This window comes from Lupinus angustifolius, chromosome LG12 (assembly GCF_001865875.1).
Source record: "Lupinus angustifolius cultivar Tanjil chromosome LG12, LupAngTanjil_v1.0, whole genome shotgun sequence".
NCBI lineage: Eukaryota > Viridiplantae > Streptophyta > Magnoliopsida > Fabales > Fabaceae > Lupinus > Lupinus angustifolius.
The window spans coordinates 13712607-13782771 of NC_032020.1; the positions used below are offsets into that span (position 1 = coordinate 13712607).

General features: G+C 32.9%; 10 protein-coding genes and 2 pseudogenes across 20 annotated transcripts in view; 6 read left to right on the forward strand and 6 right to left on the reverse strand.

Moving 5' to 3' along the window:
* LOC109362639 (callose synthase 5-like) overlaps positions 1-814 on the reverse strand; it is a 14978-nt gene extending 14164 nt beyond the window's left edge. The window contains exons 1-3 of the mRNA XM_019608585.1: positions 661-814; positions 203-444; positions 12-112 (exon numbers count right to left, since the gene is read on the reverse strand). Of these exons, the coding sequence (XP_019464130.1) occupies positions 12-112; positions 203-368 (267 nt within the window). The 5' untranslated portion in view covers positions 369-444; positions 661-814. The remainder of the gene's footprint in view (positions 1-11; positions 113-202; positions 445-660) is intronic.
* LOC109361470 (mitogen-activated protein kinase kinase kinase YODA-like) lies at positions 5630-10527 on the forward strand. 2 transcript variants are annotated; one of them, XM_019606934.1, is made up of 11 exons: positions 5630-6025; positions 6340-6660; positions 7162-7249; positions 7397-7459; positions 7582-7742; positions 7823-7898; positions 8131-8190; positions 8324-8431; positions 8525-8761; positions 9782-9870; positions 9970-10527. In XM_019606934.1, exons 1-11 carry the CDS (start codon positions 5739-5741, stop codon positions 10220-10222), a joined length of 1743 nt encoding a protein of 580 aa, XP_019462479.1. In that variant the 5' UTR covers positions 5630-5738; the 3' UTR covers positions 10223-10527. The 2 variants fall into 2 exon arrangements, with proteins under 2 accessions (XP_019462479.1, XP_019462480.1); XM_019606935.1 differs by having other exon boundaries at positions 5631-6025; positions 9785-9870.
* On the forward strand, positions 10828-15235 carry LOC109363076 (ras-related protein RABC1-like). 3 transcript variants are annotated; one of them, XM_019609249.1, is made up of 7 exons: positions 10828-10980; positions 11158-11302; positions 11930-11998; positions 12119-12184; positions 13232-13353; positions 14567-14695; positions 15002-15235. In XM_019609249.1, exons 2-7 carry the CDS (start codon positions 11167-11169, stop codon positions 15107-15109), a joined length of 630 nt encoding a protein of 209 aa, XP_019464794.1. In that variant the 5' UTR covers positions 10828-10980; positions 11158-11166; the 3' UTR covers positions 15110-15235. The 3 variants fall into 3 exon arrangements, with proteins under 3 accessions (XP_019464794.1, XP_019464795.1, XP_019464793.1); XM_019609250.1 differs by having other exon boundaries at positions 10828-10951; positions 11154-11302; XM_019609248.1 differs by lacking the exon at positions 10828-10980 and having other exon boundaries at positions 11053-11302.
* LOC109363068 lies at positions 16139-18382 on the forward strand. The gene is made up of 3 exons (XM_019609241.1): positions 16139-16592; positions 17596-17734; positions 17829-18382. The coding sequence occupies exons 1-3, from the start codon at positions 16257-16259 to the stop codon at positions 18011-18013; spliced, it is 660 nt and encodes a 219-aa protein (XP_019464786.1). The 5' UTR covers positions 16139-16256; the 3' UTR covers positions 18014-18382.
* LOC109363066 lies at positions 19240-20880 on the reverse strand (annotated as a pseudogene).
* Positions 22659-26535, reverse strand: LOC109361694 (cation/H(+) antiporter 15-like). Its single transcript, XM_019607217.1, has 3 exons — positions 26060-26535; positions 24306-25298; positions 22659-24058 (listed from the first exon to the last, which is right to left on the reverse strand). Exons 1-3 carry the CDS (start codon positions 26276-26278, stop codon positions 22715-22717), a joined length of 2556 nt encoding a protein of 851 aa, XP_019462762.1. The 5' UTR covers positions 26279-26535; the 3' UTR covers positions 22659-22714.
* LOC109362451 (ABC transporter G family member 5-like) lies at positions 30346-32804 on the forward strand. The gene has a single exon (XM_019608252.1). The coding sequence runs from the start codon at positions 30579-30581 to the stop codon at positions 32517-32519; it is 1941 nt and encodes a 646-aa protein (XP_019463797.1). The 5' UTR covers positions 30346-30578; the 3' UTR covers positions 32520-32804.
* LOC109362452 (protein trichome birefringence-like 14) lies at positions 34820-39262 on the reverse strand. 4 transcript variants are annotated; one of them, XR_002109405.1, is made up of 7 exons: positions 39146-39262; positions 38294-38554; positions 37609-37809; positions 36536-36731; positions 35324-36156; positions 35200-35269; positions 34820-35124 (listed from the first exon to the last, which is right to left on the reverse strand). XR_002109405.1 is itself a non-coding variant. In XM_019608254.1 (6 exons), exons 2-5 carry the CDS (start codon positions 38445-38447, stop codon positions 35328-35330), a joined length of 1380 nt encoding a protein of 459 aa, XP_019463799.1. In that variant the 5' UTR covers positions 38448-38554; positions 39146-39262; the 3' UTR covers positions 34820-35269; positions 35324-35327. The 4 variants fall into 4 exon arrangements, 3 of the variants coding, with proteins under 3 accessions (XP_019463799.1, XP_019463798.1, XP_019463800.1); XM_019608254.1 differs by having other exon boundaries at positions 34820-35269; XM_019608253.1 differs by having other exon boundaries at positions 34820-36156; positions 39146-39260.
* Positions 40196-41107, reverse strand: LOC109362094. The gene is made up of 2 exons (XM_019607663.1): positions 40831-41107; positions 40196-40556 (listed from the first exon to the last, which is right to left on the reverse strand). Exons 1-2 carry the CDS (start codon positions 40946-40948, stop codon positions 40300-40302), a joined length of 375 nt encoding a protein of 124 aa, XP_019463208.1. The 5' UTR covers positions 40949-41107; the 3' UTR covers positions 40196-40299.
* On the reverse strand, positions 41298-42741 carry LOC109361905 (transcription factor RF2b-like). Its single transcript, XM_019607432.1, has 3 exons — positions 42272-42741; positions 41890-42022; positions 41298-41303 (listed from the first exon to the last, which is right to left on the reverse strand). Exons 1-3 carry the CDS (start codon positions 42739-42741, stop codon positions 41298-41300), a joined length of 609 nt encoding a protein of 202 aa, XP_019462977.1.
* On the forward strand, positions 54069-58721 carry LOC109362942 (probable methyltransferase PMT26). 5 transcript variants are annotated; one of them, XM_019609044.1, is made up of 11 exons: positions 54071-54198; positions 54631-55178; positions 55254-55338; positions 55384-55679; positions 55774-55923; positions 56215-56485; positions 56671-56781; positions 56870-57044; positions 57517-57786; positions 57887-58081; positions 58196-58721. In XM_019609044.1, the coding sequence occupies exons 2-11, from the start codon at positions 54666-54668 to the stop codon at positions 58437-58439; spliced, it is 2310 nt and encodes a 769-aa protein (XP_019464589.1). In that variant the 5' UTR covers positions 54071-54198; positions 54631-54665; the 3' UTR covers positions 58440-58721. The 5 variants fall into 5 exon arrangements, with proteins under 5 accessions (XP_019464585.1, XP_019464586.1, XP_019464588.1 ...); XM_019609041.1 differs by having other exon boundaries at positions 54070-54198; positions 54631-55182; positions 55237-55679; XM_019609043.1 differs by having other exon boundaries at positions 54070-54198; positions 55254-55679.
* LOC109361906 lies at positions 66957-68904 on the forward strand (annotated as a pseudogene).

The following is a 70165-nucleotide window of genomic DNA, read 5'->3' on the forward strand; positions in this document are numbered from 1 at the left end:
GAGATAGTTACCTTCTCCAATCGCTGCAGCAACAAGGTCTTAAACTGCCTCACACCACGCCCTGTGGAGCTCTGATCCAACCTGTGCGCTTTCTCGAAAGCATAGAATCTACCTGCGCCCCAATCAAACAAACAAACCACACCATTTCGATTTCAAGCTATGATTATGATAATGAAGTGAATTATACAAAGTTGATACTTACATAGATAAGCAACCCTAGGGCGCTCGCTTTCGATTTCTTTGGCGACTCTGAGAATAGGTGAGATTGACGCGAGTGAGGAAGGAACGACCTCGTTGTCAAATACTTCCATGGAAACGGTGGTGGTGGCGGCGCTCCGAGATGGCCGCCTCATCAGTGTCGACGACATTATGGCGACGACGACTCTGTATCCCTTTCTACCACCTCAAATCAATGATGATAAGCACCCTCCGTCTCAATTGCCTCTACGTAATCCATAACAATCGTTTCAACACACTTTCCAGATAGAAGAATCATACACATTCGAATAACTTTCCTAATTCAATAACAGTTTTGAAAAAAAAACTACAAGCAACTTCAATTGAAACGATTGAGTTGAATATTCTGAGATTCTAGGATGAATAGAAAACAATGGCGTGAGCATGAAACTTCAATTAGTTATCGGAATTAAATGTACGCACCTGTATTAGTGTAATGTAAAATCAAAAATCAAATCGAAAATGCGGATTTAGATGACGGTGCATCGTTTCGTGGTGATGCATATTGTGATCATGATTGTAGCAATAGCAAACAAATATGAATGGAATATGGAAGAAAGTGAATGAATATGGAAGAAGCAGAAACGATAGTGAGTGAAGGAGAGAGAAAGAGAAAAGAGGTGTGAGTGGTTTAGATGTTAGAATGTGAGTGATTGGAAGAAGAGCGTTTCCGGAGGGAAAGGGTAAGAGAGAGAGAGAGAAAGCGCGGTTTGATTTGTTGATATGAGTTTGAGAATGGTTTGAACGCTTCATAGTTGAGAAAAAGGAGCGAGCGAGCGATCTTCAAATTCAATGGAAGTCCGTCTTCCTCTTGATTCAAATTCCTAACTAACTAATTAACCAACCCCGCCAAATTCACAAATATTTGTAATCTTCACTCCATGCATACATGCATGCATTTTACCCCTTTCTTTCCTTTTTTATATTATTTATGAATAGAATAGTATTTCTTTAATGATGATGAAATTATTTACTTAACGTCAACATGTCATATAGGATTTGTATCTCTTCACTAATTTTTTAATTCTAATGGTTAAAAGATTAAAAATATCTAATAAATTGTATTTTTATCCTTGCATACCTTATATCAATTCTTTCATTTAACAACATGAATGAATAACTGTAAGGCTATGTTCGAATTTAAAAATTAGATCACGTCAATATATAGAATGAGTTAAAGGAGATATAATCTTATAAAACTTGTTTCATGGCTTCTATTTATATTAGACTATTCAATTGTTTGCATACTAATAATATTTTCTGTCACAAAGTAGATAATGCATTATGTTGTAATAACTATCTACTGATCTAGTTTCATTTTTTAATCATGTTTTTTATTCCAACAAAATTATTAGTTATTTATGACACTCTTTTGTAACTAATTTATGGTCACAATGTGTAAATCATTTAAGATATTATTAATTATACAATCCTTTCATCATATATACATATATGTAAATGATCAACAAAATATTTACATATTTATTATTTCATATATCAAATTACATATTTGTAATAATAAGTGATATTTAAAATATTTATCTAAAGGATGATACATTATATTTAATTAGGACTAGAGTTGTTTTTGAGCTCAAAAATTAATACAACCAATTTTGAGGGTGAGGTTAACTTTCAGGTTCGTGACTCACTTAATATATCAAAAATAGTTCACTTGGTATTTAGGGTCAGAAAATAGACAAAAAAAAAATTAGCCTGACTTAGCTAATGGCAACACATCTGTTGTCACTTAAAGTGTATCACTCTATGTGTCACTGTTTATGATTGGTTGAAAAAATATATTTAAATTGAAGTTCTTATAATTAATTATTTTTCGGACCAATCACAAGCAATAATGTATAAATTGGTACATTGTTTTGGGACAATAGATATATTCATGCCACTAGCACATAAGAGAAAAGGACAAATATTTGATGGTTGACAAAACCTATGACCAACTCAAACATATTACTATTTGCATAATTGACAATTTGGGCCTGCAGTTATTCAGTGGGCAAAGCATAGAAAAACTGTTTATTAACTTAAAATGTCCACTTCGTCCATTGGTTTTTCCAATAGACCGGGCATGCGAACGCGCATATATTATAATGTTAAGTATTAAGTGTTATATTTTGATTTTTTATCGAACTTAAAATATATATAATGTTAAATTGTTTGAAATGATATATTATTATGTGTAATTATAAAATGTGATTGCATAATAAAATTATTATTGTTTTTGTTTAATTTTATGCACTTTTTTAATTGTCAAATGGTCATTAACAAGTATGCTTTGCCCATATTTAAGGTAAAGAGGACATGATATTTCATATCATTTTCACAAACGGGTATGTCCATATTAAAGCTGAAATTTACTTGTTATATTTTTAATCAATTTGTATCTGATAACAATTTCCTCCAGATATAATATTCACTAGCACTTTAAAATTATTACTATTATCAATCTAATTTCAATAACTTTCTTATTAGTCATTGACCAATTTTATCAAGTAGTAAATTTTAATGATAATAAGAAAAAAATAGTTTATAATAATTACTTATAAAAAATATAAAGTTTGGAAGATTTTATATACTTTTCCCTTATCGTTGTATGTTAAAGAATACTTAAAGGTTATAGATAAAATCTACTTCTGCATTTTAAAAAGAACTAATTTTTTGATACTAGATGAATGACACCCTTAATTTAAAAAAAGAAAGATGAAGAACAGCTTTATTTACCTTGCCATTGATTAAGATACTCTCATAAAAAGATATTTAAGATATACACGTGATTGAAGAAATCATTAAATGACATAAAATTTTGATTTTTTAGGAAAATTGTACAAAACCTTCATAAATTTTGTGTCTTTTTCAAATAGGTATTATGAACTATTTTTTCTTTCTGTTTACTCTTTAAACTTTATTAGTTTATAAATTGGTCCTTTTATAAATATACTGTTAAGTTACCCATAAAAAATAATAAACAAAAAAAATCGTATAAAGATTAAAAGTAGTAGTCTAATAATCACACATTAACGGATAACTTTTATTTTATTTATGTATTGAAACAATTAGTAACATTTTTGGCCCATTATTTTAGGGGGCTTATAGCCATTGCTGCAGTGCTTTGGAGGTTTTATGCTGGGACGTGGGGCGGGTATGAATGAATGTATTCGATAACAAATTTAATTTCATATAAGTAATTTAATATTATATTTATACAGTGACCAATTTTGTTAATAGTTAAAGTTTAAGAAATAATTATGAAGAAAAAGTAGTTTATAATACCATTTTATAAAAGACATAAAGTTTAAGATGTTTTTATAAACTTTCCCCATTTTTTAACGAATATAACTTTATTTAATTTCATATTAAAAACTGAATAAAAAATAAGCGATAAAAAAGAACATACACAAATAAGACTATATTTGAAAAAATGTATATAGTATACAACGTATTTTTAAAATATCAAAAAAAAAATAGAATAACAATTAAGAAATAAAAGATGAATACAAATAAAATTGATAGAATAAGAGGAAGCACGAAGGTCGCATTTAGGTGGGTCCGGGTGAGCGATGCGGGCGATGCGGTGAATGACGAACAATCACGTGTGCGGATGAAGAATCTGAGACATGCACCTGAAACAAATAAATGCATTGATAAAAACAAAAGAGTAACGTAAATGCACACCGATACCAAATATTCCAACCCTTTCTCTCATAATCCACACGCTTTCGCCACAACTAGGCTTGCACCTCAGCCCTACTATATGAGTTTATTGTTTCAACCCTACCCCTCTATTACTATTGCATATAAGCGTTTTGTAAATTAATATCTTATATTCAGAAAATCAAGAAAAGTAAATAGATTCAATTGATAGATAATTAAGAGCATCTCCAATTGAAAATATAAACTATACTTTTTATTTCGTTCTCACAATATTTTATAATTTAATATTTATCCTCATGAATTAGAAATAATAACTAATTTTTTCCTATAATAACAAACATCATTTTCATTCTTATTTTATAACTTATCCCACAACCTATTATATAATTTATTTCTCCTCTTTTTTCCTTTGGGATCCATAACTTCTAATAAGAATGAATAGAAGAATGTTCATCTATTATATCTTAATAATTAAGAATATCACAATAATAAATAATAAATGAGAGAAGAACAATTCTTATTTCAATAAGAATCATGTGATGAGGATGCTCTAAGTTAATCAAACGTGATTAAATTTGTTAAGCACATATTTAAAGGTTCAATACTTGGTTCGTATATAGAAAAATATTGTTAATAAGTACAACTTATTTTAGTGATCTTAGTAAGTTTTTTAAACTTATTTCTCACTCTAGTCATCAATTTTAGGAAAATTTAATGGTTTCAATTAGCGAGTATATCTAAACTATTAGATGTTCATAAAATTGATAGCTAGGATGATGAGTAAGTTTTACTCTTGGAATAACTAGATCTCCACTCTTTATTTATTAATTAATCAATATAGTTGCCATTCCAGTTATATAATTGTGTAATTTTAATGGGTTCCAACTATATTATATGTAAAACAAGTTTATACCCATATTCCATTTGAAAAAAGAAAACAGTAACATAAATTTGTGTTTTTCTAACAATATTAAATACTCAATCTAATTGCACACACGAATTACTTTCATATCTAAATTTGACTGATTTAAATTGAGTTAAAAAAATTGGTATTATAAAATGAATTGTGAATTTTAGTTGAATCTCTCAAATAAGTTTCTATTTACGTGACTTCCATTAGGCTTTACTGTTTTCCATCTCTAAGAGAGTTATATAAATAAATAATAAGTATGAAATTATAATATTTGAAAATTATGCTACTATATTTTTTCTTGAATGAACACAATTTAAAATGAATGTTATTTATATGCAATAATAAAAGTTGCTTGATAAAAATGCAAAATTGATTTGTGTGGATTGGTGCGTTGGGAAAGAAACTGAAGTGTAAAGTGGGATGAGCAATGTGAATGGTTGATTCATACTTCATAGTTCATACTCTCTGTAACCAAAAACAACCAAACCAGACCACCGACCTGCATGAAACCAAACCAAAACCATTCACTTTCTTTAACCGATAATAAAACACACACACCCAGAGAGAGAGAGAGGTGGTAAAGCGTTACTAATTAATAAACCAAACACGTCAATAACACTTACTTTCTACCACAAACATCTTTGGTCCCAAACTATACTTTAAATGATTTCCCAAACAAATGAAAATATATTATATAAATTAAAAAAAGTATTTTTTTTTTAATTTTTTATTTTTGCTTAACATGATTGGTTTTATACCTAGTTTGAGACAATATATAATTATTCCACTCTCACTCTAAAGAGACACGCATTTGTCCCTTTTTATCCAACCACCTTTTGCCGCACCCATCAACCCATAACATAACATTATCTCTAGTTATTGTTGTTGTTCATTCTCTTTGGTCGTTTCGTTAGTAACTCCTATGGCTGGTTGGTGGAGTAGAAACTCGTCTAAGAAGAAGCACAAGGATGATGAAGAAGAAAAAAGTGGTAGTGCTAATTTTAATTGTATGAAATCATCAACCAGAAAAGGTAAGAAGAAGGGAAAGGTTAAGGATAAGGCAAACAACTTTGATGAATTATTGCCTCATGCTCAGAGGGTGTTTCAATACGGATATGCTTCTTCCACCTCTACATCAGGTTCCAGTGCAAGCTCTTCTGCTTCCTTCGATGATCACCCTACTTCACCTCATTTTCATTTTCCCAACAGGTTCTCTTCATTTTTATGCATTATTAGATTACTATGTGTTGTTTCCACATTGGATGAGAATATGACCGATAATCCGGGTTGAGTTAGGTCTAACCATTATAATATATGCTTCTAATTACCAAGAAGACATTGGTCCAGTGATGTAAGGTGGCCGAAATATCAAAGTTTTGATTCTGGGGAGCTACACTTTTGTTAGGAGGGGTAGCCGAGATTAGTTTCTTGATTATACAAAAAAATATATGCTCCTAATTATTTATTGTTGAGTTGGTTCTCCAATTTAGTACTAAACTAATCTATGTCAATTCCTTTTGCAGAGGACTAGGTACTGAAATGAAGTTGAAAGTGAAGTCAAAATGTAATGTTGGGTCAAGAGGACTCACTTCTAACCTTGCTGCTACATCACCCATCCATCCAAGGTTGCATCTTTTCAGTCTTGACTCTGCTCAAGACCATGGACGGAGTCAAAGTCAAGGTCAAGGTCCATGTCATCCTCTGCCTCTTCCACCACCACCACCCTCTCCTCCTCCTTTCAACACACCATCATTAAAAAACATCACTAGTAATCTTTCTAAGTGGCAAAAAGGGAAGCTTCTAGGACGAGGAACATTTGGCCATGTTTATCTAGGATTCAATAGGTAATTTTGATTTATGTGTATATAATCAAGTAAGAACACCTTGTTACTCTACTAGGTGGCCAATGAGTTTTATTTGAATGGTTAAGATTAAGATTAGAAGATAAGTGTATTTACTTTTCTTAAGTGAAATGACTATTGAACTTCACTATTCATGTATGGTTGTATAGTGAAGATCATTTTTTATATTTTAAACATTCCACAACAACCAAGTGTGCTAATGCAGATTTTCAATGTTCCAGTGAAGTAAATTTACTTATCAATACTTTTTCGGGGTAACCTGAAACACCTTCATATCTGGAAATTGTAACGTATGGCCAAATCTTTAGGTTATTGAATGAATTTTACAATTGCATTTGTTATTGGCAATAACATAATTCTGATATTGAAGTACAACTATCTTTACATAATTATTTCATCATAACATGTGTACTATCTGCCCAAATGTCAAACTTCTGGACAAATTACTGATACCATTTCTATCCTGCTTCTCATGTTTCTTAGTGAAAGTGGACAAATGTGTGCAATAAAAGAAGTTAAGCTTGTCTTGGATGATCAAACATCAAAAGAGTGCCTAAAACAACTTAACCAGGTAAATTTGTAGTTTTCTTCTAATGATATGAGCGCATATATGGTACTTTTTCAGTTCCCTGCACAGTTGCATTAGAGTATTATTTAATATGTCTGATTATCATTGGATACTCTGTAAGGTTATAACACATTCTGCATTCAATCACAGGAGATAAATCTGCTTAATCAGCTCTCACATCCAAACATTGTTCAATACTATGGGAGTGAACTGGTATGCCTGAAATATTCAATGTTTAGAGTCATTTATACCCAATATAGCAACTTGAATGCTCAAAAGGGAAATTGAAGAATTGATGGCCGAGGTTCACTTAAACACACATGATCTGTTTTCAGGGCAAAGAAGTGCTTTCCGTTTATTTGGAATATGTCTCTGGTGGTTCCATTCATAAATTACTGCAGGAATATGGTCCATTTAGTGAGCCTGTTATTCAAATTTATACCAGGCAGATTGTCTCTGGACTTGCCTATCTGCATGCAAGAAATACAGTACACAGGTAATCGGGTTATTACTTTTCACTTTATAATGAGACATTTGACTCCTTTTCACATTTTGATGATGACTTTCTTTTGGCAGGGATATCAAAGGGGCTAACATATTGGTTGATCCTAATGGTGAAATCAAGCTGGCAGACTTCGGAATGGCTAAACATGTAAGTTCAACTTTTTTGTAAACAAATGACAAATTGCTTCTAGCTCAACTCAGAACCTATTATTATTATTTAATTTTTCATGTTCAGAAAATTAACTAAACAACACGCAATATGAAAAATTAGTTGAATTTGCTCAAGGTCAAAAGTTGCAATTGTACTCGTTCCTAGTGTCAGACAATTTTTTATTTTGCTTGTGATGGATTGTATCTGAGTTGTTATTGTTCTGAACCAGATAAACTCTTCTGCCTCAATGCTTTCTTTCAAAGGAAGTCCACACTGGATGGCACCTGAGGTATCTTTTCCTCATTCTTCTTGGATCTCTCACTTTTCTACCTTTTGCTCATTATCTTCTTTCTCACACGCACACGCATGCACACACACCCTCACCCACCTTTACTTCTGTATCCTGATGTTCGCTTTCATAGGTTGTCATGAATACAAATGGCTACAGTCTGCCCGTTGATATTTGGAGCTTGGGATGCACAGTCCTTGAAATGGCAACAGCGAGGCCTCCATGGAGTCAGTTTGAAGGGGTGAGCTATTGAATATTTTGGAACTAGCCTTTATTTGTGAGTTCCCGTTTTATGAGTATGAAGGAATAAAATTGTTTTATGTTGATTGAACAGGTAGCTGCCATATTTAAAATTGGGAACAGCGAAGATATACCTGAAATCCCGGAGCATCTTTCAAATGATGCAAAGAACTTCATTAAGCTATGCTTACGTAGGAACCCATTAGCTCGCCCGACAGCCCAAAAGTTACTTGACCACCCCTTCATTCGAGATCAATCAGCAACGAAAGCTTCAAATTTTGGCATAACAAGAGATGCTTTCCCCTACATGTTTGATGGAAGCCGGACACCGGTATAGTCTTTGATGTTTATTTATTTTCTTTGTAAAGTTGTGTTTCTTAACCCAAAGTAGCATAATCATTATAAAGAATGTTATACCCATGTTGTAATTGTTTTGAAGTTTGGATGACTCAAGATGTTATAGAGTATTGAATAACATATGTAATGATATGTCCAAAATCTTAAAGAAATTGACTCTTATCATTATATATAAGCAATGCACACTATTATACCACGTTAGAATATTATCTCATGGATTGTTTAGGTTTTATATTGCCATGTTTGTAGATGCATTATGTAAACACAACTTATGTTTAGCAGTATTGTCAAACTCCAAAACATCAGAATGTAAAGATGACCTGTTATTTATATCAATGAAGTGGTACATATGAATTGCTAATTGAGAATGAAGTTTGACTTGGTGCTTGGTTTTGGCTATAGAGTGACGTGTTAAGCACAAATACAGCATTGTAATAAAGTGATTGTTCGTCACACCTAACGTTTGGTGGTTGCGTTTGTATATAATCATATCAAACTATTTGACTCCAATATTATCCTTCAGAATGTGATCATCATGTTTTGCCTTAGGTCATTGCTGCAATGCATACCATAAGAATTGGTGAACTCTATATGGCACAAATGTTAGAGAAAATCGAAGTTGGAGAATAGATTAGGAAGCCATCCACAGTCCATAATTTAATTGGAAATGAAAAGAGAAATATATGAATATACCATGGTGATGGGGTATATAGCTTTATAGAGGACTGACTGCACCACAGAATCATGTTATTAAAGGTTTTTAATCCTTGGTCATATTAGTTTGTTTAAATTTATGTACAATTTTAGGCACGACACTAGATAAGCAACAAGTCCCCAACGGCGACTTTTGATCCTTGGATTTATCCCAGCCAGGCTAATTGGACATTCTGCTCAGTACTCACACTAATGATGTAATTTTGAAGTTGCTCAGTTTCTGAAGATCTGTTTAGGCCTGTGTTGGTCTGAATCTAACTTTCTTGTTTGTCTCTGTTAGCAGCCTGTTTCAAAGCCTCATTCGAATCGAACAAGTATGACTTCACATGATAGAGATCTCGCAGCTACACGTGGGTCAAATAACCCCAGGTAAAATATTTATAATCAATGCATGTCTTTTCATCTCAGCATATGCTTTATCATTTTCATGTTATTTGGACCAACTTCTTTTGTATTTCCCTTGTTCAGAGATAACACAAGAATGATTACATCTTTACCAGTGTCTCCCTCTTCAAGTCCATTGAGACAGTATGGGGCAGCACAAAAAAGCTGTTTCTCTTCTCCCACTCATCCGAATTACACAATGACTCGACAAAGTAATCACCCTTCATCATTTCCAGTGAGATTAAATGCAACATTCACTCTCGATCCTCGGCATGAAACATCTCTATATAGAGCTCAAACACCACCTGGTGGATCTCCAAGAACGAGACTCATTTGAGTTGCTGATTGTAAATAGCAGCAGAACTAAAATCTTTTCAGGTTTCCATAGCATGCTTTGTGAACCTCAATCTCAACCCTGAAGCACAAATTCTAGCTAAAAGATTCTGGTCCATTCTTTTTACATGAGTACAAGACAACTGAAGAAATGAGGAGCCATAACATCAATTGCATTGGATTAGGGAGACCTTGTTAGTTGTAACAATTTCTTGATTATTGTAAATGGTATTTGCTTACTAAGTTTGTAGTAATGTTTATGCTGTATATTTTTAGTTCATAGTAGAAGAAATAAATTAATTTTTCATACAAACTGTTTTCACTATAAGAATTTATAAGGCTGATATTTGATTGTATATGCTTGATAGAGTCAATCTAGTAAGGGTCCTCACACTAATAAATAAATAAAAATACAATGATTAAAATCAACATATTTTTTTCTTCTCTGAATCCCCATTTTAATTTATTCCTACATTTATGGCTTGTGTTTTTTAGTACTTAATAATTGCAATAACAAGTCCCATTATTTAGAGACATAGAAATACAATAATTATTAATAAAAAGACCAAAATATATATGTTTTTATAAATTTCATATTGAGTGATGTTTGGTTTGGTTGTTAAGGAAAAAGCACGTAAGTGGTTTTGGGAAGAGAAGTGCATGTGATTGTGATAGTAACGATTCGGTCACAAAGTGGATCACCGCCCCATAATTCCTGAGATTTCTTTCATCCTTCTTTTCATTCTCCGTTTCATTACTCCGGTTAGTTTCACTATTACACAATCCTCTCTCCCTATATGTATACATATATTTATTTACAGATTTACTATTGCGATGTATTTCTTATTATTCATCAAATCAATGCCTATATTATTATTATTATTGTTATGTGTGGGATTGGTTATTGATGTTAATAAATATTATGTGTGAATGATTCAGTTGATAGCGATGGATTCGAGTTCTGGGCAGCAGGAATTTGATTATTTGTTCAAATTGTTGATGATTGGTGACTCTGGTGTTGGCAAGAGTAGTTTACTTCTCTGTTTCACTGTCGATGATTTTCAAGATCTCTCACCCACAATTGGTTTGTTTTTTATTTATTTTATTTTTACTTAAAGAATAAAGCCTTATCCCCTTTTGGGTATTCAAAAAACTATTCCCTTGTATTGATTTAATGTTTAGGATTAAATTTAGGTGCTGGATGAGTGTGGGAGGTGCTATCACATTTATCAAGTTAGAATATTTGAAAACAATTTTTAGAATTAGTAAATTATTAACATAATAGAATTGGATTGAATGAAAGAATTTTAAGAGTCTAATTAGAGTCCGAAGTTTGAACTACTGTGGTGTAAAATCTATAGAGTCTAAACTCTAAAGTTGAGTTTGATGAGGAGAATGCTGATGATAATTGTTAATGCTGATATTGAGATGGTTGTGATCTGTTGTGGATGCCCTAAGGTTCATGCATATTCGTAGTCATAGCCATAGCCATAGCCATAGCCATAGCTTTCGTACTAATAGTGTAGTTTAGGCTCAACTCACTACAATTTCCTTATAGATAAAGATTTTCCCCATTTTTATTGTTTATGGACTTTATGCTCATGTTTTGCAGATTGTTTGTAAGCACCATGATATGGAATTCCATGCCCAAAACATATTAAATTAGTAAGTTAACTTTCCTGTTTTATTTCTTGTTTGACGTCTCTTGCAGGTGTTGATTTTAAGGTCAAATATGTGATGATGGGTGGTAAAAAGCTGAAGCTTGCCATTTGGGATACAGGTATTAACTTTTATCTATTTATTAATGTTTCACTTTATGCTTATAACTTTTCTCAAATCCTTGTCTATTAGTGTGCCTAACTGTAGATATGGTGATCATTCTACTTGTTTAATAATGCAGCTGGTCAGGAGAGATTCAGAACGCTGACAAGTTCTTACTACCGAGGGGCACAAGGGATCATTATGGGTAAGTTTCTATTCTCCTTTTCTCAACTACCCATATCATGCATTTATTGGATTAGCTGAAATGCCTTGAATTTTCATAAAAAGCTAGACTCCAATATAATCAATGGATAGAATGCTATTCCATGTTCACATTTCCTTGTTAAGGTAGCAGCAATTATGGTGAAGTCCTGTTTACTGACATCTTTTGACATTTGATTCAGTGAAAGGACAGTAGGAAACTAGGAATTACAACTTTAGTGTCTACTCATTGTAATAGCATGTATTTATGTATCACCACACCACCCTTTATGATATTTAAACATGCATTGATAAAAAAATATAAGTTTAATACTCATTAGTTTGAAGTTGGATTCTAGCATGTTTGTGCAAGGACAAAAATATGTAGTTTCCCTATCCTTTGAAAGTAAACCTATGATCTTATTCCTTATGCTTGGGAAAATCCTCTACATTTGCGATTTGCTTTGTGAATTGTAATGATGGTATGACCAGATAAGGGAGTTAGTTCTTTGCTGGGAGGAGTCAGCCAAAATTTCCGTATTATAGGTCCTGGAATTGCATGTTTATTTCATTAAAATCAATAATGCTTTTTTGTGTCTCATATAATCAAAGCACATGGTTACCTGCAAATTAATTCACACCTTATACTTTCAAGTCTTTATCCTGGCTTCTGCTTTGAAGGTTTGGCAACATGGTGATTTTGGAATACTATTTCTATATCTATTCAGACTATTCTTATCAAATCCAAGTTTTATTTGATTTGGATCGTTGTTAGTGTTGGATATTGTTCAGCCTGCATGGGGAAACTTAACCATGCTTTGAACATTTGATATGTTCCTAGAAACATTGTTTTATTTGGTTGACACCTCCTTTATATTCATTATGTTATTGGTTGGATTCACCTGGAAACGGCTTCAGTGTGTGTCTTAGCTGTAGTATGTTGAATGACATTTGGAAACTGTGAAATGTCCCCTCCTCCAAGTTGATGTAGTGTTGAACTTTGAGTTTGGATTTGCTGCTAATCTTTTTTTTGTTCCTCTAATTGATGCAGTTTATGATGTAACACGGCGAGAAACATTTACGAATCTATCTGAAGTATGGGCAAAGGAAGTAGAACTTTATTCAACAAATCCTGACTGCATCAAGATGCTTGTTGGAAACAAAGTAGATAAGGTATCATATTTTATGATTTTTTTCTTCATTCTCACTTATATCCACATTCCCGTGTCTTTCGACATACTCAATATTGTTTTGTGTATATAAATTTATGCATGTCTTTCAGGCTGCCCTAATTCAAGAATCTATGTTCCTTGCATATTTGTTAGGTTGTCCATGCTTGAGTTGTTCAAAATCTATGTTATTCCATACTTCACAATTTTCTTCGTTATGACCTACCATTCCAAGTCAGTGCAAGTTATTAGGAAGTTTTGGCACTGATAAGATACTATCATGTATCTTCAAATCAATGTCTTTTCATTTTAAAGAGTTTGGAAGGAACAAGGAGGGTGAAATTCTTCGGCACTGTTTCTTTTTTGTGTGTGTGGGGGGGATTATGGTGTTTTGGATGAAGTGTAATGCCCGAGTTTTAATCAGCAGCTTCTTCACTATCATATGTTATGGAAAAGAGTTGTTGTTTGGTTTTCATACAGGTGTCAGCACTCACCATTTTTGTAGGGCTTTCTATCTCAAATTTACAAGGGGATTGAGAGCCCTTTTTGATATTATGTACTTGAATTGTGTTTTTGCTTCTGATTCTTACTGGAGAGTTGCTTATCTTCCTTGAAATATTATAATATATACTTCCTTTGTTCCATATCTTTTGATGTTTTAACATTTTCACGTTATTTCAAATATTTTGATGTTTTAGAAACCCGATACACATTTATACTTTACTTTCCAACTTCATCCTTATTTATTACTCCTCTTTTTCACCCTCTATTTCTCCATCTTTTTAATTTAGTTTCCAATGTGCATTAAACGAGGTTATTTTAGTCAAATTGTATCAATTTTTGACATCATTTAATGATTTCTTTAACTATGTACATATCATTAAACATCAAAGACTTGGATCGGAGGGAGCATTAAAAAATGTAAAGAACTATTAGCTATGATTAGAGACAAGGGTATTCAAACTAACAACTAACAAGATGAAGATAAGGAGCTAAGCATGGGATCCTAATGCACTGCATTGCTACATGGCTACATGCAGATCTATTTCCATTTTGGTCCCTCAGTTTTACAGTTCTAGTTTCAACTCTTGGATGTGTCTAATAGCTAGTTGTTTCTTGTACTGACTTCTGTATCATACTAGAGCTTTTACTTTTTTCTGTGTCATGCATTCCAGTATAGGGCTTGCCATGCATGTTGGTGATGTTTGCTTTTTCAGGAGGCTGATAGGGTTGTGACAAAGAAAGAGGGAATAGACTTTGCCAGGGAATGTGGTTGCCTATTTACTGAATGCAGCGCTAAAACTCGAGTTAACGTACAACAATGCTTTGAAGAGCTTATGTTGAAGGTATGTTAAGTGTCATATATCCCATTTCCAGACATGGTCTTGGTATATAAAGAAAGATGTATGTGAACATTGTCATGCAATCTGGAGGAATGAGTAATTTTCATAGAAGGTCAATGGTTCAATCATATTTTTTCTTTTGAACAATAAATAGATTTGGAGAGATACACAAGTTGAGTAAAGAAAAATTGATTTAGGGGACACCTCAAATAGATGGTATCTTTTTGAATTGTGACGAACAATGAGAGATGATGAATTTTGGTATTGCTTTTTTACTTCATTTTCTCATATATTTGTTGGTGTTTGCAGATTCTGGATACACCTAGCCTCTTAGCCGAGGGCTCTAAAGGGGTAAAGAAGAACATTTTTAAGGACAAGCAATCCCAGTTTGATGCATCCACAAGCGGGTGTTGCTGAACTTAAGAAGCTACTTCACTGAACCTGCATATTAAGATCTAAGACTCTCAAGAGAAGGGGTTGCATCCATTTCCATAATCAGATTTCTAACATAATAGACGTTTTGTCACATTTAATTGCATATGTAGGCCTTCAATTTTTTTTATACAAAAATCATGGTATCATATTTTTTGGTACTATCAATGATATCATCTCACCTTGTTAAGTAAAGAACTAATCATTTTTGGGGTTCGTGGGTGCCCTCTTAGGAATCGAACCCTCAGTCTTGGGGATCCAGGGAGGCCTTACACCACTAGACCAACGTCTTGTTGGTATCACAAGTATCATATGATAGTGTTGTAAGTAATCCAAATTCAATTTACATATAATGTTGATGAGATGAATGATATTGCTCCACTTCTAATGGGCAATCCTGGGGATTACTCTATTTTAGTGTCTAAATTATTTGTTATTTTCTGTGGCTTAAAGTTTGCTTTTGAATTAGGCTACAGGACAATTATGCCTTAAGCAGATTTATTAACTGCATTTGAGTTTTCATTTTATTTTAATAATAATGCCTTCTTTTTTCTCATTGTTCAAGTTGATTCAAGCCCTCTAGTTATGATTAGATTGGTCCAATTGTAGTTTCTTTAATGTGTGTTATTCTTTTTGCCACGTTTATCACAAAGAAAGAAATGAAGTAGACTAGTGAACTACTTATATTGTCCAACTTTCCATAATATGACTGTACAAGTACAAATTAAATACTAGTCTTATTGATACTAATAGTAAACTCTCATCTTCGAGACGAATCAGTTAATGAACTCCAAGCTATGATTAAGATACTTTGTTAAAAATTTAACTAATAATAAGTAACCATAACTGAAAATTACGTGAGAGACACAATCACAAACATTTTTAGTTGATGAATCTATTAATATATAAGACATACCATTAGTTTAACTGTTTAAGCTGAATTAAAATAGTGCACACCTTATGAATTACAATGTTCAGCCAACTTAATATTGATATTTACTAGAAACTCCAAAATATCTCATACAAAACAGAAAACAAAACAAAAAAGAATGGAGTTATGTGAGGTCCTCCTCAATTGTGAATCCTTGGAAACACAGAAGAAACTGAGATATTTGGTCACCAACCCAAAACTATGGTGTGTGCATGCAGAGCATCACTACCCATTTCCCATCTTCCTAAGCAAAAGCCAAAAGCTAGAATATTTCAGAATTGTCTAAGCCAAACATCACTTCCAAACAGGCGATTATTCCTCTTATCTCTGCCTCTCTCTAGTTACCTTATCCTTCCTGTTTTTTCTTCATATGCTACAGCCACAACACAGTCACAGTATGACCCTGTAACTGATGCTGAAAGAGATGCAAGTGCTTTATTCTCACAGAGAGTGTCACAAGCAGTGGAGTTGTTGGATAAAGGGAGGGAATTGCAGGCTCAGGGTGACTTCAATGGTGCTCTTCAATATTTCTCTCAGGTCAGTTAAATCAATCATATTTCCACTTATTTAGTTAGCTGCTTAATATTCTTTCATTTATCATACAAGGATTACTCATGTTTATGTCAAGATAGTTTTATTTTAGTTTTGTGAACGAAATATACTATTAGTCTGTGTCCACTTTTTTGGTAGCTGCGGGACATTAAGCGTGAGCGCCTCTCGGTTCAAGGCAGTTGCCCTCTCCCTGTTCCCTTTAATAAAAGAAAACAAAAACTTTGGCCTATGAAAAAAGATATATCTACCTTTTTTCCAAATAGAATCTGCTGAAAGCATTGATATTTGCTATCCTAATATTGGTAAGAACTGAAAATGTAGTGGGTTCTCCAATTGGCTTTTGTCACCTATAACATGGCTTGGTAATTGTTCCAACTCCTTTTAGTTAGTTTAGTTGAATTATCCCAAAAATTCAAAGAAGTTACACTCTTATCCGTCCACTTTATTGGTTGCTTATGTTGTTCAGTTGGTAGTACCACCATTCCTTCATCAGTGCACATGCCTTTGATATTGGAGCATAAAACCAGACAAGATATGGAGTTAAAAACAGGAACATGAGTAAAGATATCATACAGTCGCAATATTGTGAAGCACTTCTAGTAGATTGAATCATTGAGTTTCATGCAAAATTCATTCCTGAAAGCTGGGAAGTTACAAGAGTTCAGTTCCAACTTCCGAATAAATGCAATAGTTGTTCTATTACTATGAGGGTTGATTATTTTCTAAACCATTAGACGTAACAGAACTAACTAATTTAAAATGTTTTAAGAGGCCTCAAGATTTTGAAAGTCATTATAGGATTTTCCACTCATTTACCTCAATCATTCTTTGACTGAGATATCTGGTGGCTCAACCTGTTCTATTTCAAGGCATCATAATGTCACATTCTATAACTGTTAGTGATTTTATTTATTCACATATTCTATGGTTTAATCATATGAATGATTTAATTTGCAATCAAGCATACGAGCTACCTTCTTGTTTCCAGGTTATTGAAAGCTACAAAGACTTGGCATTCTCAGAGTATGCAAGGGTTGGAAGAGCGCTGGCCTTGTATGAAGTTGGTGACAGAGAAGAAGCCATTGCAGAAATGGAAGACGTTTCGATATCTCTAAAAGGGTATCCAGGTATGTTCATATCCTTTTCATTCTAGAGTCATGCTACAGAAGGAAAAATCTTACTTTTCTCCAATACTACATTTTTTGTTGTTACTCCAAGCAGAAGTGCATGCAGCTCTTGCGGCAGCCTTATATGCAGATAAGCATGCCCCATTGCTTGCTGAAAACCAGTTCACTATTGCAACTCTGCTTGATCCCCAATTTACAGACCTTTCATATGTTAGAGACACAAAGCACTGGCCTCCAAGTTTGGTTAGTTCTCTGCAGCACTTCATTACACTGTCTTAGGACTTCTCAGCGTGTTTATTTGTGTTGTTTAACCTATATACTTAGCGGTGCCACCCATATGAAGACCTTCTCAAAAGTATGGAAGTTAACAACTTCAACTGTATACCTTTTATTTTTATTAACTATTCTTGGTTCTGAAATGTAAATCAGTCATGATATACATTTTCTCTCCACCTTTGTCTTTTAAATGGTGCATACTACGTGCACAGGAAAGTAGTATCCCAAAATTTATGCAAGTTTTTTAAATTCAGAAGGTGGGGATTGTTCAAATGTATTATTGAATTGTTGTAATAAGCTTTCAAAAGGAGATTTGCTGCTTATCTGAATTATAAGCCTTTGAGCTAGTGTTGATAAGGTATCTTCTTCTTTCCTTTTCTTTTTGAACTGCCAACTAGCCATGACCTTTTATTTCTTTTCCTTTATTTTAGCTGATTTCTTTTCCTTTATTTTAGGTGATTTTTTTTCCTTTTCCTGTTATTTTGTTTCTCCTTCCACAGAAGAAAGCTCATATTATTTTTGGATATTGTATTTGGCATCCTATTCTTAAAAGAAATTTTCAAAACTTCTTTTGATGTTAAAGAAAACTTTTCCAAATGTTTTCACCATAAAAATGGAGTCCATGGTGTGATGTAAAAGTTTATCTTACACATTTCTATCACACGTAAAAAAGATCCAGTCTTGCACAATATTTCCAAGAATCTGGCCAGCCAGTCAATCGCCATCATCAGAAAAGGTCCTCCACGTTTATCTTACCTGCCTGTTTGAAAAAAAGTCCCATGTTGAGTTAAATCACCATAAGGATGGTCCATGAAACCACATTTTGATAGAAAAAGGAAAAGAAAAGAGGGAAGATGAATTTGTTCTGTTCAAGTTGTCATGAAATCACTGAGTCCGTGGCCGCTAAAATCAGAAGACGAATGAGTACCTTTAGTACCTTCGTATCACGAGCATGTGAGTACTGAGTCCATTTTGTTTCAGATGAAGTTCCTCCAATTTAGTTAAGAGGCCATGGAAATGGATACATCAATAGCAGAAAGAGATATGGCTATCAAATAATTTCAACCATACTAGTTTAGTGATTTGAATGCAACATTTAAAAATAAAATGATTAGGCTACAATGCCATTTTACCATGTTAGATATCATAATAATACAACTTATATGATAAAATAAAATGGTTTTTTGGCTGCAAAGTCAATTTACCATATCTAGTTATCTACGAAGTCGCCAAACACTATGCATATAAATGTTTTTGTGGTCTTTACAATCATTATACAACACATCTATTATTATTCACAGTCTACACCTGCTTTGGCTCCTAAGTGCACTTGGATCTTAACAATTTGAGCAGCATTCTTGACTTTGATTTAGTTATGGCGCCACACTGACTCTGCAGAAGCAATAGCAACTGATTCAAAACACCAGCCCCTATGGATTCCTCTCTTGCATACTCAAAATCACCACAAACAATCAAAAGTAGCTCAACAGCACTTTGACTACATTCTTGTTCAGATAACCTGAACACCATATTCACTAAAGTTTCTATACCTTTTGGATGATTCATCAATGCCTCTTTAGCACTATCTAGCACCATAAGTTTCTCCATTATTGACATGGCTAGTGGAGCTAAGTTCTTCTGTATTCCTTCACAACCTAACGATGAAATGTATGTTATGATTCCATCTAGTGCTCCTCCTCTCACTAAAGCCTCTCTGTTACATTGTAAGGAACATAGTGCTGACATGGCTTTTAAAGCATACTCAGTAACCTCACAATTTTGGATTATAATTAGAACTATCTCATGCACTAGCTTGTGATTGTTTCCAAGAATACAGCATAACTCTTCTCTCTGCTGAGATGCTGCTGCTGACTCTATAAGATGACACAATCTAGTCTTAACCGAGCTAGTACCTTTTTCAAATAATAGCAGAAATGATGCTAATTTAAGAACAATTTTCATCAGATAATAAGACTCTGATTTTCTTAAGTGCATGTAGCTTGTTCTCTAAGGCTTCCTCATGAGATTCAAGGGTGGCTTTAATTGCAGCTAAAGAATCAATAGTTATAGTTGCAGAGTTACCAGGGTCAAATTGTGGACCAAGTTGTAGCCATTGATGGATCAAATGACGAAGAGTGTTATTTGGAACAAGGGATGGATCATGAAGCTTCTGCATTGTTACAGGGAATGTGAGGTTACCAGCAGAAAACCATTTTTCTATACTTGATCTATCATAGGTTTGGCCTGTGCATAAAGTTACAGGGTCTTCAAACAAGTCTAAACTGATGGGGCATCTGAATAAGTGGGGAATTATCATTTGATCTTTGTTCATGTAAAAGAAACTAAAGATTCCAAAGAACAATGAAACAAATAGTTTGATGTATTACAGTTGGAGAGTTCAAGGCTTTAAGTGTTGGCAACACAAGGGAAGCTTTTTAAGGCAGTCATAAAGATGGTGTTAGAAAGTAGCAAACTTTTTATCTTTTGTTGGCTTCTAAAGCATTGTGAGAAAGAATAAGATTGACAAGAGTTATATATACTTGAAACTAGGAAGTAGTGACTGAGAAATGGACCATAAAATGTTGCATCAAGAGGAAGTGATGGATATAGAAAGAAAAGTTACCAAGTGGAGGACTTGCATTCCATATTGGCAGCCCAAAAGAGAATTGGAGTATGGCAAGTTGCTGTAATGCTGCAACTTTCATAGACAGGGAAGTGTATAGAGGGAAGAGTATAAGTACAACCTTAGTTGGAAAAAAACAGAAACCCTCACTTAGAGGGCAGAAAAGAGAAAAATATCAAAATCATAGTGAAAGGAAGTGGAATTGCAACTAAAATTATAGAATAGTTGTGAGAATGGTCCCCATCCTGTTTAATTTGTTTGAAGAATGTTTGTTGCATATTTCTTAAAAAGTTTCATATTATATAGAAATTTTAGTGAAATAGTTAAAATTAAATAATATAAATTGAATAATGTTATTTGTACTACTATTTTATACATTCATTGTATACACATAATGAATAGGAAAAAGAAAAAAAGACAAAATGTGACATTATATTTCTCTTTCTTTCACAAAGGTAAGTAGATATACATGCTAGAAGTATTCATGGATTATACAAGTAACAATTAATATGAATGCTAGGATTACTCTAATCTTTATCAGTCCAGTCAAACCAGAGGAATAAGGAATAAATCCAGTCAAAAAGAACAGCTAAAAGGGAAAATGATTCTTGATGTCTTTGAAGTTTGAATTCATATATGGTGACTCTAAGAAGCTAGAAAACTGTCCCTTTTGTTTTCTTTTTTTGTTTTCAAGGGAGTAGGTGTGTGCTTGATATTGTGTTGAATAGATGTAGGAGCTGAATTTAATGGTAGTCACAAGGCTCACGAGTGAAGCAATGATATAGGGAAGCTTTAAATATTCATTGAGAAATTCTTACAAGAATTGAAAGTATTCTAGATAAGTTTTTTTCGATGACAAAAAATGTATTAAACAGAGCACAAAAGGTGCCCGTCCATTCCAATACAAAAGGAGATCAACATTTTGATCTTTTTATAATATGGCCTTTGAACACTATCTTGTCTGCCATTGGAATATATATCAAGCTCTCCACTATCAAGCAAGCAGCAATTTTGATTATGACTTTTATTTTATAATGCTTGTCAATCAAAACTTGTAAAAAGTCACAAGTAGTCTTTTTTCAAGAAAATATATGGACCAAATTACAACCACTATTATTGAAAACAATGGAGTTCCTCAAAACTCATATGGACCACACTGCCACATACCAAACATAAATCCTAGACTTCTTTCCTTTCTTCAATCTCGCAAATAGTTAGTTATGTAGTAAATAATATTCTGTAACACTAGTACAACAACAACCAAACTTTTATCCCACTAGGTAAGGTCGGCTACATGGTCGAATAATATACCAACTAAATAACATCCAATCCAAAACATGAATAAAAAGTCTTCCAAATTTCAACAGCAATGTCACATCTCACAAATAAATATGCACCAGACTCTCCAATATCAGTACAAAAGCATGCTAACAAATACTTGATCAATCACAATCCTTCTTTAGCATATGTGTGGGACATGTGATATGGTCTAAATAGCCTTAGCCACTGCCCTTTGTGCTGTGGAAACAAGGTTGTTTGTGGCTTTATTTTATTACCGCTCCTGAATCTATATATCATTGCCATGCCACTGTTTTGACATTCATAATTTCCTTCTAGCTCCAGCCTCTTCACATAAATGTTGATGTGGAATTGGATAATGTGAAATGGTCATTTGAACTCTTATGATGTGATAATGTGTGATGAAACATATTCTAGACCTCTAGTGACTTTTAAGTGAAGTTCTTAGTCATGCCAGCAAAAAAAGAGAATAAGGAATACTATCTCAGAATCTATTCTTGTCAATTTCACTTGTGTTGAGGGAAAAAAGAAACCAAACCAAAACAAAAAACTACAACTACATGTATGAAATTGTATGCTGTATATTCTTTTCGTTACAAGATGAAATCGTTCATTTGTATGCACATTTCTATTAGGTATTGATAAAATTTTGACTAGACTATAAGACCTAATACAAAAACCAATAACAGAAAAAGAAAGAAGCTTTTGTATTTTGTTGAGTTATGAGTTATGACACAAGATGAAGAGAGCCGATTTAATTAGTCACCAACATAGGTTATTACTCATAGATGAGAGCTTTCTGCACTGAACACATTACGACGTTCACTCGGTGGTGGAGTTGTTGAAGGATGACTTATCTGACTGGTATAATCTTCATTTGCCTGCATTGCATTAACATCTGGTGTTGCCATCGCATCTCCTATTTCTATCTCTGCCCCAACATATTGTTGCACCACCAACACTGAAGCATTTGATGCGAAATCCGATGATGCTAACAAGTCCCCTATTGCCCCTAACTCAGGACACTCACTCCAATCAGTGAGTCCTGCTGTTAGTTGTGATAACATCCCTCTCCCTCTCCCAACTATAAAAAGGTCATGCATGTCATCCATTGACCTTATTGCTGCCACCGTCTCCTCTCCATCATTCACTTCCTTTTCGGTGTAAACAACTGATTCGTCATTTGCATGACTAATTCTAAACAAGTGTAAAAGCTTATCATCTAGTTCCTTATCATTATCCTTATCTGTTTCTACTGTAAGTATCCTTGGTTCATCAGGGTCCAAAATATGGTTATGATCTTTATCATGATCATCGTTTGGTTCTTTTACTTCTTCGCCTGGCACAAAACGCAAAATCGTGAGGCTTACATCTGGATGCTCACACATCCTCCATGCATAGCACAATGCTTCTCTATCATCTGGTCCTCCAAAGAATAATACAGCTACATGATGTGACAATTGATCCGATGGTAATCGGTTTGAGCCATTGAAGCCTTTGTCTACTAGTATTCCAACTGAGCAAGGTGAATTTGCTAGTACATTTTGGTTGACGCTGCGAAACGCCGTGTTTGTAGGTTCCATTCCTCCATCAACAGTTTGTTGCTTATGAAAAGGAAGGATTATGAATGCGACGCGCTTGTCTTCTGCCAAATTGCATATATCTTCATGCATGGTGGAGTAAGGGGACACTGCTGCTAAGGGTTGGACTGAGACAAAAGCAGCACGTTGCTCGTAGTTGGCAAAGGCATTGATTATGTGGTCAGATTGTGCTTCTGGTCTATTAACGGTAGAAGGGTTGTCTGATGTCATAATGCTGTGTTGAATGAGTAAGGTTGATGCATGGCCAGAGAGTTCAATCAAATTGAGCACATAGATGCATATTGGTGACTTCTTTGTTGGATTTGAAGCCTCAAGGAGATTAATTATTGTTGGCACATTCTTAGGGGTATGGACACATACTAAGACTCGGAGTTCTGCATCTCTTTTTGATATCTGAACAGTTCTTTTTTTGTAAGATATGAACCTCCTTGCTGGTCTGTATATAACTGATAGGCCAGGTACAATTATTCCAGTCATTAGTATAGTTATCATCACCATGATGGCAAATGATTCGGCATCCAAAATCTGCAAGCAGTTGTCACTGATCAACTTGAATAGATAACTCTTACAGATGAATTACGAGATATATACTGGTTGGTACTACTAGTACGGGAAATTATTTCATGCTATTGAAGCATAACAAATCAATGCTAGATGTAGCAGTATTAGAACTATAGTATGAACAATGCTAAATAGTAAATAAAAATTGTATAATACTTTTATTTTTCTCTAGAGTATAATATCTAAAGTGAACTATAGTATTGACTAGTACCTTTGTGTCTCTACCAACATTAAGCACAATCATTTCGACAAGGCCCTTCGAGTTCATGAGCAAACCAAGGGCTGCACTTTCATTAACCGACATTTCATAAGAGACTGCAGCGAGTATAGTGCCAGCAATTTTGCCAATGCATGCCATAATAACAATCAAAATCACTGAGATCCAGGTTTTGAGCCCCTTGATGAGACCTAAATTAGTGTTCAACCCACTGATGGCAAAAAAGAGAGGAAGCAATAGGCCAGACATAAAGTCCTCAATCTTTTCAACAAGAGCAACACCAAGTGGCCCATGTGGGATTATCAAACCAAACACAAAACCTCCAACAACAGAATGTGTTCCAAGAGCATCTGTTATAAAACCTGAGACCATAACACCTGCCAATATCAGACAAATGTATAAATCACTGAAGTCTTCACCTTCAGGGGTTTTCCTTATTATCCAAGATATTAATGGTTTCACAGCAAAAGCATAAAAGGCAATAAAAGCCACAGTTGACAGAATAACCATTCCAGAAGCCAATGTAGGTTTCTCATTCTCTACAAGCGCAATGGATATAGCTACCATAATCCAAGAACACACATCATTAACAAGTGCAGATGAGAGTGCAACTTTTCCCATCTCTGAGTTGCTGAGTTTGAGCTCAGTGAGGATCCTAGCAAGAACAGGGAATGCAGTAACAGAGAGAACAACACCAAGGAATAACATGTAAGGTATATTCTTTGTGTCATTGTGTCTGACGAAAAAAAAGGCACTGAGCACTCCAACAATAAAGGGTAAGACCATGCCAGCAATTGCTATGCTTACTGCTTTTTTACCTACACGTGTTATTCCTGTTAAGTCCATTCCTATTCCCACCATGAAGAGGAAATAAAGGAGACCCACGTTTGCCATTGTTTCAATCACCATCACACTTCTTAAGGGGAATACTGCATTAGCAAAGGTTTTGCTTCTTCCTAGCACTGAAGGTCCCAATATTAATCCTCCCTGCATCCATGCAACCAAAAATAATAGTATCCCTTATATTACCACTGTAATATATGTGCACTGTCACAATCATGTAATATAAAACTCATATATTGTCACATTTCTTTCTCATACATTATATTCCTGAGCATTTAACTTGTGAATAGGAAGCCCAAGATCCTAACTAACATTTTCTAGCCGACAATGTTTAGGATTCGGCCTACATAATAACTTAGAAGGGAAGAGTCACCCAGGAGATGCCTAGGAGCCTTCATGGGCCATAATGTAGGCCTGCCAGACCAACTTATTGATAGTTCACGAATCAGGACCATGTCCTCTATAAATACTTATTTAAGTTTTGGAGTTGATTTTCAAGTACTTATTCAAAGCGATTCGAAGTCATTTCAACCCAATTCAAACAACCCAAGGTTTATTCAGAACACAACTTTACTTTCTAAACCCTATTTTTATTAGGCTTGTTCATGTCAGTCCCTTTTACCAACTTTAATTTTTTTCAGCATTCTAAAAAATGTGCTCAAAATCATGTGGGCAACCAAATACTAGCTTAATGAAATTTGTGGGGCCTTTTGCTCTTTAATAATGCACCATTAAATTTTTCCTCTATTGTGTTCAATGTGGGTAATAGGTAGTAGCCAACTAGCCATAACAACCATTGAACATATTGTTAATGTTATAGCTAAGGTGATACATATTTAATGGATAAAACCCACAAAAAATAAATCTCCCATGAAAAATTAAGAGTACATAATACAGAAACTAACCAAGATTTCAGCAATAACGCGTGGCTGGCGAATGGGCTTAAGGAGGATGACAAATATGCGTGTAGCAACCACAACTAATGTAACTTGCAATATGAAGAGAGGAAGAGCATAGTCCAAAGGGCTATCTCCTTGCCATATCCCATTTGATGTTATCATATTTGGTGCATAGCATACTACTTTATCAACCGTTGCATTTTTTGTATCAACTTCCACATCCATTTTTATTTATCTATTATGTCCTCAATCACTACTAACTCTCTATATGTTGCCACAGGTTTCACTTTCTCTTGTTTCCTACCTTGAGATGCACCTAATCTCAAGGTAATATAAATGTATCATATTTTTTTTTTCAATAATGAAATTGACATATAAAGAGGCTTCTTTTATGGCTTCTCTGGATAGAATCACATGCATGCAACATTGTAAATGAGTTTTGCATGCAAAAACAGGATAAAAGTGAATGTGGTTTTGAGTGTGGGATAAATTAAAAGTGAGAAGAGGAGAAGAAGGATGAACAGAATGAATAATTTTTGCTATTATTTTAATTTTTGTTTAAGAAAAATGAAAAATGGAGCAGAGAAGCAAAATGAAGTGATAGAATTGGTTTTGATTTGGTGGTTGTCCACTCTAAGTGGGGGCTTTACTTAATTTTCATGGCCTATGTTGTGGAGAGGGGTCTCTATTTTAAGGACATTAATGCCATGCAACTAGTGGGGGTACACAAACACAAGAGATGAAGTGTGTTGGAACATTTATGTGGGATTCATATCCATTTCTTTCGGTGTTGTTTTTTTAAGTACATGTATATTTTTAATTTTGAAAAACTATAGACATTTTTTTAAACTTGTAATTGTTCACATTATTTTGGAAGGATAGTAGATAAGTAAACCCCTCAGAAAAATAAAGATATTATAAGTGAAATTAATCCATAACTATGTTCCATTCACTATGAAAAAATAAGTTCATGACATGGTTAAAGCAGTTGAAATTTGTTTAGCTTCCACAACTATGTTTAGAATTCAAAAAATATATAACTTTTTTATAATTATTAATTATTATGTAAGAAGATTTTTATCTGTTTTTTGTTTTTTGGTTTATTGAAAATTAAATTTTAATGAATAGCATTATAGCAACGGCATATCACAAGGTATGATTTAGATGAAAATAACCTAATATTGAAATGATGAATGATGAAAAGAAGTGAAATAACACCTCTTTCAATGGAAACTTGTGTCTTAAGGCAAATCATAAGGTATAATACGGTCACAACGTACATTGATAGGAGCATAAAACTGTTCTTAGCAAAGACAAAAAGAAGAAGCCATATCATCTTCTCAACTTTAGGTCTGATCCCGATTCATTCTTTTTCAAGGTGAAGGAAATAAAAACTCTATAATCAGAATTAAATAAATGAAAAAGTGATCCAGACCACAACTTGTAACTAAACAAACTCCCTTAACTTATTAAAAACAAATAATTCAAATCCAATATTCTAAAGTCTCTTGGAATGGCTTGGACTTAAGGTGAAGAACTTTTTTTTTTGGCAGGTAAGGAGTGAGATGTTGAATAATTAGAGAGTGGAAAAGAGGAAAGGGTTCACGGGCTCTTCTTATTTAATCTCATTTTTTATGTAGCTAGACTTAACTTCTTTCTTAATCCTTGTAGTTAATAATACTATATGGGATAATGAATAGTTTATTGGTGGGCTCCAGATCCTCCAGTATCTAAAAGTTCAGTATTAAAATACGAGGTTATAATGAGCTTGCTAATTTTATAAAAAAATTATTTAAAATCAATTATTAATTTTTTTGAAGAACATGAATCATTATTTTATTCAGTATTCGACCCTCCTATACCGGAAATAATTTATTTGTTGGGGCAAGTGGCAAGTGAGAGGTTGATGATGTGCCTAATAGACCACAGAAAGAGTTCACGGGTGCTACCCCTATGACACTGAAACCACATATTGCAAAACAACACTGATATAGATACTTATATATTATATATAACAAGGTTGAGGTTTCTTATGATGTTCTAACAACTAATATGTTGGCTAAGTTTAATTATATTTTGTTGGGAATCTTCTTCGGCTATATTTCCTCAGAAAAAAATTCAGCCACTAAGGTGAAATGACAAAGGGAACAGTTCCTTATCTAAGAAAATATGTAATAATCATATTACATTTTAACTTTTTCAAGAGAGTTTAATTACTCACCACATCAAATTTCAAACATATGGAAGGTTTGGTGGAATATTTTTCTTTAATTAGTTTATACGACGGATAAGATAATCATATATACTTTTAGAATAAACTAGATAAACTTGTGCTGACATGGTAACATTCCAACATAATTATTTAACAGTTCAACTTTTTATAAACTAAAATTTCGGTGAGCTGAGTCTCGATCATCATCAAATTAAGGTTAGATTAAATGGTTCAAAGCAGTCACATAAATATTTGTATATTATTTACCAACAAAACATTACATCGGCAACAAAATTCGAAATTCAAACGCTCATCCTTACAAGACAATAGATAAATCCTTGTAGAATAAATAAACTATCGTGGCTTAATATTTGTACTTCAAGACAAATATGAAAAGTTATGAGCTTGTCAAATTACACAGTTTTGCAATTTCAGCCACAAATTTGAGGGACCACCACTTTGGTAATTCCGAAGAAAATTTACACATGTGGTGCACCTTGACCGAAAAATTACGATTTTGGTGCACCTTTTAGAAAAATTATTAAACTAGTATAACTTTTTAGAAATCGACAATGGGATTGCCGATTTCTGTAATTTTTTTTCTCTCTCCTCCCCCAAAATCGGCACTGGGGAGGGAGTTTTATTACAATATAATTTTTTTTTAAACTCCCCCCTAAATCGTCAATGGGGGAGGAGTTGTATACTTTTTTTTCTATCCCCTAAATCGGCAACCGGAGAGTTTTTGATTTTTTTTAACTTGCAGGAGTTATATTATTAGTTTTAGGGTTTAATTTTTCAAACACAAATCCTAACAACACATAACATAATAAATTTTGTCAACCCTAACCCTAATAACAGAACACAATAATGAAAAAGAATATTATGTGTGTTTTTCATTATTGTGTTCTATTATCAGGGTTAGGGTTGACAAAATTTATTATGTTATGTGTTGTTAGGATTTGTGTTTGAAAAATTAAACCCTAAAACTAATAATATAACTCCTGCAAGTTAAAAAAAAATCAAAAACTCTCCGGTTGCCGATTTAGGGGATAGAAAAAAAAAGTATACAACTCCTCCCCCATTGACGATTTAGGGGGAGTTTAAAAAAAAATTATATTGTAATAAAACTCCCTCCCCAGTGCTGATTTTGGGGGAGGAGAGAGAAAAAAAATTACAGAAATCGGCAATCCCATTGCCGATTTCTAAAAAGTTATACTAGTTTGGTAATTTTTCTAAAAGGTGCACCAAAACCGTAATTTTTCGGTCAAGGTGCCCAACATGTTTAAATTTTCCTCTTCTTATATGTAAGTAACTCCAAAATGTTACGGATGTGTACCAAGTGTTTTCTATAATTACATCATTGGCCTTTATTATTAGAGAAATTATACTCCTACTCCTTTTTGAGGTATTGCAAAGAGAAGAGAGATAAGTGATTGATGAAATGATGTGAAAGAAAAGCGATAAAAAAGTAATGTGTAAATGAGAGTATAGGACAAAATGTAGCAAGAATATAAAAAAAATTATTATTATTTCCTTTAAATATTTAAAGTAATCAATCTTCACACTATTCACAAATTTCACTACTTGAATTCATAAATCTAGCTGTCATTTTTCATCAGTAATCGTGTATTAGGTTATATTTGAGAAAGATACAGTAATCAGTTACTTCTATTGATGATGGATATAAAGTCCTGTATAAAACTCTAAATAACGGTACATGAACAGCAATAGTGCATAGTTTTTTGTTTTTGTTTTTTGACAAATAACACAGTAGCAATCAAGTCTTTATCACACTAGAGATCGTGAATCGAATAATACAATAATAACTTCATACAAAGACTAATGTTAAGTTCAAACCTGTAGAAACTACGCTCCAAAACCATTAACATCGCTGATTTAGCACCCTACTTACATATACAATTGGCTACTGCATGGAAGTGTTTAATGTATAGCTGGCTATCCAATCTAAACAATGGACAACCAATAATACTACTGAATACCCACGTGAGTTATTCCATTTTCTATGCTATAATATATCAAAGTAAAAAATGGCATTTATAAAATAGGTAGATGAATATCAAGAATAAGTGCACGTGAACTATGTATACATAGTTGAAGGACCTTAGTGTCTTTGCAGTAAAAATCTCTTTGAACCACCCATTGTTTCACTGTCAGCAGTTGAGGCCAAAACTGTGTATTTAAAAAGAACACAGAACTAGAGAAGGAGAGAACCAAATGAGTTTGTGAATAAGAAAAGAGTAGAAGATAGTGAGAGAAACAGAGAGAAAAAGTAAAGCAAAACAGACTATTCAGATGAAGATACAAGGCTGTGAGGTTGAGGCCATTGGCATCAACTACAAGATCCAAACACAGAAAACTAAGCACCCTTTTAAAGTCTTCAGCAAACCTCCAACAATAGATGCCAAAGAAGATGGTCAAGAACAGGAAGAGGAAGCAAAAGATGAGCAAAGTTGCAGTGGAGTTAAGCATGTCCTCAAGAATGTGAGTTGCAGAGCCAAGGCATGGGAAATCCTAGCAATTGTTGGGCCAAGTGGAGCTGGAAAGTCATCACTGCTTGAAGTTCTTGCTGGTAAAGTTAGTCCACAGAATGGTACTGTCTTGGTGAACCAGAAGCCTATGGACAAAGCTCAGTTAAAGAAGCTTTCAGGGTATGTTACACAAAAGGATATTTTGTTTCCTTTACTTACAGTAGAAGAAACCATGATGTTTAGTGCAATGCTAAAGCTAAAGCTTCCACAAGAGCAATTATGCTCCAGGGTCAAGTCACTGATTAAGGAGCTTGGACTTGACCATGTTGCTGGGACTAGAATTGGTGATGACAGGGTCAGAGGGATATCCGGTGGTGAGAGGCGCAGAGTTTCTATTGGTGTTGAAGTCATACATGATCCAAGAGTGCTGATTCTGGATGAACCAACTTCAGGGCTAGACAGTAACTCAGCTTTGCAGATAGTTGATATGCTTAAGGTCATGGCAGACACTAAGGGAAGAACTATAATCCTTAGTATCCATCAACCTGGGTTCAGAATAGTGAAGTTGTTGAATTCATTGCTATTGTTAGCCAATGGCTGTCTGTTTCACCATGGCACCGCAGATTTGCTGGATGTGAATCTAAGGCTAATGGGTTTAAATATTCCTCTTCATGTTAATGTTGTTGAATTTGCCATTGAGTCCATTGACGCCATTCAGCAACAAAGGTGTAAGCTAGTTCAGCTAGAAACACCGCAAGGGACACTGCAACAGAACAAAGGTGATGATGCAGAAGAAACAGGTGAGTGTAGAAGTGGTAAGTTTACTCTACAACAGCTCTTTCAACTGTCTAAGGTGATTGATGAAGAAACCATCAATGCTGGGATCGATTTCCCTTGTGATTTTGCTAATTCTAGATTTAGAGAAACTATGATTCTCACTCAAAGGTTCTCTAAAAACATATTTCGTACAAAAGAGCTCTTTGCCTGTAGAACAATTCAGATGCTGATTTCTGGGCTGGTTTTGGGGTCCATCTTTTGTAACCTCAAGGATGATCTAGTGGGAGCAGCAGAAATAGTTGGTCTATTTGCTTTCATATTAACATTTTTGTTATCAACCAGCATAGAAGCTCTACCAATCTTTCTGCAAGAAAGGGAGATTCTAATGAAGGAAACATCTTCTGGAAGCTACCGCGTATCATCCTATGCTATTGCCAATGGCCTAGTATACTTGCCATTTCTGCTCATCCTAGCCATTTTGTTCTCATTGCCCTTATACTGGCTAGTTGGTCTCAACAAGAATTTCATGGCGTTTTTGCACTTTTTGTTGCTGATATGGCTGATTCTTTATACAGCCAATTCAGTTGTGGTGTGTTTCAGTGCTTTAGTGCCTAATTTCATTGTCGGGAATTCATTGGTTGCTGGTGTCATCGGTTCATTCTTCTTATTCTCTGGATACTTCATATCAAATCATGAAATTCCTAACTACTGGATTTTCATGCATTATATATCTCTGTTTAAGTATCCCTTTGAAGGGTTGCTCATAAATGAGTTCTCCAACTCAGGGAAGTGCTTGCAGTACATGTTTGGGGAATGCGTACTGAGAGCCGAGAGTGTGCTTAAAGAAGAAGGGTATGGAGGAGAGAACAGAAGATGGAAGAATGTGGGGGTCATGGTGTCCTTCATCTTGTTTTACAGGTTCATTTCTTATGTTTTTCTTAGATACAGATGCTCACAGAGGGGGTTCAAAAGTGTTGGCATCATCTAAAACCTACTGTGACTCTCTCTCTCTCTTAAGAGGGTTCACATGTCTTGGATTTTACTTCTGATAGCAACCAAAGAAGATATTATCAACAAAAATATATATAAAGAAATACAGGTTTGGTCAGTGCCAAAAAATTGCACTAACATGATATCATGTTGATTTTTGTTTTTATATGATTACTTTATTCACTCCACTGTCTTCACTCCTTTCCATCCAGATTCCTTCTTCCCTCCTAATTTTCTTTTTCATTATCAAGTTTTTTGTTCAATGAACTAATGGCCTAATTCACCAGCTTTGTTACTATTATGAGTAATGAAATAAGGTTATATGATAACAAAATTAAGCTTTTCACCTGGCTTGCTCAGTAAGCCTAATTTCAATTACAACTCCATATCCTGAGTATGTAACACCTGAGTAATTACATATTTCATCTTTATTATTATTATTATTATTACAATCTTAGAATGCTATTGCCCAAATGCCCATTATACAAAGATAAATCCTTTGTGTAAAGTGGTACTAAAGCCTTTTTGAGCTCATTGTTCTTGCAATAAAACTGAACCATTGCAAATATCAATGAGTCACGTGTTTAACTGCAAGAAAATAAGCAGATGTAAGTATATACCTCTCTGAGCTTGAAGTCATTCCTACCAACAAACAGAAGATTTCTTTCAATACGATGCAGCTAATAATAGATTGCAATTCTACTTAAACCACTCAAATTTGTTGAGACCACTTACCATGAATATCTGGTCTTCAACCAAATTTAAAAGAAGGTTAATCAGATCTTCACAATGATGGCTGTCCGAAAGTATTCACACTGACACTCACCAAATCTTCCTATCTACCAAGCTCAGCAAAAATATCTGAAATTCAAGGGATCAATCTCTAGGACTAGGAGCCTTTTCCGCCCCATACCTTCCTCGTTCATAGTTCTGTATTCTCATCACAACGAAAGAATAAAAAGACCATCTACTGGATCTCTCCATCCAAATCCAAATTAAACAATATTTTGATATGCAGAAAGGACACTAAATGAAGGATGAGAAACAAGGCAGGGGGAGGAACATGCATCATATAAACAATTTTCAATTTCATAGTTAACAAGGTATTGAACCAACTAGAAATATGCATCTCATGTTGTACAATAGTACAAGATGCAACAAGTCAACAACCAAACTTTTATCTCATTAGGTGGGGTCGGCTACATGGATCAAATGACGTCATAATTCTCTGCCATAAGTCATAATACAAGATAGTAGATCAAAAAAGAAGTAAACATAGAGTAAGGACAAGGAATATCATTTAACTTTCCAACTGAGCAACTGGTCAGATACAATAGCTAAGTTACTCGTTGTCAGTATTATGCAAGAGGGCCCCCTCTAACTTTTGGTCCTTCCCATGAAAAAAGGTGAGGAGTGTACTAGGATAATAGCAGTAGTACTAAATCTGAATTTGTTACTAACAAACTTACCTGTGTGTGCTGGCACCAAACAATTCTTAACCTTTGTATCACGAGCTGCTTGCTTATCTGCAAGTCAACAACATGGCGAAAAAAATTCATTAACCCTTGGAGGAATAAATTACGACATGATGTATAATGTTTGCAAATACAAGCTACAAGCCAAAAACAACTTGAACAAAAGTTCCCAAACTACTCTTCACATTCCAGAAAAGTTGGGCTAGAAGTAGCATTATTGTCCTGCCCCCTCAGATTATTTTCTTGACACAAGAAAATAGATCTAAGAAGCGAAATAGTTAAACAGCTCAAAAATGGTGGACATCTGATAGCTTGAATATATTACTTAGTCAACCTTGAGACATTTGTTTAAACACAGCAAACTCACCATGTATACCAGATAGACTAGACAGGAAAAATTTCAACCCAGGTGAAAGACACAATTGTTGGAATGACAGAGTACATAACACACCTGAAGAATTTTTCAGTTTTTAGTAGAAACTCCGGCTTTCTCAGAGTCACAAATTTTTTACAATTTCTTTTGCTGTATGGCTTCATTTCTCCCCTGACAGAACGAATGACCATCAACAGAAGCTGACAATGGTATAGAAAAGAAAAGTTCCAAATCTAATAACTTGCTACAAACAGTGAATGGGTTAAAGATAAAGCCTTCATTCTAGACATCTAAGATTAACAATCCTATACTCCCTTTCTCTAAATCATTTTTTGAGCTTACTTTCTAAAAAAAATAAGCTTCTCTTATAATTTAATCAAGTAGCCTAGACAAGCTTAGAAGCTTATTTCCCTATAAATAAGATGATATTTTACAATCTAAGCTGTACATTCAGCCTGCTAAATAATAACATTGTATACACACCAAATTTTGGCTTAATTCCCGATACATTCAAACTGGAACAGCAAACAGAAGATGTGGACTATTTCTTTACTTCATGATACCATTTATAATACGTTAACATTGATGGAAATTGTAAAATCATTTCAAATTGTTTGAGAAAGGCCATGTAAACTTTGGCCATGAATAAGGTAGTTAGCTCATGCTTTGCGAATCTCTATTCATTATGGACTGTTTGTTCAAAACAAATCCAAGTATAGCCTAATTGATCGCACTGAAAATGAGACAGAATAGAACTATATGATCTCCCTACTTTCCAGTCAGTGAAAAATACATTGAAAGAAGAAATAAGTGGTCTTCCTAGACCACAAAGAATATATAGATCAGATCCCCCCAAAATCTAACAAATGCATTTGTCACCCTTTGTATTTTCTTCTTCGTTCCTTCTTGACAGGTTATAGAAAGCAAGGGGGTGGAGAGGGAACTAAAATGTGACAGTCTATATCTGAGCAACAAGGAGCTCATTCCAAGTATCTGGAATTCCAGGCAGGCACCAATGCAAACAGTCGCTCGAATTAAGAGTTCCTCTGATAGTGTAGCGAGACATATGAGCCTCATCCCGCAATTGCGAAATAGCAGTGATATCCAGTATCTTAACCTTGGTGCCCTTTAGTGGACCCTCAATAGTTGGATCGCTAGATCCTTCCTGCATGACCTCACTTCCATTTGATAATGGGATCTTGTTATCACAGGCGCCACCAGTGTTCCAATCCCCATTGAAGAAATGCCTAGGTGATATAGTTCTGAAGAAAACTTTGAGCCGTGGGTGAGAAACAAGTTGCAAATCAAGCCATCTGGCAACACTGTAGATTGTTAAGTTTTTGGCATTTGCAATTTCTTCAATCCTTTTGTCTTCATTTGGCTTTCCATCAACATGCATTATCCACCTGTTTCCAGTAATCTTCCCCTGATTCCAGTGGTGTCCTGTATTAAGAACCAAAACATCAAAGCGATGGAGGAACTGACTCATGAAAGCTGGTGGACGATCTAAATGCATGGCAATGTTGCTAAGTTTGTCTTTACTGTTAAGGGGTTGCAGATCACATAAGCTAGCTGACCAATAGTATAAGATGGTTGTATTGGTCTTGGGAAATCTGTAAGCCCAGCCATCAGGACGGATAGCACCACGGTGTTTTACTAGACCATATTCCCACCCCACATTTACAACTTCTGGAGTCTCTTCTCCGCCAGTGACCATACACATCAAAGATTGAAATTGTTGTCGGCCCAACGAATCTCCTATAAAAGCAATTGTTTTGTCCTGCATCCTATATTCCATGTTAACATTAAACACCACTCACAAACTGCTATCTAAATTGATATTCAAGTAATTCTGAATTTCTGATTGTGTTTTCTTTAATCAAAAAGAAAATAGAAACAAATGAGAACAAAAGGAAATTCTGATTTAACAACAAAATACAAAAAGTAGCAATTAAAAAACTTCAAGCTTATTAAAATGATGCAGTTGTTTACGTTAATATGAAATGGCAGATAAAGCAAGCTGTGTAATTAAATCAGAAATCATGTTAGCCCCATTACAGTCTACAGACAACGTAAGCAATTCAATAAGTTTAGCAAACAGGTAGTAATCTTGTTTGAATGTATTGCTATCAACTAGATCAAAGAAAAAGAAAGGCATATACCTACTTTCTCAAGAATGTAGACCGATCAAACTCCGGCATATCACAATTTTCTGGCTGCCAGCGGTATCCCTCAAATGAAAAATCTGGTCGTTGTGTCATTCTACATGACCACATTGGGGATAGCCACTGCTTACAGCTGAACCCAGAATACAGTGGTCTCCTGCTGTCTGCAACCCACCTACCCTTGGCATGATTACAAACTGCAAGAGATAAATACAATCAATACTAAATCTAGCCAGTGAACTCATTGATGAACTAAGATACAATGTTTAAGCATATGCAACCAGGAACAAAAGTAACGCCCTGGTGCATTCGATGTTTAAGCATAGGGTCACTTGTCTGGAGAAAAGGATATAAAAAGTCTGGATTGAACTAACAAACAAGTTGATGTGAAGGAGAGATGGGAAATGACTCTTGACAAAAAAATTCCTTCTTGCTTTTTACAAACAAAACAAAACAAAACTATATAACAATGTTTAAGATTTCAGATTTCAACAACTACATTGAGGTTGCAAAAATTCATGGATGTGTTATAAAGATGTAAAGAATGTGCTCATGATAGTGGAAGACTGGAAGTAATACTTATTGCACGGATTGAGCACAGGAAAGAAGGAATACAAATTGCTCCAGACAGATAACTTATGATTCAGGAGGAAAACAATCAATTCAAAGACAATAGAGCTAAGACATTAGAAGGCTTGAAGAACAACCACCTTGTGTTGTCACTATCTGCAATTTAAATTCTAACTAAGCCAGTAATGCCAGTAAATTAGCTAAGGAAAATGCTATTAAACAATTAGTTTGAGAGAGAACCAGAATCAATTGGCATGCTCAAATGCTCTTTGGATGGATGAGTGGTCTCCACGCTTGAGCCTTTTTTCATATCTGACAACCACTTTTAAATATAATGAAATTATAGCTACAATTTGTGGTTCCATAGCAGTATTCAATATCCAAATAAGTTGTACGAAAATAGACAAAATGCAAATTACTGAATAATTATGATACTAGATATGCATTCATGCAATAACAGAAAAGTTCATCATAGCGACCTTAAGAGCAAAAATATGAATCTACCTTCACTTCTGGAAGCAGACCTGACATCTTCATTGTATTGAATTTTTGGGGATTTTTCAGGTTTAGGATCTACAGCTGGTGGACGCACAATATCAACTTGCAGTTTTGTTCTGTTTTCTGTGATAGGGGTTGGAGATTTTTCCTCACTTTTTTCCAGCTTAGTAGTTCCAACTGAATCAACTGGGACTTCCACACAAGATTTTGAGAAAACATATTTATAAAAAAAACACAACCACCTAAGCATAGTTAATATTGTTGAAATTATAGGATTTAGATATAGAAGAAGAAAAATGAATAACCAAAATAGTAAAATTATATTGACAATATTATGAATGGTTATATGATAGTAATATGATATAAACATAATATTAACCCCGATTTATATTAATGCTATGCTCTTAATTAAGTAAACAACAAATTATAAAATAATCTCTATCGTAAGATATACTCTAAGATACTCTATACAAATATAAGATATAATCACCATAACATGATATATTCTCTTTGTACCTAAGTACCATCTACATATTCTCTATAATATAATGAGATATTCTCTCTATATTCTAGCTGAAATACAGCATATAAATTGTTTTCAAACCCACAGACACTTTTTCCAAATGCTGAAGAGAGGCCGACATAAAACAAATGAGTAATGTCATTATGTATATCTGTCTAGAATACAAACCTGAAGGTATGTGATACCACTGCTGAGTAGATCTTAAAGTCGCGGCTATTGGATTTCCTTCCCATATCCAGAGCAATGTGGTAAAAAGAACAAGAGCAAAAAGGGATAGGGAAACATGAATCCCTCTAAAGTTATACCAATTTCCTATTTTCATCTGTACTTACACGCCACAGCCAATACAATTCTTTGAATTTGTCCGTACATTCAGAAAATACCCATCACATAATATAACAGGTATTTCTGGTTGTTCTTGAGTTTTATCTGTACAGGAATTGATAGATCAGAAAGACAGACAAAGATATGAAAATAGAAAGAAAATTTATTGAAAGTTAAAACCAGCACTTCCTGTTACTTCAGTATCATAGACAATAAGTCTCGAGACTCTCGGCGTTTGTACAATTTATGCTCATATCTACAACAATGTTCATGTTGGGTCTTTCAACCCATGTCCGGCGCCAGCTAATAAGATCAAGGCTTGGTTGTCGCATCTACAACCATGTTATTATGAAGGACACAACCTTATTGGTTTTCTTTTCATATAAGCCTTAGCGTAAACAACCTTATTGGTTTTCCTTTCATATAAGCCTTAGCATAAACAACCACATTTCATCTTCCATATTGAACAAGGTCCAAATTATTACTCAAAACAGATTTGTATTAGTATAACAAAAAGGTTTTATTTTTCATCCAACCCAATGTTCACGCACGTTTATTTCATTGGCAAAATCAAATTGTGAGTGAAAGCTGTTATTTCAACGAAATCACAAATAAACATCCATTATAATAATGAATACATAATTAGAAACTAATAAAATGAGTGTCAAACTGTTAAATGATAGAAGCATAAAAAACCTGGAAAAAAATTTGTAGCTTATCGTGATGGTTTGCCTCAATTGGGTTTTCAGGATTGCAGATCCCTCTGCGTCCGTGATGTTTTCAGAAAAAGGAGATAAGCAGTGACACTGTTTTGGGGTTGAGCAACTTCTAATAATTGATTTTCCAATTTTAAGATTCAAAATTTTAATATTATACCACTTCCCCCAATTATTATTTTTTGGTCTCATCTTATCTCTATTAAAATAAAAATATTGCATATAATAAAATAAATGATGTAAATATAAATAATATGATAGACAATAAAAAAAATTCTTACGTGTTCACACGAACTCAAACTTCATTTATATAATAAATATCGAAATTATAGGAATATTTAATATATATATATATACTATATATAAAGCCAAAACATAGTAACTTCTACCATAGTGTAACTTTTATTTTCTATTTGGCCAACATTATTTATTTTTTACAAAAAAATCATATAATCCTATTTAACTACCACCAACACATTAATTAACCATATCTATCACCTTAAACTAAATATTATCATAAACACACAAAAATTATAATATAAATTACATCAAATATAACAAATATATTCTAATTATATAAAAATTAAATACGTAGTAACATATAGTATTGACCGGCAGACACAAAGTCCTGTACATGCTATAATGATTAAGCAAAAACACAATCGTGACTCGTTACCCATTGTCATTCTTATTCATAGCAAAGCTAAGCTTCTACCTCACCCCCCAACTAAAAGCAATCATACAACCATAACCACACTTCAAACACACCTTATCTAATGGATATGCCTAGCCGCCTTGAGTTATTTCAAGATAAAGCAACATGTCTACAGTGAAGGACTGAGACAATGATAGTGTACAATAACTTAACATGCATGAGGTCAATAAAATATTGAATCAAGCAACTTAAATTGACGCACTCTATTCAAATTCTAGATAATAATACCATATCTTCATTGTAATGTCAGGAACTAAACAATCAGTTTTAGTTTTAACCCATCATCAAATGCAATATCTTCCGAGTATCATAGCATTTAGCATCACACAATAAAAAACCACATAATAATTAAAAGACCATGAAAATGAAAAGGTGACACAATTTGTTTCTTAAAACAATAATCTCCATGCTTGTATGAACTAATCGAAGACGTTGAAGTCTACGAAGTCAGAGCCAAAGGGCTCATCATTTAAAGGCTGACCAAAGGGGAGAGGAGAAGGAGGAAAAGGAGGCAAGCATGATTCTGATTCCATGGGATCTTCATCTTGTATGGATAATCCTGAAGAAAATTTAGAAACCATGTCATGGTATAAAGGATTGTTAGCCATATCAGCAGCAAATTTGCTTGTCTTCATTCTGTAATATTCTAGTTCATTCTTCATTGCTTCGTATTGAGCTGCAAGCATAAGAATGTATCATCATAATGTTCATGTACTACATTTTAAAACAAACACAAGAGATATATATAGTTAGAAGTAGTTAACTTGAACTCATTAATTTTCTATACTTAAATTATGCTTTCAAATCACGAACATGATTTTGAGACAATATATCTCTATTCCTATTCATACAACTATTTAGATAATTTGACCTTTTATTTATTCAATTTAATATAACCCGTGGGAAAAGCATAAATATATGATTTAGACATAAAAGAAATACATGCATACCTCGTCTGTAATGTAGCTCTTGACGCTTGGCATCAATTTTCATTCTGAGCGTGCTGTTCCAAGCAATCCTTGTTGTAACATCTCTCTGCATCATATGAGATCTTATTTTTGTGTTCATTTTCTCCCCTATCTCATTATATATACGTAAATTGCATACAAATATAAAAGTACAAAGCACACAATCAGTATTGAAGTTAATATATGACTCGGGTATTCCTCAGGAATCAAACTTCAATAATAATGGAAGAAGTCGATTGACCCCTTGAATCATTATGGACATTAAAGTCATTGATAAGTTATTAGAAAGAATGTAATATTTATTCATTAATGATGTAAAGATTTATACATAGTTAATGATTCATTATCCACTATTACTTTATGTAAAGTTATTTATGATTAAATATGAATGATGAATAATACATTAACAATGTAAAATTTCTTACTAGTAAATACATATTTTTTCCAGTTTACCTCTGCCAATAATTTGAATAGAAACTCTTCAAAATTAGCCGAACACACAAAGAAACAAAGAAGGAAGATTAATATTCAAAGGCACCAAATCACTCCACAATAGAACGCTATGGACCTTTTCATTTAAGTCCTCATAAAATGTACACGCATGCATTTCTATACCACCTTTAAATTGCTTTTATAACACAAACCTCCTCTATATTATATATATTTAGGGATGCATCCTTGGAATCATGTGGGTTATGAGAAACTTCTAAATAAAACGCCATGGTGGTTGAGAGTTTTGTGTAGTATTTTTCATTTTCAAACGAAGTATGACTAGATGAAATAGTTAACTTGGTTACTTATTTTCATGGAATGAAACAAAAGATGTTTGCAAATGATATAGTTTCCCTAAAAAAAGATCATTGATAATTTGATGGGTTCCATAAACTTCTATAACCATACCAATCATAGTTAGCAATATAATGATTGATTGTTGTTATGATAAGGACCCCAACAAATTAAATACACCCAATATATTCCATACCCGACCTACCTCATTTATATTAATGTATAACTAAGCAAATGGAAAAGCAAAACACATACCTTTGTTACATAAAGTTGTTGAGAGATGTTATCTACTTGAGACTGAAGACTCTTTACTTTTAGTTGCAACTCATTTTCATACAACTTTTTCCTCTCCTTGGACTTCGAAGCAGATTTCCTATTAGCAATAATCCTATAACACACAACAATTCAACTATACTTAGTGATCAATTTCACATCTCAAAAAGGAGAATACAAAAACAACCAAAAATATATGATGAAGCATCATGTGTACAAAATGTTATTATTGAAATCACTCGCACCAAGAAATATACACATTTAAAAATTTAAAAATGGTAAAAAAATTGTGTTTAATTTTAATTTAAGCCAAATCTCCATGCTTTCAAAAAAATTCTTTTAAAATATAATAAAAAGGATAAACCTTGTAGCTTTCTTCGGATTGGTCTTAGCGAGTTCGGCAAGCTTTTCAGGAGACATGACTCTTGACGCGAAAAAAGGTGAACGACTCACATAAATTGAATTGTTTTTTTGGTGGCGAGGATTCACAACATTGTCCGCAACTCTATTCCCACTAGTTTTCTCGCTATTGTCGGTGTTTGTACTAAAACTAGAGTCCACATGCCAGCTTTGAGTATGCCCTAAAGTAGATTCCTCCATCCTAACAATTGATCTCCTGATGCTCATTTCCTTTATAGAAATTGAATCAACCACATCAATTTTAGCGATATCATTGATATGGAGGTTATAAATGTCAAATCCTAAATCATATAATTTCATAAAATAATCAAAATTGTCAATATGATGGAAACTAACTTCAAAGCTAACCTTATCATGATGGGACTTGCGTTCCTCCATTGTTGAAGATACAGCATCAACCTTGATTGCTTCCATATTTTTTTTTCTTTTTAGAAAAGTTCTCTTGGCCCGGTATAAAAAAGAAGTTGAAGGTTGATAATAATAATATTTAAATTACTAATACATTTTCACAAGTCTTCAAATTTTATTTAATTATTACTAAAAGGACGATAATAAGGACTAATTAACGTGGTAATTAATTTAGTCAATTTTTTAAATACAATTAATGTTCTAATTAATTCGCTCTTTATTATATTCATGCATATATCATGAGGCGAAAATGGTCATTGAGTCAAATTATTGAAAATCTATGAGAAATGTGAAAATATGAGGTGTTTCCCCTTCAAAATATTATTTTTTTGAGAGCATATATATGTCTCATAAAGTAATACATTGTTTTGGAACCGCAGATGTCCATTCGTTTTTTTACTTTAATTACCGGAATGTTCTTCTAGCTTAACGAGATGTTTCAAGTTTGATGAATGGAGATCAGTTGTCCATTTTGTTGTCCTCAATGTTCTCTTTCACCAATCAAAATATATTATTTAATTTGTAAATAAAAATTATAAAAATATAAAGTAATATTTTATATTATTTGGTATAATCATATTCGATAGTGACACGAAAATATGATCTATTTAAAACAGAAGATACATGTTCCAAGTTCTACTCCCTCAAAACCAATTTCTTTTGATAAAAAAAGGTTTTACTACACATAATAATCATCCTCCACATAAGCTTTTCTCCTATTGATGAAGAAATCTCAACAAGAAATTAAATGTAATAGAAGGAACAACAAGTTAGGGGATTATTGTCTCCAAAATAAATAAATTTGTGTGCCCGAAAATATGGGCTGAGTTGGGTCCTCAAGATAAAAAGTACAATTCCTTTTTTACACTGCACTTAGGACCCCTTTGTTTAGTTTTTTTTTTAAAGCCATAGAAACATTCTTTTTTACAAAATTGGTTTAAGTAAAATCAGAAGCCATTTTGTTTATCTTCACGTCTATATATCAATTTTATTTTGAAATTTTGGGGTATAATATTAGAGAACCATTTTTTTCTTTTGCAGGTACAGAAATGTGCCTCTTAGTAATATGGGAAGGATATCCTAAAAGATTAGTTACTGGAACTTAAATGCACATCCACAAAACCTCCACATGTTCAGCATCTTGAAGAATATGGAACAGTTCCCTTGCCTGGTATTTCATTTTTTTCCCTTTCTAAAAAAAACTATTTGATTTTGAGAAGAAAAAATGCATGCATGATAGTGAGAGTTTTTATAATATTATAACATTATCTATCATTTATATTTAATTATAATTAACTTTAATTCTTAAAAATAACTATTACAAATGAATTGTTACGGTCATAAATATTGCACACACTCTTTAATTTTTTTCTTTCAAGTAAACAAAAACTAGAAAGGTATTCTTATAATCACTTCACATGGTGCTAAAAAAGTTACATTTTCCATTTTATGAAACAAACACATTTAAAGAAAGAGATTAATATTTATGTAATGATGATATGAAGATTTATATACATTCAATATATCATACACCGTTTATTTGTATTGTTTTTCTGAAGAGTAAATGATAATTAAATATAAATGGTGAATGATACAATAACAATGCATAAAACTAAAAAATTGTCAACATATACACAGTGATAGATCTTCATCTAAAATTTACAGGAGACAACAATATTTAATTACAATTTATAATTAACTTTAGTTGAATAACAAAAAATATAAAGAAATATATATAACTATTTCAAAGTTTCAAAATAAAATAAATATTAATTCTAAATAATAATAATAAATTATAGATGATATATAAAAACATTCACTAAAATATTCTTCGTTCTTTTAAAGACTTAAAGTCACTGATAATTGAATTAGAGGTAAATATTTAAGCTATTTTATTTTCATTATAAATTGTCATGTTGTGGGCTAGAAATTCATATTTTATTTTACTATATAATTTTTTTTTGTTGAAAATGATATTTCTTAGTAGCTAAATCTTTATAGTTAAGAGTTTTAAAACATGAATGACGTGCGATATCCATAATGTTAAATTAATATCTTAAGCTAATATTCTCTTGCTCGCTAAAATATATATGGTAGAGTTTTTCACAAAAATATATACATTATCACTATTAAATTATTTATAAAAATCTTTAGGATATTATGACTTTTGCTGTCAAGTTTGAAAAGGACAATTTGTAATCTTTATAATTTATTTTGTAACTATAAGCATTATGAAATCAAATGAAATATAATAACATATACAATATTAATCTACATATATAAGAGAATTTGATTCATTATCTATAACTTAATAATCATATAAATTATATTGTATACATTTATCAAACTAAAAAATATGAGCCTCAATAAATATTTTTATTTGGGTGTAGACAAAAAAATAATATTTTAATAAATAAATAAAAAATAGGGGCAGTTGCCCTCACCTGCCCTCAAGAAACATCCGCCTCTATATATACATATCTTTCTCTTAAAAAATAAGGTTTCAACATGCGATATAAAAAGTATAAATTCTTAAAAGAGATAGAAAGGCGGGTAAGAGTAATAGAATTATTGGATAGGAATTGAGAGAAAGATTGAAGTTAATACAAAAAAGCATATTCAACTAGGAAGTTGGAGAAATAGTTCAACAAGTGCAACACCTAAAAATAATGAAGATTATTATTTGATGATCTTTTTGTAAAATTTGAAGGAATGGTTTTATCAAAGGAATATGGATGGATTCTTTCTCTTATTTTGCTCATAAAGTTATAGCAGAAGCAAGAATTTCAAACTCTCCAAAAATTATTTTTTCCTTTCAATAACCGATTATTTAAAAACCAAACAAACGTCAAAATGTTAAAAACATTTATTTCAAGAAAAAAACTGAAAACATAAACTTGTCTTGGGTATTGTGAATAAAATATATGATATAAAAGTATAATTTGATTCTCTAGAGTATTTAAGAGAAATGTAGTGTCAAGGAACAAAGAAAAATTTATATCCAATAATATTTATATTATTGTATTTATTATGACAATACAATTTTACTTTAAAAGGAAAACAACACTAATCTCTTTATTAAGGATAAGGAAGAGTAATCTGCGTCCAACTTATGACACCTAGTATGTGACAGTTTGTCTCAACCCAACCATCATCTTAATGATCTTATCTCCACGTTCTCCTGGTCCCTAATCCAGGAGATATTATATTCATTTTTGTTATATGTTTTCTTTATTTTTATTATTAGTAATATTATACAATTGAAATTAAATTATAAAATGATAAATAATAAGAAGGAAACCACCGATCTCAATGATCCCCACATGGGTGCCCGTCACGTTTCAGATCATGGCATAGATTACGACGATCCTCTCTACAAGAAGCAAATATTACAACAACAAAAAAATATATGATATGAGTCGTTTACCATTTATATATACTAGCGTGTTGATAGATACTCTCGTGCCTGTCAATCCGCTTTCCTATTATTTGTAACGTGTAGTCTGTATATTATATTTATCAATTATAGTAATTTTGTATTAAATAAGAGTATTACAATACATTATAAACTATTGAATATTATGAATTATATTCTAATTATAATGATTACTATGTAAAATTGTAATGATTACTATGTAAAATTATTCATTTTATTATAACTTAATTATATTATTAAATAAATTAAGTAATGAAATACATTATAATGAAAGACAATTATACTACTACGCTATATACAGTACTATAATAAAATGAAATCAAATACATATACAATTTGAATACTACAAATTCCAAAAGCATACTGGTTAAAATTTAAAATAAGTGAAAAAAAAGATAAATTTAAATTTGAATAAAAATCGTAGAATCAACCGTCAAAGATGATTAATTAAGTTGTTAACAACTGTATATTAATTTTGATTCCCTAAATGAGTGGCAAATACATTGGAAATGAAGAAGAAAAATCCAGCATTTATTGCACTGACCCTGCAAATCCCATTGAAATCTCCATTTTTTAATCCCATTTACAAACAACATTTTTCACTTAACTTTAGAAAAGGGTAAGCATAAAAGCATCATCGGTATAAGTTTTGAACCAGAAATCTTTGTGTTTTTTAATTTTCATTTGTAATAGTACATCTTGGTTTTGAAAGAGTTAGAGGCAGATAAAGGTAAAGTTTGGGTTGAAAGAATAAAATTTATTTATTTTCTCTTTTATGCAATTACTAAAGTTGAATTATTTATTTTCTCTTTCTTCTTCTTCTTCTGTGTTCGTCGTTTTGAATTTTCCATTTTCTTCGGTGATGAGCCAAATCCACCCACATCAATTAAGCTATTATTGTTTTGAATCTTGAATAATTAGTTCAAAAATTAGTACATTGTGATAATTTTGATATTGTTACATTGCAATATTTCATCTCTCGTAGAGTAGGAGTTGCAATTAGGTATGCTACACTGAGAATATTTTATGATATAGTTTAACTCTCTTATTTAAGTATTTTAAATATATTTAAAATATATTTCAATTAGGCATGCTACACTAAAACTAATTTTATAAAATATATTTTATTTGTTAACTCTCTTAAATTGGAATATGAAGAAAATTTAAAAAAATTTAAAACTTTAAAAAAAATTGAAAAAGGCAATCTGTAAATAATATATTATATCAATCTGGTTGTTAAACTATATTATTTATAAATAATATATTATAATAATTAGGTTAATATTCCATCATATCAATTTTCTTAATATTCATCATCATATCATTTGAATAAATTATCCAAACCAAATAAATTAACTTATATTCAATAGTTCTGGTAAAAAACCCAAATATAAATGTTATATAATCTTAAGAGTTTATAATTTTATGATATAGATTGACATATCTAAAGCCCACGGGGCCTAAAAAACGTTTTAAACTTTCCCAAACCCATTAGGTTAAACACAAATCCAGCATAGCACTACTATTTTCAACTCTTTCATTTCGTATTTTTCATCCACCGCTTTTTGCTTCCTTTCCCCACTTTCCCTAAACCCTAACTCTGAACAAAGAGAAGGTTAAAGTGACGGCGTCGTTTTGCTGTCCGCCTTGACGCTCATTTCTTCGTCTTGGCCATCTTGTTTTTTTTCCATAACAAAAAATTTAAATTAAAAAATCTGAGACATAATCTATGGCACCAAAAGCTACCAAGGCCGAGAAGAAAATCGTTTACGATGGCATTGTTGGTATATAATGTTAGAATTTTTCCCTTATCTATATTTCATTAATCTGATTTGTCATTATTCCATTTTGCTCTTTTTCAGAAATGTCATATGCAGACTCCACATTCCCTAAAGGAAAAAGACCAATGCTGATGAACTATTTGTCTTTTTCCAATGAAAAAGCCATTAAAAAATATTGTTAAAGTGGAGTTGAAGACCTTCCACTATTTCTCTTCTAGAGGTATATTGTTCAACTTCATCATTGAAGTTTTTTATTATTGTATTTCAGGTGAAAAGTAGCATATGGGGAGATTTTAATGGACAATTAACACATGTTGATATTCAAAGTTAAATGTAATCATAGAAATTATAAGACATGTATAATAATCTGCACTTTAAATTTTATAACACATTACTGATACCATTGTTATATAACATTTTTTTAAAATAATAAGGACATCATAAGGACATCAAGCCTTTCATACCATGTTAAAATATAAGTCTACTTTACATATTATAGAGTATAAAATCCAGCAGAGGGGTATAGGGTAATGTTTGTTCTTCTATTTCTTTCTTTTCTTTTTGGAGGAGGGATATAGGATATGTTTGTTTAATAATAATATTTCTTTTATTTTCTTTTGTAGTCTAAAAGTAGGATGTTCATTATGAAGTTTATAAGTCGTAACATATATTATAGAACATAGAAAATCAGAAGAAAAAAAGCACACGTGAAAAGTACCTGGAAATGTTTGAAGTTACACAAACTGGTTCATCAAATAATGATGCAACCTATGGTAGTCCCTAGTTAAGTGGTGAAATCTGTACAAACATACAGTCTGAATTAACAACAAATAAAAATAGAAGTTTATGTGTGTTGCAACTTAATGGTTATTACCATATTTAGATTTTAAATTGGTTATAGAAGAGAGAAAAATAGAAGAAAAAATAGGATGGTATGAGAAATACCTTGAGAGTTGGAAGAAAATATTTTGTGAAGCCAATAAATTATTGTTTCTAATGAAACAAATTCCAAGCCAAGGTAAGTAGTAGAGAGAAAAATGTAAAAGTAAAAGTAAAAGTTCTGGTGAGTTATTGGTTATTAAGAGATCTTAAATTTGTTATAGTAGAGAGAAAAATGAAAAAAGAAATAGAGAAAGGATGAGAAATACTGAAACAAATTCCAAGCCAAGATGAGTAGTACTAAATAGCAGTATGCTCTTGCTTAAGGGGAATTATGTATTCAATCAGGTTTTTTTGCTTCAAATTATGTATTCAAATTAACGTGGAAAACTCATATTTTTTGCTTCAAATTATGTATTCAATGACATATAGTGGAAGGTGTATGTATAGTAATAAGCAGGTGTTGCCACGTTTTGTTGAAAAATGCCCTTAAATATTGCCATGATATAGAAAATGGCAGTTTTGTAACTGTTGATAACCCTTTTTACTAACTGGTGTAAATAATGACAGTTTTGTAACTTGGTGGTATTGGTGTTCAGTTTTTTAAATGGCATAAAATGTGGAATTATCTTTGTTAAGTTTTTTGCTCAGTTGGTTTTTATTGTTTAAAATTTGCATTGCAGTTGACATGCTCTAAATATGTGCTTATGGATGTTTGTTTATTGTTTTTTGTATTATCAAAGTGATCCATGATTCTGGTTTCTCTTGATGCTACTGAGATGGTATATTGATTGATGATCACTGTGTGAGGATATGTGATTTGTTTATCTCATGAGTTTTTTGAGTTTCCTATTATTTTCAATTGTAATAAAGTTGAATATTTCTTCTATGGTAGAAACAATAGAAGAAACTTTTGGTAGAAATTAAAAAATAGTAAGAGGTAAAATAGGGATTCAGAAATTACACCATAGTGTGGTGGTTATACTATGTATTTTATTATCTTAGCTATCACTTTTGTTTTGCAGTTTAAAAAATTGGAATATAGAAGTTACTTTAATAATAGAGCAAAAGCTAAAATTGGAATATTAAAATTACTCCATCCATGACAGTTAACAATTGTTTTGCCTTTATATAATGATATAGATAATGAGGGATTGACTTATTCTAAGAGTAAGATTTTTAAATTTACTTTATATTCTAACCATCAATTATAGAGAAATTTAATGTTTTAAATTTATTTACTAGCTAATTCAAATTATTGAATTTCCTTAGGATTGGTGTTTAGGATAATGAGTAAGTTTAAAAGTTTTACTGTTCGAATACCTGGATCCTCATTCTATATTATAGAAATAATATTTCTATTATTAAAAGAGTTTAAAATCTATGTATTGCCATTTGTAGTGTAAAGTTTTTTACACTGTCAGCACATCATCCACCATTAATTTGTATTACTTTTGTTTGAGAGTCAATGTTAATTAACAAATCAACGATAGATGATTTACTGACAATATAAAAAACTCTTACACTGTCAGTATATACATATTAAATTTTTATTAAAAAAGGAAAACATCTCCTTATCTTTTTACTACCAAAGAAGATTATTATCACAGATTAAAGGCGAATATTTATTTATATTTTATAATATAGTTATAATTTCACTGCTTCCCTAACTGAAACACTTGTATGAAAAGTCAATCAACATATTTCAAAAAGAATAATTTATGAGTTTAAAATAATATTATTTACCATTAATTTATATTATTATTTTTGTATGAATCAATAGTAATTAACATATGAATGTGAATGATTTACTGATAGTATAAAAATATTTACATTATTAATATATATATTAAATCCATAATTTATTACTAAGAAGATGAATAAATATTTTTGGTAGTACAAAAAGAACTATTTCAAAAAGAATAAAACAGTGTGAATGCGGCAATTTTTTTTGTTTAATAGTTTTGTATGAGTGAAAACTTAGTTTAAGATAAAACTTATAAACAAAAGAAGAAGAAGAAGAAACAATTTGTCTTTAAGAAATCGATGTAAAAATAAGTAATAAAGTTATCTTTACGTTTTATAATCGTAATTAAACAACACAACTTATATTAAAAGAGATTAAAATCTATGCCGTAAAGTTTTTAACATTGTTAATATATTATTTATCATTAATTTATTTTAATTTTATTTAATAATCAATAATTAAATAATAAATAGTTTGCTGGCAGTGTACTCTATCATTATATACATATTAAATTTATATTAAAATAAGTGCCTAAAAAGTAAGAAGCGTGAGATATGCTTGTAGAAGTATCTTTACCGTAAAGTTGTAATAAAGAAGTAGCAAATTAATTAAGAATTTTACACAACCAATGATAAATTTGTCAATATGATTTAAATTATTCAGTTTACTTAATTAATAAAGCTTAAAATCGGATCTATCAAAGTCGGTCGCTTGTTAATTTTTGACTTACTTTGCACCCAAGCATAAAATAATCAAACTTTACTTAATAGACCGTTTGAAATTTCTTAAAATTCACATTACTTTATTTGATCTCTGAAATAGCTCTATTAGCTTCTATCGTATAAATTAATAAGTTTATTTGTATTTTCGGATGAAACTATTACCATCTGTAATGATTTTCTAACATATGACATAAGGTACAATTCTACAAATTAAAAATATCCAAAAATAATTCTAGCAAGCCAATAGTTAGTTTCTTTAAGGAGAGGAAGTTGTGATCTTATTTATTAAATTATGATGCAGTTTATTAAATTTTGGATGATCATTTGCTATTTTTATTGAATAGCGAAAGTTATTTTCAGATATTTACAATAATTAACCTCGTGTACCACAACTAATTAAACATTTTCATGCCATTGAAATGCTTGAAATATTCAGCTTTGTTATGGTAATGATTTTATATTGCTTACCGAAATTAAAATATTGACATAATGGTTTTGTTCTGTTTTTCAAGTTGTATTTTAATCACAGTAGTCTTATTTTAATATAGAAATTATCAAAATGGTTTAAATGGTTCTAGACAAAATATTTTCTATATAGAGCTCCTAACATTATCAAGTTATCAACCGAACTCGCACATCTCTTGCATATATCTTCTAACTATACACATGTCATATTCCTTTTACCCTTTAAATACAATGTAATAATATTTTTATCTTTGAATGTAAAGATAAAATCAATAACATCATATCTACTATATTTTTCTCTCATATACTAATGTGCGTGAATAGATCTAATGAGGGCGGGGAGAGTTATAAAAAAATTACCAAATAATATCATTTTATTCAATATACATATATATGAACAAATAGTTCCGCATATAATTTTGGGTTGATTAGAGGAAAAATTATTTTAGTAAAAGCATCCACAATGACAAACAACATATTGATTTTTATTTGTGTCTCATATATTATTTTATAATTTATTATAACTCTCCATGAAATAAGAACAACATCTAGTTTTTTCTCACAACGACAAACATCATTTTTATTCTTATTTGAGTCTTATTTCATCTACTTTTTTCTATAATATCTAACTCTTTCCTCACTTTCATTTGACTAACAACAACAAAACTATTCTTATTACAAATAAAATTCAAAAAATAAGAATGACAAATTAGAAAACAGAGTAAAAATGTACTTGTTCTATTAAGAACAATTATTGTGGTTCGTCTAAGGTTTTGTTAACCTTAATCATTATAAATGATGTAAGAATGAAATTAATGTAAATACATGTTGGGAAGCTTGTTGCTTTTCAAAATAATAAATTCGTCAATTTTTTACACTACTTTTTAAAGCTGATTAAACAGCCGTAAAAACAAAAGTTAAGATTTTTTTCACTTTATTATATAAAAAACTTAATGTATAACAAAGTGATTTATTAAATACTTTTAAAAATTCAAATACTATAAATTTTATTGTCAAGAAAATGTTTATTTTGGTTCCAGGGAATTTTCAAAGGTACCAAAATGAGTCTTAAATTGTTTATGGAACACAACACACTAAATTTTTATAGAGAAACCATTCTTTCTCATAGAAAATGTTAATTTAAAGCATAGAAGATATTTTAGTATTTTATGGTGTGTGGTTGGTTACTTTACTTAAATAATGTGTTCTTCAAACTATTTAATTAAATGAGATTCTTTAAAACTATGTACCAAGTACCAATATACTATCTACCAATATATAATCGGTCAAACAAACTAATTAATTTTTGTGTTATCAAATAAATTATTTAGCAATATATGAAGCAGTTTAAGTCAACCCATTTTTAACCATGACATGTGTTACATGCATGCCCTTCTTTTATAAAAAGTTGCTGACTTTTCTTTAAAAAAGAAAGAGGTTATTCAGCATATTGTGACTTAAAAAATAAGTTGATTTGGATTGTTTTATATTAATAGTTTGTTTAACTATCCACAAATTGCTGAAGAGTTTGTTTAACCGTCATAAAAGAATATACACACAAACAATAACAAAAGAAAACCTCAATTTTGATGGAGAATATTTGAATCCGAAGAAAACAATTATGTTGAAGCATTTGAACTAGGATATATTTTAGGAAATTTTCTTTATACTAAAAGATAAATTATTGCACTCCCTTATTAAAGTTATGAGGCGCCCTATTTTATTACTTCCAAGAAATAATTTTATAAAATTAGTTAATTATAACACAAACCATAAATTTAATAGCCGAATTGAATCTTATAGAATGAGGAAATATTTTATTTTCATTTCAAAAATAAAAAATACGTGGCGTTTGAGCACATATGCTCTAATACAGTGAGAGATTTTGAATTGAAACCCATTAAAAAACACGTCTAAATATGAGAATGTAAAAAATGATGAGGTTTTTCCTGAAAAGTGATGATGGAATATAGAAAACAAAACATTAGAGATTGATCGGGATGAGAAGAAAGAAGAGGGGAATACAAAACATACATCTTTTAAAAATATGTTATTTTAATCTGTTCTCATCCACGATAGCTTTAAAATGTAACCTCTCTAATTTAGAATTTGGAGTTAGAAATTAAATAAGCCCAATTTTAGATATGAAATAGTGGTTCTAATTTGTAACAGAATTAAATAAGTCCAATTGCATGTAGGAAAAGAACCTAAACACGTAGCAGTTCATTATTCATATATAGTAACCCAAATTGCTCCCTTCCACCCTCCTCCTATATTACATTCCACCCTCTCATTTCCATTCCCATTCCCATTCCACATCTTTCATATTCTTTTATTCTTGCATTGCACCATTCCTCTCTAAGTAACACAATGCTAACATAATCGCTTCATTTTCCTTCTCAAATTTACTTCTTTCGAATAACCACACATACGGTACGCTCAATATTCACATTAATCAAATACCATCATATTCGTTTCTTCATTATCCTTCAAACTTCGCGGTTTCGTTGCTAAAAAGTTTTTCTTTTCTTTTAACATTAAACGTCGTCGTTTCTGAGCTAACCATGCAGGCTTTCGTAACTGCGTTCTCTTCAGTAGTATAGACCTATGCGATTATTTTTTGTACTTAGCGTTGAATATGTCTTTCATTTTCTGTTTTCAATATTTTCTAATTCGTTTAGATTCTGTTGCTGAATTTCATCAACTGCAAAATTCTGATCCGCTTTTTATGGTTCATGCTGTTTTTAGAGAATTGAAATCCATTGTATTTTTATATATTCCAAATCCTTCAAATTTTATTTGATTGAAAGTTACTAATCAAACAATTGAAATGAATATTTAGTTTTTTGTTTGGTTCATGACCAGGTTTTAACAATCTGTGAACTCTTGCACCCGAAAACATGGCTACGGCGAAATATACTAGGATAGACAACAATAAACGACCGTCGAATTATTGTTCAACGGTGACTATTGTTGTGTTTCTGGCTCTATGCTTGGTTGGGGTTTGGATAATGACATCGTCCTCTTCCGTTCCTGCAAAGGAAGACATAGTTCAGGAGACAAATAATAATGAGGTGAAACAACCTGTGACTGACACGACAAGTAACACCAACACTCAGAAGTTTGATGATAATCCTGGTGATATATCTGAGGATTCAACCAAGGGAGATAATAGTGTTCCTGTCACCTCTGAAGATAACCCTGCGGTGCCAGAAAAACAGGAAGAGAAATTGGAGGGAAAGAATGAAGAGAAGTCTTCTGAAGATAATAAGACAGAAGATGGAGGAGATAATAAAACAGAGGATAAAGATTCCCAGACAGAAAATGCTGAATCAAACTCAGAAAATAAAAAGGATGGTGTTGACAATTCATCTAAAGGAGATTCTGAAGAGACTTCTTCTATGAAATCTGATTCCGGCGAGGAAGAGAATAAATCAGATTCCGATGAGAGCGAAAAGAAATCTGATTCAGATGAAACTGAAAAGAAATCTGATGAGTCAAGTAAAACTACAGAAGAAAAGGTAGAAGAAAGGGGTAACGAAGAATCTGATGAAAGCTCTAAATCTAATGAGAATAAAACAGATGATACTGTTTCTGGGGCTCAGTCAGATATTGTAAATGAAAGTACCACTCAAAATGGGTCATTTTCAACTCAGGCAACAGAATCGAATAAGGAAAATGAGTCTCAAGGATCCTCACAGCAAACTGCTACGCACAATTGGAAAGTTTGCAATGTTACTGCTGGCTCTGACTACATTCCATGCCTTGACAATATGAAAGCAATTAAGCAGCTGAAGACTACTAAACACTACGAACATCGAGAAAGGCATTGTCCTGAAGAACCTCCTACTTGCCTTGTCTCTCTTCCTGAAGGATACAGACGCTCAATTGAATGGCCCAAAAGCAGAGAGAAGGTAGAAATTAATTCAGATACTTGTTATTTATCATTTATCATTCTTGGTTTGAAAGTTCATTGTCAGAGATAAAATAATAAGTTGTTTTATGCAGATATGGTATTACAATATTCCACACACTCAACTTGCCGAATATAAGGGGCACCAGAATTGGGTTAAAGTTACGGGTGAGTACCTTACTTTTCCTGGTGGTGGAACCCAATTCATGCATGGGGCACTTCATTACATTGACGTTATACAACAGGTAAAGTATATGCTCATTCTGTGTAGTGGTTGATTTTTATTTGTTACTTTTAATATTTCTTGTCCATTTATGTTCATCTGGATAACCTTTTGCTGAATGTTCCATGAACCCGTATTACATGGCCTGTAACAAACTGGATCTGTCAGTCTTATTTGATCTCCACTTGAGGAAATTTATCATTCAATATTTTCATATCCCATCTTCATTTCATAAATGTATTATTCTCTATATGTGCATCTAAATGAAGCTTAACTTTATAAGAATTAAACTTGAGGAAATTTGATGATGCAGTCTGTTCCTGATATTTCTTGGGGCAAACGCTCACGTGTGATATTAGATGTTGGATGTGGTGTTGCCAGCTTTGGTGGCTTTCTCTTTGATAGAGACACACTTACAATGTCGTTTGCTCCAAAAGATGAGCATGAAGCTCAGGTACAATTTGCACTTGAAAGGGGAATTCCTGCTATATCTGCTGTTATGGGCACAAAGAGGCTTCCCTACCCTGGGAGAGTATTTGATGTAGTCCATTGTGCACGTTGTAGAGTTCCATGGCATATAGAAGGTATTTCAATGACAACTTTTTATGTATCATTTTGCACTTCATCTGATTCATTTGGGTATTTAGACTGTAACTTTTAACAACTTCCTTATATAAATAGATCATAGACAGAAATGACACAAAAGGGATGCAAATGCAGCTTGCTTATATTATTTTTGGAAGCTAAATTACTGTTTGTATAACTGTAGGTGGTAAACTTCTTCTGGAGCTGAATAGACTATTGAGACCTGGTGGCTTCTTTGTGTGGTCTGCTACTCCTATTTATCAGAAGCTTCCCGAAGATGTTGAAATATGGAATGGTAGATGATAATAGACTATCATATGCGTCTTGTAAGGATTTTAATGTAGCTATATTGCGGTTATGACATTTTATGAACTTATTTGCAGCAATGAAGGAACTAACAAAAGCAATGTGTTGGGAAGTTGTTTCCATCACCAGGGACAGACTCAATGGAGTTGGTATAGCTGTATACAAGAAGACAAATTCTAATGAGTGTTATGAGAAACGCTCTAAGAATGAGCCTCCGATATGTCCAGACTCTGATGATCCTGATGCAGCATGGTATTTCTTCCTTAACTATGACGTATATAGTTTTTATTTTATCCTATTTTATTATTACGATTATTTACAGTCGTACGCATAATTTAAAACCATACAAAATAAATACATCTCTCTCATTTAATCATTGATGTTCATCTTTGAATGTAATAAGTGATAGCATTAGAAAATTTCTTTATGACAGCTGCATATTTGTTTTTCTTATTTCATTTTCCCAAAGGAAAATGTGTATGAACTATGAAGCATAGAAACAACAAGAAACCAACCTTAATATGGTCCCCTTTGATATAGACGGAGGAATGTTAAGTATTTCTGCTACCATTGAACAGTATTTGTTACAAAAAAAGTGCATGATCGGTTCCCATGTCCAAGAATTAATTGTGGTGATAGTAACATTTTGCGTCCAACAAGGGTGTGAAACTGTGAAGTTCTCTTTATATAGCATATGATTGCTTTGTATCCTTTTTGGTGGCAGGAACGTTACATTGCAAGCTTGCATGCACAAAGTGCCTATGAGTACAACAGAACGTGGGTCACAATGGCCAGAGCAGTGGCCTGCAAGACTGACCAAAACACCTTACTGGTTGAGGAGTACCCAAGTTGGAGTTTATGGAAAGCCTGCCCCTGAAGATTTTACTGCTGATTATGAACACTGGAAAGGAGTAGTGCCCAATTATCTAAATGGAATGGGAATTCAATGGTTAAATGTGCGTAACGTCATGGACATGAGAGCAGTCTATGGAGGGTGAGCAAAATTCACTGTTTCAAATGTTAACTTGAATTATATTAACCTCTGCTAGAATCACCACGTATTGACATTTTTTTGTTTTTTCTTTTGGTTCAAGATTTGCTGCAGCTTTGAAGGATTTGAAAATCTGGGTCATGAATATAGTTCCCGTAGATTCCCCAGATACCCTTCCTATTATTTATGAAAGAGGTCTTTTTGGCATATATCATGATTGGTGTGAGTCATTTAGCACCTATCCTAGGTCCTATGATATTCTCCATGCAGATCATCTGTTCTCAAAGCTTAAGAAAAGGTGCTATAAACTATTTGGTTTCTTATTCATCTCCATAATCTTTGGTTATCTGATTAGGAATTACTAATAATCCAAATAGTTGCCTTATTCTGCTCATCTTTATTTGTCAAACAGGTGTAATTTCGAAGCTGTAGTGGCTGAGATTGATCGAGTTCTCAGGCCTGAGGGAACACTTATTGTCCGAGACACTGTTGAGACCATTACTGAGCTTGAGAACTTGGTGAAGTCCATGCAGTGGGAAGTTCGCATGTCTTCTTCTAAAGATAATGAGGGCATTTTGTCTGTCCAGAAGTCCATGTGGCGGCCTAAAGAGGTGGAGACACTTGAATATTCTATTGGTGTACCAAGAGTTAGGTGAGTTTTGGGTTTGAGGTGCTCAAAATTCTTGTGTAACTGTTCTTCCACCATTATTTATGTATCACGTTAGTTAAGCATTATTGTATCCATCTTTTTTTTTCCTACTAGTAGTTAAATTTGATCCCCTCAATTTTAGAGGTTGGTGTCTTTTGCTGTAAGGTGGTGCTAAGGAAATATGAGCACAATCTTGAAAATGTAGACGTCCTTGTTTAGATACTTAACAGTTGAGATTCTGGAATGTTATTCCTCAACTTTTCAATATTTGGACCAGGAACTAGTATATCTTTTGATTTCAAATGTCAGATACTATACTGGTTTTAAGGCTAGCAAATTGCATCTGCTTGGTATCTATAAAAATTGTTTTTTTTTATAAAATTGGAAATTTAGAGGGTGAGTCACAAACATAGTAAACTTGTTTGACTTATAATTGGAAGCATAAGTTCAAATACTAAAATTAATCTTTTTACATGTAAGGGTAAGTTTCTATATCTATTCTCACTAAGTAGGAGTCTCGTGTGGCCGTAACTTCTTATTTATTTATTTATAATAAAATTGGAAACTTAGGGGCATGCGGGTGGCACTGTCCATTTATTTTGGTCTCCGCTTGAGCACGGACATTGTTCATCCAGTTTTTGCAACCTGTAGGCAAATGAGGACCCTTCACAAGTTTTATTGAAGCATTAAATAATAGGAAAAATATGATTTGAACAAATAAAGAGTTCTTGTGTGGTTATATTCATGTGGAACCGAAATGTATAATGGTGCTTTTGGTTATCGTCTTAGGTATTGTCTAATGGGAGATACAAGAGTTGAATGTATAGGACAGTGATTAACAAGGAGAAGGGAAGAAGATCATGATCTTTGTTAAATCTTCCTTAAGCTTCAAGCTTCAATGGCTCCCTCTTCTTCTTTTCTGGTTTATGTTTTAGCTTTTGGGCCTTTTTTGTTTTCCTTCTGTTTTTGTCTTCTTTGGGCTTCTTTTGTGCTAGGCCCGTTTTTGGTTGTTAGTTAGTTTTAGTTAGTTTTTTGTCTATTTATAGGTTTCAGGTTAGTTTAGTTTGTTAATTAGTTTTCTATTTTTAGCTCTTCTTCTTCTTCAATGGTCCAGAACATTGAACTATGAAATATTGAATAAAGTTTTGCCAAGACTTCTTTTTCTTTCTTCTTCTCTTTCCGCTGTGCATCTTTTCTAAGATGGTATCAGAGCATTCAATGCTCTGATTCATCTTCCCAAACACTCTTCTCCTCGTCTTCTCCTTCTTGTCTGATCAACAATGGCCACACAAAATTATCACATTGATCAAAGCAATAATCCCTACTATCTTCATCCAACCGAAAGCCCTGCACAGGTTCTGGTAACCCCTCTCCTGAATGGAAACAATTACCATTCATGGTCTCGAGCCATGAAGCTCACCCTTGACACCAAGAACAAATTAAAATTCGTCACTGGAACTCTCAAGCAACCACAACCAGATGATCCATTACACGATTCATGGAAGAGATGCAACAATATGGTTCTTTCATGGTTACAACGCTCAGTGGAAGAATCCATTGTCAAGTCAATAATATGGATTGACTCCGCTGCTGAGGTTTGGAAAGATCTGCAAGATAGATTCTCGCAAGGTGATATGTTCAGAATCTCAGAACTTCTACACGACTTCTACTATTTGAATCAAGGCAACCTCACCATTTCTGAGTATTTCGGAGAATTGAAGAGTCTTTGGGAAGAAATTGAAACATTCATGCCTATTCCTAATTGCAAGTGCTCTATTCAATGCTCTTGTGGAATAATTCCCTTGGTAAGAGGCTATAGGGAGCAGAGCTATGTGATAAGATTCCTCAAGGGTCTGAACGAGCAATATGCTCCAGTCAGATCCCAAATAATGCTCCTTGATCCTCTGCCTAGTATAAGCAAAGCATTCTCCCTATTGAGCCAACAAGAAAGGCAATCCAATGTTCCTAGCATTCATGAACCTGACCCTCAAAATAGGGCTCTAACTCTCAGCACAAACCAAGACAGTTACAAAAGTCCTAATAATGATTCAGGAAACAATCTCAATTTTAGAGGCAGGGGAGGCAATGCTTATAGAGGAAATAAACCCAGATTCAATGGTGCAGGCAGAAATCAAGGGAACAAGTTCTGCACTCATTGCCAAAGAACAAATCACACAATTGAGACATGCTTCATTAAGCATGGTTATCCTCCTGGCTTTCAGAACAATAGATTCACCAAAATGGCAAACCACACAATTGGTTTCCCTTTGGATCAAAGTAATGAAGACAGTAAGCTACAGACAGCTAAATCAGGACAAGGGGCTAACAAATTGTTTACAGATGAGCAGGTCCAAGGCATCCTAGACCTGATGCATAATGCCAAAGCAGAAGAACATACTGTCAATTCTGCCATACACACCAAAGCATCCCCTACACCACCACCAGGTAATATTAAGACTTGTTGGATCATGGACACAGGTGCTACAGATCACATTACCAATAATGTACACAATTTTCAAACTTACAAATCTATAGCACCAATGTTCATCACCCTACCTAATGGTGACAAGGTCTCTACTTGTGTCTCAGGCACAATTTTTCTCACCCCTACTCTCACTTTAACTGATGTTCTTCTTGTGCCTCAATTTCACATTAATCTTCTTTCTGTCAACAAGCTAATGTATAATCTCAATTGCCACTTCATTATTTCTTACAAAAAGTGTTTGATTTTGCAGAACCATACCAAGAAGATGATTGGTTCAGCTAGGCCACACCAATGATTATTTTTGATAGATTTGCATGATTCTAGGCATCCTGTAGCACATTACTCTATTACTGCTAATTCTGTAAACACTAATGATGATTGCATATGGCATTTAAGACTTGGTCATACACCAATTCCTGTCTTAATGCAGCTTAAAAAATCTTTCCCTTTTATTCATACTGCTCTTGATGTTTCTCCATGCAATATTTGTCATATAGCCAAACAAAAAAGACTTCCTTTCAATATAAGCACATCTATTACTTCTCAATGTTTTGATCTCCTGCATGCTGACATTTGGGGACCCTATGCCACACCTTCTATATATGGGCATAAGTACTTCCTCACCCTTGTTGATGACCACACAAGGTTCACATGGATCATTCTTCTAAAGACTAAAGCTGAGACTAGGTCTCATTTGACCCATTTCATCTCCTACATAGAAACTCAGTTTGAGAAGAAACTAAAATGCCTTAGGAGTGACAATGGGGTTGAATTCTTGATGCATGATTACCTAAGCAAAAAGGGCATCATCCATCAAAGAACTTGTGTTGAAACCCCTCAACAAAATGACATTGTTGAGAGAAAGCATCAACATATTCTCAATATAGCAAGATCTATTTTCTTCCAATCCAATTTACCCCCTAAACTTTGGAACTTTGCTATCCAGCATGCAATCCATATCGTAAATAGACTACCTTCACCCCTGCTTAAACAACAGAGTCCCTACCAGGCCCTTCACAACACCCTGCCCCCTATGGACCATCTCAGAGTCTTTGGGTGCTTAGCCTATGCCACCACTCTATCCTCCCACAGGACCAAATTCCAACCTAGAGCCATCAAGGCTGTGTTTCTTGGCTACAAACAAGGAACTAAAGGATTCATTCTATACAACCTCCACACCCACACCATATTCATCTCAAGAAACACCATTTTTTATGAACAATACTTTCCCTTCCAACATCATACCATCCATAATGACAAGACCAACTCCATATGTAAACCCACCTCTCCATCTAATAAGACCTCTGTCCCTGACCCTATTGACTATACCAACCCTGCATTACCTCCTCCTCCACCTTTACAAACTGACCAACACATTTCCTCTCCTCAACAAAACCTTACCCAACCTATTAGACAGTCCTCTAGAATCAGGAATCCCCCCTCCCACCTACAAGACTATCACTGCACTTTATCCACATGCACCCCTCTAGAATCACAACTCCATCCAAACACTTTATATCATTTATCCTCTTACATCACTTATGCTAATTGTGCTTCTTCTTACAGGAAATTTTGTCTTGCTGTCTCAACCACTCCTGAGCCTTCCTCCTACAAATTTACAAACAAGCCTCATCCATTCCTTGTTGGCAAGCAGCCATGAATCAAGAACTACAAGCCCTTCAACTCAACCACACTTGGTCCATTGTTCCCTTACCTGACAATAAAATCCCCATTGGTTGCAAATGGGTCTACAAAGTGAAGTATCTTGCAGATGGCACCTTAGATAGATACAAGGCACGTTTGGTTGCCAAGGGCTTCAATCAAATGGAAGGGGTAGATTACTTTGACACCTTCTCTCCCGTTGTCAAAATCACTACCATCAGAGTCATCTTGGCCTTAGCTGCTGCCAAATCCTGGTTCCTTGAGCAGCTTGACATCAATAATGCCTTCCTTCATGGTGACCTTCATGAGGAAGTGTATATGCATCCCCCTCCAGGTCTCCTTCCTCCTACTTCTTCTTTGGTTTGCAAACTCCACAAGTTTCTCTATGGCCTCAAGCAAGCCAGTAGAGAATGGCATACAACTCTGTCCACCAAGCTTGTCTCCTTGGGCTTCACACATTCCTCTGCTGATCAAGCTCTCTTCACCAAAATTTCCTCCACCTCCTTCACTGCTATCTTGGTATATGTGGATGATCTAGTTCTTACAAGCAACAATTTCTCTGAGATAAAACATGTTAAGACAATTCTGGACATAGCCTACAAAATTAAGGACTTAGGCCAACTCAGGTATTTTTTAGGCCTCGAAATTGCTCGATCTGCCAGAGGAATTCACCTCAATCAACGCCAATACACCCTATCCTTACTAGAAGAAACTGGAACCTTGGCCTCCAAACCTGCCAAAATTCCTTCAGATCCTTCTATCAGACTTCATCTCAATCAAGGCACTCCCCTTCCTGATCCATCCTCATATAGATGCCTTGTAGGACGACTGATATACTTGACAATCTCTAGACCTGATATTTCCTTTGCTGTGCAACAACTCAGTCTGTTTATGAGCAACCCATGTTCTTCACACCTCACTGCTGCCCATAAAGTCCTTCATTATCTTAAAGGTTCTCCATCTCAGGGTGTTTTATTTAGCTCTCAATCCACTCTTAAGCTATCTTCCTTTGCTGATTCAGATTGGGCCTGCTGTCTCGATACCAGAAAATCCATCACTGGCTTCTGTGTGTTCCTTGGTTCTTCCCTCATCTCCTGGAAAACCAAGAAACAAAACACTGTTAGCCGGTCCTCTTCCGAAGCAGAATATCGAGCCTTGGGTAGTCTCGTTTGTGAACTTCAATGGTTGGATTACTTATTTACTGATCTTCACATTCCTGTTGTTCTTCCATCCTCTGTTTATTGTGACAATCAATCAGCAATTTATCTTGCTCATAATCATGTGTTCCATGAACGCACCAAACACATAGAGATCGACTGTCATGTTGTTCGTGAGAAAATTCAGAAAGGCCTTGTTCATCTTCTTCCTATCTCCTCTGCTGCCCAATTGGCAGATGTTTTTACTAAGTCTCTTCCTCCCAAGTCCTTTCAGAACTTCATCTTCAAGTTGGGACTTTGTGATTTACACCGCCCAACTTGAGGGGGGGTGTTAAATCTTCCTTAAGCTTCAAGCTTCAATGGCTTCCTCTTCTTCTTTTTCTGGTTTAGTTTTAGCTTTTGGGCTTTATCTTCTGGCAAAGAAATTTTTGTCCCTATATATCTATCCAATCAAACTTCATAGAATAATGTAAAAATATTAATTTTTATTATTATAGTTTTTTTTCCTAATTAAATGAGATTTTCTAATTGGATAGAGACACTAAAATAGAATATGAATATGTACAAGTGATATCCTCATCCAAGAGAATGAGAGGTTTTCATCCCATAACATTTAGAAATTCTATTAAGCACAAATGAAAATATGTATATCAATTAAAAAATAAAAAAATAATTATTTTTTTAGTTATTTTTGTTATTATTGATGAGATATGGTTTGTCACAACATATCATTGTGAATAAGAGTCAAGTTAGACTGATTTTAAATACTAATTAATATTAATTTTTAAACTCGAACCCGACCTTATATCCGATAAAAACCGATCATATCATTGTCCAATTATGACTCGACACATGTTCACCCGTAAGCTATATTATGAAGCTACTAGAGATGATAATGAGCAAAAGATGGTCAAGAGGTGTGAGAACTAATTTGATTTTATGTTATCAATTAAAAAATAAAAAAAATAATTTATTTTTTCTATCATTTTTATTACTATTGATGTAAGATATGGTTTGAAACAATATATGATTGCGAGCATGAATCAGGTTGAATAGATTTTAAATATTAATTGATGCTGATTTTTGAACTCGAACACAACCATATCTGATGAAACCCGATAACATCTGTGTCAAATTATGATCCAACAAATTAGATGAGCCAGTAAAGTAGAATGATATTCACCTATAAGATATATTATGGAGCTACTAGATATGATAATGGAGCAAAAGTTGGACAAGAGGTGTGAAAACTAATTTGATTTATGTTATGAAGGTCGATTGTTGTGATCCGATTTCTAGCTACAGAGTACAGACTAGAAAGAGTCGAAAGAATATTTTCATCCTCTTCCGAAAATAAAGTCACCCATATGTTTTCACGGACAAGATGGAGAAACAAATTTATATCCAATCTTGGAAAGCTTTAGTATAAGATCTATATTTTTAAAGTTCTACATAGGATGAAAGTATCAACATACTATATCTCAAAGTATCTACATAATATTTTTGTTGAAAATGACTGATGATAACTATTCCTTTAGCCTTAATGTGATTCTTATTGAAAAGATTTCTATGGATTAGATATTCACTACTATTGATTCATTACTTATGGGAGATATTATTATTAATTATTGGATATTTATTATTCATTATTAATCAATGTTTTTTTAAGAATCAAATTAGGACAAAATAACTTATTTGATTAAAAAAAGTGTCAATTTCTTTCCTGTTAAAAACGCCAAAGTTTTATCATACTTTAATCATATTGATTCTGAAAGTTTCAATTATAAAAACTTATATATATAATAAAGTTAAAATATAAAAAACTTATTTGCACAAATATTTTCTTTGATATAATTAAGAATATTCTCTTACCATAAGAATGAAAAACTAATTCATTTCAGTGTGTTTGACGGCTCCTCTTAATATATGCCGCTTAAATAAGGATCTAGTCAAACTTTATACTACTAAATTAATACAAATTGATTATTTGGAGGAACATATGCATATGGTGTGCATAAGTTCCTATGAAGCACGAATATTGATACGTGTGTCGGGTATGATACGTATCTGATACGTCAACATGTATTTTTTTCAAAATATAGGATATGATACGTTCAAGGATACACGTATAAAATAATAAAAACACATAAAATATGACAAAACTATAAGTGTAAATCAAAATATTCAAAGTAAAAAATATAATGGAAATTTAAAATCAATGGCCTCCATAAGAAATTTATCTTATTCTATTTTAATGAAAACGAATCTATCTTAAAATCATTGCCCTTCATAACAAATAAATTTTATCCTATTTTAATGAAAACGAATATATGTTATCATGTTTTATTGAAAACGAATATATCTTATCCTGTTTTATTGAAAACAAATCTATATATCCTATACTTTACTGAAAACGAATTCATATATCCTATATTTTATTGAAAATGAATCGGATACGTGTCTTAATATTTATTTTTTTATTTTTATTTTTTTAATTTTTGGATACTTTATGAATATGTATCTTTCGCGAATCCAAGCATATCCATGTTGGATACGTATCGGACACCGACACCTGAAAGTGTTTGACGAATCCGTGCTTCGCAATGCATAACTACTAATAAATATGTCTAAACAAATATTTTATTCATTATACAATTTATTAAATTTCAACATTTTTGAAAGGATTAAGTGGTAGTATGAGAATAACCATGTATGCAGAAATTATTTTCATGATTAAAAACCTGAAATATTATAACTCATCATTAGATACATCTGTACCCTATTGCTCCGCTCCACCGGCTATATATATATATATAAAGTATGTATCGTAGCCAAATATCATGACTGTCCTATTGGGATGGGCTCTCTCTGGACAGTCCACTATAGAATGTGAGGCTAGAATAATTTTGTAACTTAAAAAAAAAATTAATTTAAAATTATTTAAAATCTATGCTATTGAATAATTTTAAATGCCACATGTCATAATCTCTCTCACTATTGAACTCTCCATTACCTGAGAGATACAAATTCCCTATATTGGGACAAGGATCCTCTGTCTCAAAAAATCCTGTTCCCATGTACCAAGAGAACAAAATATCATAGAATAGCATACAAATATTAATTTATGTTATTACAAATTTTACTTTTAATTATATAAATTATTTTGATTGGATCGGGATACCAAACGGGACAGGTGATCCCCATATCCCATATATTGACCATGAAATCAAGCGTTGCCACCCTAACACATTTTCCACTCGGAAGAGATAAAAATGGCTTGGCAACCATTTTTGATAAAGCTGTGCTGAAGAATCTAGCAGACATTCCAAAAGAGTTTGAATGGTCATCTGAGGAGTTAGTTCAAAGCTCTCAAGAAGAGCTTCATGTATCCCTCGTAGACCTATCAGTGATGAAAAATGGTTATGATATGAAGCTGCTATTGCAAAAGCTGCTGAAGTTGTGAGAAATGCATGCATGAAGCATGGGTTATTCCAAGTGATTAATCATGGTGTGGACCTTGATCTAATAAAAGCTGCTTATGAAGAAATAAGCACCGTTTTCAACCTTCCCATGAGCAAGAAGCTCACTGCTCAGAAGAAACCTGATTCGCTGGTGGAATATGCAGGTGCTCGTGAAGATCGCTTCACTTCAAAGTTGCCATGGAAAGAGACATTAGCTTTCCAAAATGATTACAACAAAGATTCAAAGTCACAAGTTGTTGACTTCTTCAACACTGCCTTTGGAGTAGAGCTTCAACACCCAGGGTAAGCAGGCTTCACCTATCTATTATTCATATTCCAATTTTATCTTTTATTTTTTTATCAACATCTGCCGAGGATCCTCTTTAGTACTTACCTGAGAGATCAACAAAAATAAAGAAAAAAAATATAATATGATATGATACTTCTACCATAAAATGAAATACACTGGTATGACAATTCTCTCTTTAAAACCAACAACTATTGAAAAAAAATCTCATTCAATAACATTATATACATACACTAAACAAATAATTAATTAAATTAATTTATATTGTCCAAATTAAAAGATACACTTATTCCATATTCTTATGGAGAGTTTCAGCTAAATAGGATTATCGAATAATAAAGATAATCAATATCACGACATATAATATTATGGAATAGGTTAGTATATCAAAAATATTGTGAAGCTGTGAAAGAATTCTCAATTAGTTTTGGAGCTTTTGGCCATAGGCGGTGTGGATCCTTTCCATTATCGGAATTTTTTAGAAGATGATGAGCAAGTGATGAGGTGCAACCTTTATCCAGCTTGCACAGTAGATAATAACCTCACCCTTGGCACTGGCCCTCACCGTGATCCAACTGGGTTAACCTTTCTTTATCAAGACCAAGTTGGAGGTCTTGAAGTTTTTGTTGATAACAAATGGAAAGCTCTTAGCTATAGCCCTGATCAATTCATTGTAAACGTAGGCAACACTTTTATGGTATGTTTCTACTAGGATATCATTTGTTGTGTCACAATTTATGTCATTCTTATATCAAATTATGTGATTGGTTGTTACTATTCAATTATTTTGATATATGTGAACTAATTACTTACTTGTGACCTAAGACGTGTCAACTTATAATATAGAGAACGTAAATATGTTTATAGTGTCAGAATGCAAGTAAAATTAATCTTCATATTATTGATTTTTTATATCTATTTGAATATGGATATTTCAATTTTTTACTTTGTATTTAGTGTTCCTATCAGCTTTTAAGTTACAGTTAGGTTTATTAAAATTATCAAAAATGTATATAAGAAATGTGGTCAACATAATTGTAATTATAACCATGATGTGTAGACTATTAAAATCCTAATTGTGGTTAGTGATATGAATAATATTTTTATAATGTTAGTGATGAATGGTTGTATTTTTTTTACGGGAATAGAAGTGGATAATTAATGATGTTTGGTTGTGTTAGGCTTTGACTAATGGAAGATACAAAAGTTGTTTGCATAGGGTGTTGGTTAACAAAGAGATGGAGAGGAAGTCAATGGCTTTGTTTGTGAATCCAAGAGGTGGCAAAATAGTGAGCCCCCCACAAAATCTATTCAGCAAGGAAGAGCCAAGAAAGTACCCTGATTTCACGTGGAAAGAATTTAGATATTTCCCACAAAAGTACCAAAAGACTGATTGTTAGTACTGGTATTGAAATTAGAAAGAAATTAAGAAGAATATACATGAATTCAATGAATCATAAGGATTAGAGAACCTTACATCTTGTACTTTATTTGATATTGTGGAACAACCACAAGTTTGAGATAGAGAGATTGAAAGATAAAAAAAGATAGGACAATTCCTCAACCGATTTCCAGAAATCAGTTACCAATTCACTTTCTTACCCAAAAAACTACCCTCCCCTTCCTCATTCCCTCCTTTTATACAATTCCTATCCTAACTACCAAAGGACTGATTGTTAGAACTGATATTGAAATTAGAAAGAAATTAAGAAGAATATACATGAACTCAATGAATCATAAGGATTAAGGAACCTAAATCCTGTACTTTATTTGATATTGTGGAAGAACCACAAGTTTGAGATAGAGAGATTGAAAGATAGAAAAAGATAGGACAATTCCTCAACTGATTTCCAAAAATCAGTTATCAATTCACTTTCTTACCCAAAAGCTACCCTCATCTTCCCTATTCCATCCTTTTATACACAAATTCAATGAATCATAACGATTAAGGAACCCTAAATCCTGTACTTTATTTGATAATGCCACGTGAGAGCCTCGTATACACTTTTTTAATAAGGGGTTTTGGTCTACTTTTTATTCTATCTATCTGTCTTATCCTATCAATTCCCTCCTTTTATACACTTCCTATCCTAACTACCAAAGGACTGATTGTTAGAACTGATATTGAAATTAGAAAGAAATTAAGAAGAATATACATGAACTCAATGAATCATAAGGATTAAGGAACCTAAATCCTGTACTTTATTTGATATTGTGGAAGAACCACAAGTTTGAGATAGAGAGATTGAAAGATAGAAAAAGATAGGACAATTCCTCAACTGATTTCCAAAAATCAGTTATCAATTCACTTTCTTACCCAAAAGCTACCCTCATCTTCCCTATTCCATCCTTTTATACACAAATTCAATGAATCATAACGATTAAGGAACCCTAAATCCTGTACTTTATTTGATAATGCCACGTGAGAGCCTCGTATACACTTTTTTAATAAGGGGTTTTGGTCTACTTTTTATTCTATCTATCTGTCTTATCCTATCAATTCCCTCCTTTTATACACTTCCTATCCTAACTACCAAAGGACTGATTGTTAGAACTGATATTGAAATTAGAAAGAAATTAAGAAGAATATACATGAACTCAATGAATCATAAGGATTAAGGAACCTAAATCCTGTACTTTATTTGATATTGTGGAAGAACC

What these genes read in the sequence shown, in the direction of transcription:
- LOC109361470 (XM_019606934.1), top strand. Translation starts at nt 5,739, where the DNA reads ATGGCTGGTTGGTGGAGTAGAAACTCGTCTAAGAAGAAGCACAAGGAT. An exon ending in GCAAGAAATACAGTACACAG is followed by an intron (nt 7,743 to 7,822) that starts GTAATCGGGTTA and finishes TTCTTTTGGCAG; the next exon opens with GGATATCAAAGGGGCTAACA. An exon ending in TTGATGGAAGCCGGACACCG is followed by an intron (nt 8,762 to 9,781) that starts GTATAGTCTTTG and finishes TGTCTCTGTTAG; the next exon opens with CAGCCTGTTTCAAAGCCTCA.
- LOC109363076 (XM_019609248.1), top strand. Translation starts at nt 11,149, where the DNA reads ATGATTCAGTTGATAGCGATGGATTCGAGTTCTGGGCAGCAGGAATTT. An exon ending in GCTTGCCATTTGGGATACAG is followed by an intron (nt 11,999 to 12,118) that starts GTATTAACTTTT and finishes TTAATAATGCAG; the next exon opens with CTGGTCAGGAGAGATTCAGA. An exon ending in GGCACAAGGGATCATTATGG is followed by an intron (nt 12,185 to 13,231) that starts GTAAGTTTCTAT and finishes TAATTGATGCAG; the next exon opens with TTTATGATGTAACACGGCGA.
- LOC109363068 (XM_019609241.1), top strand. Translation starts at nt 16,257, where the DNA reads ATGGTGTGTGCATGCAGAGCATCACTACCCATTTCCCATCTTCCTAAG. An exon ending in CTCTTCAATATTTCTCTCAG is followed by an intron (nt 16,593 to 17,595) that starts GTCAGTTAAATC and finishes TCTTGTTTCCAG; the next exon opens with GTTATTGAAAGCTACAAAGA. An exon ending in ATCTCTAAAAGGGTATCCAG is followed by an intron (nt 17,735 to 17,828) that starts GTATGTTCATAT and finishes TACTCCAAGCAG; the next exon opens with AAGTGCATGCAGCTCTTGCG.
- LOC109361694 (XM_019607217.1), bottom strand. Translation starts at nt 26,278, where the DNA reads ATGGATGTGGAAGTTGATACAAAAAATGCAACGGTTGATAAAGTAGTA. An exon ending in GCGTTATTGCTGAAATCTTG is followed by an intron (nt 25,299 to 26,059) that starts GTTAGTTTCTGT and finishes GCATGGATGCAG; the next exon opens with GGAGGATTAATATTGGGACC. An exon ending in ATGTTGGTAGAGACACAAAG is followed by an intron (nt 24,059 to 24,305) that starts GTACTAGTCAAT and finishes AACTGCTTGCAG; the next exon opens with ATTTTGGATGCCGAATCATT.
- LOC109362451 (XM_019608252.1), top strand. Translation starts at nt 30,579, where the DNA reads ATGAAGATACAAGGCTGTGAGGTTGAGGCCATTGGCATCAACTACAAG.
- LOC109362452 (XM_019608254.1), bottom strand. Translation starts at nt 38,447, where the DNA reads ATGAAAATAGGAAATTGGTATAACTTTAGAGGGATTCATGTTTCCCTA. An exon ending in GTGGTATCACATACCTTCAG is followed by an intron (nt 37,810 to 38,293) that starts GTTTGTATTCTA and finishes ATGTTTTCTCAA; the next exon opens with AATCTTGTGTGGAAGTCCCA. An exon ending in CGGTCTACATTCTTGAGAAA is followed by an intron (nt 36,157 to 36,535) that starts GTAGGTATATGC and finishes CATGGAATATAG; the next exon opens with GATGCAGGACAAAACAATTG.
- LOC109362094 (XM_019607663.1), bottom strand. Translation starts at nt 40,948, where the DNA reads ATGAACACAAAAATAAGATCTCATATGATGCAGAGAGATGTTACAACA. An exon ending in AGAGCTACATTACAGACGAG is followed by an intron (nt 40,557 to 40,830) that starts GTATGCATGTAT and finishes TTATGCTTGCAG; the next exon opens with CTCAATACGAAGCAATGAAG.
- LOC109361905 (XM_019607432.1), bottom strand. Translation starts at nt 42,741, where the DNA reads ATGGAAGCAATCAAGGTTGATGCTGTATCTTCAACAATGGAGGAACGC. An exon ending in AATCCGAAGAAAGCTACAAG is followed by an intron (nt 42,023 to 42,271) that starts GTTTATCCTTTT and finishes TGTGTGTTATAG; the next exon opens with GATTATTGCTAATAGGAAAT.
- LOC109362942 (XM_019609040.1), top strand. Translation starts at nt 54,666, where the DNA reads ATGGCTACGGCGAAATATACTAGGATAGACAACAATAAACGACCGTCG. An exon ending in AGATGTTGAAATATGGAATG is followed by an intron (nt 56,782 to 56,869) that starts GTAGATGATAAT and finishes ACTTATTTGCAG; the next exon opens with CAATGAAGGAACTAACAAAA. An exon ending in ATGAGAGCAGTCTATGGAGG is followed by an intron (nt 57,787 to 57,886) that starts GTGAGCAAAATT and finishes TTTTGGTTCAAG; the next exon opens with ATTTGCTGCAGCTTTGAAGG.